The following is a 72,089-nucleotide window of genomic DNA, read 5'->3' on the forward strand; positions in this document are numbered from 1 at the left end:
ATTTGTGCATAAAAAATATTTGTGTATTAAAATAAAGTAATATAATTAAATTAGAAAAAAGAAAAAAAAATAGAGTGCTAGGAGTGTTACCACTCCCTACTAAATGTTAAGATTGGTTGCTAAATGAAAAAAAAAAAAAAATAAGGTGGCACTCAAAAAGCTGATGTGACAAGATGCTAAGAGTGTTACCAATCCCTTAGCCTAATGGATATATAGTTAAGTTGTAATGAGTCAAATCTGATTTGTTTTTCCCTAAGAAGTCAAAGCTGATGTGGGAAGATGTTAAAAGTGTTACCACTCCCTACACACATTTTTCAACTAGTTTTATAAATTATTTTTATTTTTTTAAAGTAAAATATCTATATATATATATATATATATATATATATATATATATATATATATATATATATACACTTAAAGCAATAAGATAAAAAAGATAATAAAAAACTTAGTTATTCTAAAAAGAAATAATTGCTTATATTTGTCTTAAATTTAAAATTAAAATGTATGTATCTTCTAAAGTCCAAATGATAAAAAAATAAAAATTTAATATATTTGTTCTCTAGAAAATACAACGACTGAAATTATCAAAATCATGAAAAACTGAAGAAATAATCCTTGGTTTTACCAGAACGAAACATCGTCACAACTTAGCCCCGTGTTCATGGATGAATTCAACGTGGGTTTTTCGAAAACTAAGAACCAATCTTCCGCCATGGCTCTCCTCTCTCACTCACTCTCCCAGCTCTCCAAAGTTCATCCTAAACCAGGAACAATTATGCCGTCTGTTATCCATATCGGGAAGAGAAGGGTATTTCAAGGTTGGATCTTCAATCCATGGCTCCTTAATCAAGAACCCACTATTTAATAACCTTCACAACCCTATCGAAAATCAATATCACGTAGCTATCTGGAATTCCCTCCTCTTTGTCTATTCAAAATGTGGCTACTTATCTGATGCATCCAAACTGTTCGACAAAATGCCAATGAAAGATGCTGTATCGTGGAACACGATCATATCAGGGTTTTTCATCCGAGGTCTCTACAATGTCGGATTCGATTACTTCAAAACCATCTATAGTTCTTCTGGTGCTCATCGTTTCGATCGTGGAACCATCACCACCATTTTATCTGCAAGTGAAGGATCGCAGTTCTCCAACGTTAACAAAATGATCCACTCCTTGGTAATCATCCATGGCTACGAGCGCGAAACTACAGTAGCAAATGCCCTAATCACATCGTACTTTTCTAGTGAATCTTTTCATTCCGCAAAACAAGTTTTTGAAGAGATCAATGATAGAAACGTAGTTACTTGGACAGCAATGATCTCAGGGCTCGCACAAAATCAATATTTTGAAGATAGCTTGAAGGTGTTTGTGGAAATGCCTAGAGGATTGGTCTCTCCAAATCTACTAACATACTTGAGTACGTTAATGGCATGTTCTGGTTTACAAGCACTTAAAGAAGGGTGTCAGATCCATTGTCTCCTTTCAAAACTAGGCATGGATTCAGATTTACATATAGAAAGTGCACTCATGGATATGTACTCTAAATGTGGCAGCATGCAAGAATCATGGCAGATTTTTGAATCAGCTAGGGTTCTTGATGAGGTCTCCATGACTGTAATTCTTGCAGGTTTTGCACAAAATGGATGTGAAGAAGAAGCTGTTCATGTGTTTGCAAGAATGATGAAAGAAGGAATCAAGATTGATTCAAACACAGTTTCTGCTATTCTAACTGCTTTCAATGGCGACACTTCCTTATCTTTTGGTAAACAAATCCAATCTTTAATCATTAAAAAAGGGTTTTTCTCAAATCCATTTGTGGGAAACGGACTAATCAACATGTACTCAAAATGTGGCGAATTGGAAGAATCAATCAAAGTGTTTGAAACAATTCCTGAGATGAACACAGTTTCATGGAACTCCATGATTGCAGCTTTTGGTTCTCATGGTGATGTTTCCAAAGCTCTTGAACTATATGAAAAGATGAGAGAAGAAGGTGTGGAGCCCACGGATATTACGTTTTTGTCCTTGCTTAATGCTTGTAGTCATGGAGGTTTAGTAAACAAAGGCATGGAGTTTTTAAAATCCATGGAGAGAGATTATAAAATTAGTCCAAGAAAAGAGCATTGGGCTTGTGTAGTTGACATGTTAGGGAGAGGTGGATTTTTGAATGAAGCGAAAAGTTTTATTGAGGGACTACAAGTGAAGCCTGATGTACAACTCTGGCAAGCATTGTTGGGTGGTTGTAGTATACATGGGAATATAGAGATTGGGAAGTATGCAGCAGGGCAATTGCGTCTTTTGACACCGGATAGTCCTGTGCCTTATGTTTTGATGGCGAATATTTATTCTTCAAAAGGGAGGTGGAAAGAGAGGGCGGAAAGTATAAGAGGAATGAAGAAGGTTGGAGTGGTGAAGGATGTAGGGATAAGTTGGATTGAGATTGAGAAAAAAGTTCATAGATTTGTTGTTGATGATCGTATGCATGAGGAAACCGAGGGTATTTTTGGGATTTTGTTGGTTTTGTTTAGACATTTGACGGATGAAGGGTATGTACCGGATAAGAGGTTTATTTTAAGACATTGGGATGATGAAGGGGTAGTTTTGTCATTGCAAAATCAAGATGAATAATGTAGAAAACTTAATGATAGAAGTCTTTGGTGTAATCAAATTAGATTTTATTAGAATATTTTTGGAAGAAATGAAATAATATAATATGAAGGAATTATAAGAAATTGGAATATTATGAAGTATAATATGAAGGAATTTTAATATGTTGTTATATCATAACTATATCCCTAGGAAACTAGGTTGTTTAATAATCAAAACCAATTTCCATCCATGCTTATGTTGTGTGTCTCATGAAGCTTTGATCAATTCTAATGATAGAGGTGTACAAAACCCGGATAAAACATAATAAAAATGTGAAAGAGAACAATCATAAGCAACAATTTGATTGATTACTTCACTTGGAGATAACTTTCATGAATCTATTGATTGATTTGAAAATTCCTACGGCTTGACCAAAAAATGACGGGCCCTCCTCCGTATCATCTCCACCTTCTCCAAATATTATCTGCAGACACAACATGACATGACAGGTTGTACTGTATTTTAGTAGCATGCAAAGAGTGATCCACATCATTAAAAATAACCCTAGAAAGTTTGTCAGTCCTGTATACTAACCTCAAGGTCTTCTGAGACAGGACGACTTATCATTTCCCTGGCTAGTAGATAACGATTTGGTCTATCCTTGTCGTCAAAGAACACCTTCCATAATCTAAGTATTTACCAAAAAACCACGTGTTAAAGAATTAAAAAAAAATAGGTGACATGACATTAGTATTAATTAATTTTTAAGTAATTACCCGGGATAGCATCTAAATACAGCGCCCGTAGGTAGAGGCTTCATTGAGTAAACCGTTGTAAAAGATCTGTAACAATGTTATTGTTTGGTAATTAGATCATTTAATGGACTTAATTTGGTAAGCTATTTCTTGCATTAAAGGCGTCATTTTCTAAATTATCATTTTCTAAAAAATATGTAAGAATGTCATTTATTTATACCTTAAGAAGTATCTTCTCAACTTCCGAACATTGAATCCTACTCCAACATCCTCACTAATAAGACGTGGGTTCCACATGATGAGAGGTCGTGGCTAATATGATGCAAAAATAAAATATTTCACCAAATTGTTTATTATTTATGATTTATCATAACATAAGGAACAAAAAGAGTGAAAATAATATGTTTCTAAATAACATTCTACTTTTCCTTCTATTAGGACATTTTATACTTTGTTAAACCACCTAATTATAGTAGTGAAAATTGCTTTCTATTTAGATGAATCTGCTGTATTTCTTGCATATAATCCAATCCAAAATGGTTCAAATTTCATTTTTGTCGATTATGTTTTCTTTATTTACACATTTTCTTAAGTCCAAAAATTCACATCCATTTGTTCTCTTACATTACAATTTACATACATATAAAACAAGACTCACAAATATATCACATGGTGGAAATTCAAAACCAATAAACAAGATTTTGTTTTTCTATTTTCATGGAAAATGAAAATGAAAAATTACCGGATCATCTGATAAATCGGATGCTATTCTCTCTACATAATCCAACATCTGATAATCTGGCACTACCATCACAATAATTTCATCTTCTTTCTCCACAGGCTTTCGGTCACTTAAGCTGGATAAAATAGGGACCAAAAAGAAATAAATTTCCTTTTTTGGACGTAAACTAAAAAACTCAAGTAAGTACAAGGACCAAATTTGTAACTTACCTAGCGAAACTGAAAGTGGCATCATTCCATCTATACTTCAAAAGAGCAGCAGCACCAGCATCTGGAAATATTGCTTTGACTCTCTAACCATAACCATTGATACGAATTAGCAACTTGAATCACAAAATGTGAGTAAATGACCATTTTACCCTTCTACTAACCTGACATCCAGTTTCCTGGATGAGTGCATCCACAAAAATTCTAGATAGTTCCCAGAGTTCAGCCTGAGCACCTTCATCATCAAGAAACTGCAACTGTGGAATCAAAAGCTCCACCTGCAAAAAATATCATGAATGTGATATTTTGACATTGTCATGTTTAGTTATCCTTGGATTTAGCTTCAAAAAGTCACTATAGTTTACAAAATCCAAGTAAAAAACATTCAAGTCACAAAAGGGTATATTTTTCTATAGTATTTGATATGGTGAAGAGTTTGTAGAACATACAATGGCTCTCATCCCTCCTGCAGACACAAAAGCAGCAGTTGCTTCACTTGATTGTCGAACTGCACCCTCCAAATCAGAAGGCAAGCAACTGAAACACATTTCTCAATTTCCTCAACTGCTTTCACAAAATCGCATGTCCACCAATACAAAAGATACAACGCATTTTCACAATTCTTTTTTTGAACTTCAGATTAATGCTTCAGCATTTACACTAGATTTCGTATAGAAGGGATCAAGGGAACTATACACATATGTGATTCAAGGATCAATTCCTATTTTCCCTAAATATTGCAAAGAAATTGACTATAGGTTGTATATCTAAATTTTAATAATCTGTAACAATCAAAACTAGAAGCTATGTAAGCTTAACTTCAAATTACGCGAAAATTTGAATATCGTAACTAAAGAATTGTTTAAATAATCATGAAAGAAGGCATTGAAAAAATGAGATTCACCTGTCACCTTCTTCTTCTACTTCTTGTTGAAGCGAAGCTGATGAGATTTCCTCAAATTCGTCATTTGAAGATTGTCCTTCAAACTTGTCAAACTTGGCATACGTTCTAGAATCGAATGGAGGTCTTTGGAGTGAAATTCCGTTGTAGCCACATGATTCAAGGGGGTAGATAGACGATGGGAAGCAGGTGGAAGAGGGTAATTTGGGAATAGACGCAGAAGGAGGAGAAGAAGAACAACAGATGTTTGAGTAATAGGAGGAAGCCATGAAAGATTTGGAAATCAGGGAGGCCATTGATTACGGGAAAGGAGGGGATAAGTGTGGTAACGTTCCGGTGTGGACGGGTGCAAGCACCATCCAACGGTTTCTTCGATTAAGTATTGCCACGTGTCCAACGTCACTTTTACACTTTTTTTTTTCTTTTTCTTTTTCTTTTTTTCCCTAAGTAATACATCAGCTTTCATTCATTTTCCTTTTGCTCTTTAAGACTTTTATTTTTAGTTTTAAAAATAAAATTAATAAGACTATAAATCAAAAACTAAATAGAATTAATTAAAAAATAATTAATAAACACAAAATTTAATAAAATAAAAATATTTTATTACTTAAAAATAAAAATTACATAATAAAACCTAGAATACATAATAAAAAATTACATACCGATAAAAACAACTAAGATTGTGTCAACACTAATTCTTCTGTCGGAGTCCATGCTTTAGGCTTGACCATTTTTTCTCCTCCACCAATTATTTTTCTTTGCGGTATGGAGAGAGTGAGGGGGGTTGAGTTTCTCGTACGACTTCATCATCTGAGTCATTGAAGCTTTGGGTTTGAAGGTGGTTGGGTGGGGTTTGGCTTTGAGCTTGATTTGCTGAAAGTTGATCGAGAAAAACAACAAAGTTGTTGAACATGTTGGAGTTAACATTGGACACTTACACGGGGTAGTATTGTCGGACATTTTGATATTGAAATTGTGGAGGGGATTGAATGAGGACATCAAGTTAGAGACGATAAACCGGGAGTGATGGATTGAAAGCGAAAATGCTTTTAGTTGGCGTAGTTGAACTAGAAAAACAAGTTTTTCTTCTATCAAATTTTTGGGATTAGGTTGATGGGATTGTTGGTATTCATTTTTCTTAGAAATAAAACCAAAAACAATTTTGTCTAATTTATTTAAATGTGAGATGTATTACTTACGCGGCTTTCAAAAACATTTTTGCCTAATTCATTTAAATGTCTAGTCAGGAATACAAGCGATTATTTCTGTTTCCAGCTGTATAATGGTGTAATTGACATGTAATTTCTTACTCTAAGGACTAAAAAAAAAATTTACTGACTAACTCAGATAAATGATCAAACTTAATTGTGTTACAATAGCATTTTCCCTTTTAAAAAAAACTAGGATTTGCAATCTTACATGTAAATTTGAACCAAACATAGGATTTGATTGGAATAAAAATTCTAAATGACTAATAACATAGAAAGCATGATATTTTGTCACTTTTCAAGGTTTAACTATCCAAGTTTAATTTTTGTTAAAAAAGTTATATATTTTTGGATAAAAGTTCTATCGCGACCATTATGACCTGCAAATGCAAATGCATGTCTTGCTAGTTTTGCTTGTTCTTAGAGAAACACTCATATTTTCAAGAGGTTCTATCTCAACCACTATCAATTTAGAATTATTATTTTTAATGTTAGTACTTATTTATATCTAAAAAGTTTATATAAAATTTTATAATTTTTTTCTCCTCTATAAACAAACATGTATGTCAACATATGTCGATACCAAACCGCAAAGCTCGTTATATAAATGGTCATTGGTAAGAAACGGATCCGAACTGATCACCGATAAAAAATTAACATTTTTTAGACTTCATTATACAAATGGTCTAAGTGTTTGTATGAAAGTTGTAGTCCCAGACAAAATTATAGAAACCAAATTTTATAGTTCGATTTTCAACACCAAAAAAACTGAAATCGAACGATTTTTCAACCAAAAAAAAAACTGAACTAAATCATAAAAAACTAAATCAAAAGTGTTTTTAACCTGAAAAATTAAAATTGAATCATAAAACCCGAAATCAAATGGTTTTCCAAAAAAAAAAAGAACTTTACATTTTGACATTATTAGATGATATTTATAGACGACGAGAAATTATATAGTTTGATATATTAGCTATTTTATTTAAAAATTGGTGACTTATTTAATTTTAATTAAAACCAAATGGTTAAACTGAAAATAATAATAATAATAATAATTTTTTATATAATTAGCCCATATCCAAATCATATAAAATCGAATCAAACCCCTCAAATCGAACGTCCCCTAAACTTTTTGGGTGTCACGATTATGCATGATTTATATAATGTAGTAGATATATGTAAGTTTTAAAATCAGCAAAGCATTTGACACAACATACCGCCCTCCTTAACCTCAACTTATGAACCATTTGAATCATTTTCAAAACAATAATTCACATGAGCAAAATACACCATTATTTAACGGGTCAATGGAATAAAAAAAATAAAGTGGAAAATTGACAATGTAAGAAAAGAATTAGTATTATAGAACAAGCATGAAAAGATTTATGTTCATGATACAAATCACTCAACCAAAACCAAAATACTATGAAATGGAGTGAAAAAAAAAAAAAAAAAAAAAGGCACAAGGGATGGAAAGCTTTCATTTTCAAACCTAGAGTTTGAAAACATTTATGCTTTATTAATCTCCTTCACACAAAAAAGAAAGGCATATTTAATCATTTCCCCGGAGATGCAAATCTTGACTTATCTCTTTGTCGATTTGATCCTCTATCTATTGGTGAAGATGTCTTTCCCCCAACACCCACTTGCCTCATCATCTCTACACATCACATCATCAAACATATCAAAAAATAAACTAACAAAAACACTTTTAAAAAACGTTACATTTCTTCTTCCGATTATAATTCATACCTCGTTTTCTCTCAAGCTCTTGATCCAGCTCTTCCTTCCACTTTCTCTGTACTTGTGAAAAATCCACACTGAAAATAACACATTTAAAAAAAAAAAAAAGATTATAAACAGATTTTTTTAATAAACAAAATGAAAGTATATTTATTACTAACCCGGGATTGGTGTTTGGTTGTTGAGATTCTGCTCCTGTGAGATCATTATTACACTGTGGTGAGGAAAGGTCCATTGGACTATGAGTATGAGTGCTTTCTTCACCACCACTCATAGGGCTTGAATTACTTGCAACATCAACTGGTTTATAAGGAGGATTTGGAGACCTGTTTTTTGGGGGGAGTTTTAAGTAATTTGGAGAGCCTCCTCCTCCATTGGTGGATGTTTCAGTATTATTGTCTATGGAACAGGAAGGGATTACACTGTTGTAGAACTCTTCATATAATGGTGTTTGAAGTCTTTTTAGTTCTAATGCCTGAATCAAATGAAATATCAAATATGAATGAATTGAAAGTAGATTAAAAAATAAAAAATAAAAAATAAAATCAGTACCTTGTCATCCAGAAACGATCTTATTTTGGATTCAGTTAGCTCATCATCGTCCTCAGAGAGGGATCGGCTAATTTGAAAAGAAGTACAGCTGTCGCTTGGGGATTGGACCACGTCACCAACAACTCCTTCGAAACATTGTTCAATGTCCAAGGTTCCTTGTTCTTTTAGTATGCAACTCTCGTTAACAGAAGGTTCTTCCATAGGGTTGAAACTCTAATTACCAAACATAATATGCAAATCAAATTTAGTTCCTTTTAGACTCCAAAAAAGGTAAATTTTAAAATGAAGAAAAATAAATAAAATATATCCACCTTATTGATGTCATCCATCTGACACATGTCATTATCAGTGTTATCTGGTCTCCACTCAAGTTTACTTTCTTCAAAATTCACAGCAGAGAAGTTGATAGTGCCCAGATTACACATGGAACCAGGGCTGGTTGTCATTTAATATAAAAAAAAAAAAAAAAAAAATAGTTAATTTTGCATTCTTATTTCCTCTGTTCCAAAATAAATGCAATATTTTGAGGTAGTGTATGTGTATCTAAAGCACAATATTAATATTAATATACTCACGAGTTATCCAGAATGCTTGAGCATGAAGTGGAAGGAGCTTCAATATTTTCCTGACATGATTAAATGAAAAAAAAGAATTATGGGTGTAGGATTAAAAAAGCTAAATGCAAGAAATAGCAACATACTTTCATTTATTTGTTTAATATAGCATCCTACTATCCTTATTAAGACAATTGTAGTTTCAAAATACAAATCTTTTAAAGGATAAAATTATATGAAAGTATTTCTGTTTTTTTTTTGCATTTAGACAATACAAAAAATGGAGATGGAAAAGAGCCAAAAAAAACTAACCATTGTTGGAGTAGCAACATGAGAATTTGGCTGAGATTTCCCTGTAACAAAAGGATGCTACAAGAAATAATGCAAAAAAATGGGAACAACATAAGTTGAGACTTGACTCTTGAGAGAAATTAAAAAGGATTCAAATTTAGAATCACCTGTAACAAATCAGAAGCAGAAGGCCTCATCTCAGGTTCCCTGAAATATAACCAACTTAGTGTAAGTGGAAACAAGGTGAAAAAACAAAGACCAAAATACCCCCATTATACAGATTGAAATAATAAATAAATATAAAGGCATGCTTCATTTGTGGATTCTAGCAGATTTAGAATTTAAGATTCTAATGCAATGGTGTGTTTGTGTTTGTGAATTTCAACATTCCTAGAGGGTGGTAAAAGGAATTTGATTCTATTCTTTCTTTTTTTATTAAAAGACCAAAATACCCCCATTATACGGATTGAAATAAATAAAAAATGAGAATGATTTAGATGTAAGTACTTGTGTAAGCATTTGAGAAGTAAATCTTGTGCCTCGAAAGAAAGATTGTCAGGAATAGGTGGATGAGACTTTGTAGTGCCAATATAAAACAGAGCTGTAACCTGAAATGAAGATAAAATAATATAAAATGATGTGGAGTATTGATCAAAGTTTAAAACATAAGTATTGAAATTAAAGACACATTCTATAGAAAAAAGTAGTTTGAATAGTACCTCTTGTTGATATTGTTGGCTCCAGGGAGGCTTTCCTGTAGCCATCTCAATTATCGTACACCCAACACTCCATATGTCAGCAGAGCTAAAAAATGATAAAAAGAAAAAGAAAAAGAAAATAAGAAAACTAATATCCAAACAATTCGTTTCTCAACACCCTTTTGGATGAATAGAAGATCTATGAGTTAACACAATTCATACTATGTAACATAGCATTTACTTACACTAACTGTTGCAACTAAATACCAACAATAAACATATGAAAAGTGTTGCAAGATATGAACTTTTTGAGTTAACAGATGTATCAAGATTCAAGAGTAGAGACCCATTGTCTACGTTTAAATGAAAAATTGAAAACACAAGAAATCAGGTGTAAAAATGATAGATATAAATGTACTTACAAGCTATGACCAGTCTGAAGTATAACTTCAGGAGCCATCCAATATGGTGTTCCCTTCATTGACTTTGCACCTGACCCATTAGCCTGATAAAAGTTTAGTTTTTATATTAAATATATACTTGCCTATGGTAATTTAAAGGTGAAAAAGGTAGAGGATTTACCAGTTCAACAACTTGTTTTGATGCACCAAAATCCGCTAGTTTGATGCATCCTTTATTGTCAACAAGAATGTTTGCCCCCTGAATGTGAAAAGAGATTTATATATCATTGCAGAATGATGAAGTAAGAAACTTAGAACAAGAAAAAGGACAAAATAGACACCTTAATATCGCGATGCATTATCCCATTCTTGTGCAAGTAATCAAGCCCCAATAACAATTGTTTTGTGTACATTCTTATGACCTGAAAAAAAGAGATAAGTTATCATATAAGAAGATATCCAAAGGGATAAAAAAAAGTGAAATTTGTGATTAGAAAGTTACATACTGCTTCAGGGAAGGGTCCAAATTTGCCTAAAAGAGATGAAATTGATCCTCCAGGAACAAATTCCAAAAGAATATTTAAAGTTTCCTCCTCTCTTACTGTTCCAAGATATCTCTAAAGTACCAAAACATAACAGCATTAGTTTGGAAAAGATTAAAGAATTGAAATTTCCTATAAACTCAGTGACATTTCACTTACAACAATGTTTGCATGAGAAAGATTCTTAAGAAGCTTCACTTCTTCTTCAAGCTCCCTTATGTGAACCTATTTGTACAATCCACCGAGCTAAGTAAACACTAAAGACTAATTGAATAACTTGAAATAAAGTAACAGACATACACAAATACAGACTCAGAGATTGATGGGTATACCTATAAGTCTATAAATCATATAAAAATGCATTGACTATATATCTCCTGGTCCCAAAGATTTGTAGAAAACATTATACTAACTTTCTTGAAGGGTTGGTTTTAGAAGACACAAAGTTATGACTAGAACCTATTTTTTTGCAAATAGATGCATTCATTGCTATACAGCATCATCTTTCTATCTGTATGTAACATCTACATGGAGTTCTCTATAGTATGAGTCTCATGAACAATAAAAAACAACTACATATAGGCACAGAAACCAGTAACGGACTAAGATCAAACAATTATGATGATCAGCTGCTGTAAACATAATAATCCCTCCATCTCAGAAGAGAATGCAAAGTATAATTTGGACAGGAATGAGGTAGAATGTATAAGCTAAAATAGAAGTTTGATCAATAAAGCATTCATTTGCTATTAGTTTGTCCTGCATTCTGTTAATTTACTTATCTGAGGTAAGCTGATTGAATGCGTATCCAAATAAGGAAAAAATCTATGGAAAAACAAAAGAAGAAAAATGCATCTTACACACTAAACAGTTAACTCAAATAAACATAGCGTCCAAACCTGAGTCTTCTCTTTAGACGCACTGTTAACAGCAATTGAAACCTGAAAACAGACTAATCAAGATCAGAGCTCAAATCAGAATCAGAAAACCAAAATGGAGGCAAATGAAATTAAAATTTAAACCTGTTTAACAGCAAGAAGCTCTCCAGAATCGAGATTCATGCCCATATACACTTGACCAAAAGCCCCGCACCCAATCAATTCACCCTTACGCCACCGGATAGTAGGAGCTTTCTCATCATTCTCTTTTACCACCCGTGGAGGTGAAGGCAGAAATGAGGAAGTTCTAGAGAAAACTCTTGACTTGCGAATACATGAATGGATTTTGTCGGCTAGGGTTCCGGGATCGCCGCCGTCGGGAGTACGAAAAACCAGAGATCGACGGACTGATCCGAACATGTCGTGCATCGCTACTAGTATCAATTGCAATGCTGTTAGGGTTTATGGATTCATCTGGATTCCTTTGGTAAACAGAAAATAGTTCGTAGTTGGAGAGAGAGTGTGTGTGGGGTGAGATGTGGGGGAAAGGAGGGAAAGGCGATGCCAATTCCTTTTTTTCAAAAAACATTACCGACTAAATTCATATACACCTTCTTGAATCTTGACTGATCTTTGACTTTTAATTTTTAAAGATGTACATAATACATCCATGTGTCTTACCATATTCAAACCGATTTCATTTGTATTAAATAAAGAAAGAAAAAAAAAATCAAAGATAATCTTATCGAAAGCATAAAGTTTGTGGTATCATTAATCAATGTATATGAGAACAAAAGAATTCTACTAAGGGCACCAAAACTATTATATAACTTACAACCAAATTTTTTTTGCTGAAATTTTCGTATTTTAAGGCCATATGGTATGTCGAGTGCATAGCTATTTACGAAAAGTCTGCTAAGGGATTGTTTTTCGATGTGTCAATCGATTGGAAGAGAGTATTCGTTAAGATGCGGTTACGGGTTTTGTGGGTGTCATTTTAAACTTTTCATATGTCTTTCAATTTATTGTGTCTTGAAACTATGTTGTAACCCGTTGTGCTGTTTAAGAGTTGATGATGATGTTTGTTGTCTGTATAAAAGACGCAAAGGTTTTATAAATTGTAGGTATAGTTATTGTTAGATATAACTGTTGTAGTGTTTGAGAAGAGTTCACAACACAGTTAGTTATTGATTTGAATATTGATATTGATGGTTTGAAGTTCAAATGATGTGTTGTTCGTTTATGGAAGCAACATGTTTACTTGAAGTTGTTTGAATTGAGTAGTACTGATATGATATTATTCGACGAAAAGATTGTTTGGTTTTGGATAAGTTGTCTTTGTTTTGTTTGATTTGGTATAGTTTTTTAAGCTTCTTTTGTTTTTTGTGATAATTTTAATGGGACCTTATTTCAGTCGCCATCAATAAGACTTTAGTTCTCAAGTTTGAGAGATTGTTTATGGAGTCGGTTTGAGCCTTTACACCCATGTGCCACCATTTAATCCGCTATTTTATAAAGTTAAGTTTGTTTTTTTGTAGATAACAAACTTACTCCACCCTAATCCTCCATAATTAAATTGTACATATATTAACCGATGTAGTTGGAACCGACCGATTAGATTGTAACAATTGTACTTAAATTGTATGAAACCATCCACTGACTCATTCCATACAACATTAAAATTCCAAAAATAAATAAATAAATAAACACATAACAACCCCCACATGCTTCTAAGTTTAAAAGGATCAACATGTGTCATTCTCGTTTCTTGCAAAGACTTCACCCAAATTTGTCTTCAAAAAGTAGCGGTGCTACATATATTCAAATATAGACGATAATCCAATTTCCTCACTTCCACCTATATCATAATCCAACAACCCTCCAAGCTCATTAAATATATTCATTTCTTCAAAAAAAAAACATATTATTTCATAAAACCATCTTGTGCTACATATATTCAAACATATTATTTCATAAATCTCGACATCTGTGAGTTTGAGCTTTAGGGTTAGTACTTCAAAGGTGATTGACATACACCCATAAACCTGTATTCATATTAACCAACATGACATGGTTAACACCAAACTTACAATGTTTTAGCATAAACTACATAACAATTCAATTTGCCTTCAACATTCAAACATATTTTTTGAAAAAAGGCAACAACATATAGGTCATCATAGTATCTGTAGCAAGCAAGAAGCATACATTTTAACCATATCCAAACACCAAAAGGAAAAAAAAAAAAAATTATAACCACAAACCAACTGTTTCACACAAACGACTTCCTCACTGCTTTTGTCCCTCTATACTTCAACGGACTCCAAACCAACTGTTTCCTCTGCAACGCCACCACCGTCGGATGCTTCGGCTTCCACGACCCCACCGCCTGCGACGGCGGCGGGCTCCCCATAAACCTCCTCGGCGCCGCCGCCACCGGTGTCCCCTCCACCGTCGCCTCCTTATCCAACGGCGACTCCACCCTCGAAGTCCTCAACACCCTTTGCCTATCCCACACAAACGACTGCCGCGCCACCACTCGGTTACCTTCATCCCTCAGCCTCGAACCACCACCACCGCTAGTTCCCGCCACCGGAGTGTTGCTTGATTCCGAATGGAAAGCGGCAATCGACGCCCGCCTCTTCGGCTTCAAAACCTGATTTGCCGCGGGAGTCGGTTTTGACGCGATGGATCCGCGGCGGGCCCGGGAGAGCGGTTTGGTGGTTTGTGGTGGTTTTGAGAGGTTTTCTTTTTCATCGGAAAGTAAGGTGCTGTAATTGGATTTTAATTTTGAGGTGGCGGATGATGGTGGATGAGTGGACACAAAATTTGTGATTCTTCTTAGAGGGAGGCGGAGTTTTGTGGAAGAGGGGATTAATGGAGGTCTTTTTTCTGATATTGTAGTCAGGCTTTGTTTTAATGAAGATTGTGAAGAAGAAACAACAGCAAGAGCTCGGTTTTCTTGTTTTTGTCTGGCTTTTCTCTCTTCAGCTAATTGACTTTCAAGATCTCTTACCTAAAAACCACAAAATAAATAATTAATAATAAGTAATTGTTGTTCTTTAGTGTTGTTATTTTATTTCTTGATTTATTTACCTTTTCTTGAAGAGTTCTACATATGTGTTCTCTTGCAGAAAGACGTAGTTGCACAGACTGTAGATTATCCTGTAACTTTTTGGTTTCTTTCTCGTCATGCTTAACCTTCTCAGCCTATTTTTTTTAAACAAAAAATTATATAAGAAAACAATATAATAAATAAATGAAAGTAGGTTGCTATTTGAAATTACCAGTTGCTTATATTTGAAGAGTTCAGTGACATCAGTTTGTTTTCTAGCTGGGCCATGTTCAACACCTCTCACTCTGCTTGCAAAATTCAAGGAACAAATTGTTTCTCCCAAATCTGATGAACTTGGACTTATTTGCACAAACATCAATGTCTTACAATCACCTCCTGCAAGAAATAGCAATCTACTTTTACATTGTGTAACAAAATATGTACTGAAGTAGAATGCCTTAATAAGAAAAAGGTTAAAAAAGGTAGAATGTTGTAACAGAAAGAATGTTGCTGTTTCTTGCACCAAGAAACAAGTGGAATGTAATTTTAACAATAATATGGTTTAAAAAGTAGGCTTATAGGCTTATTATATAAACAAACAACAATGTACTACTTTCATTATACTTCTTTCATTTCTTGGTGAATACAAAGTAACAAACTATGCACAAAGAACCAATTGAAATGCAATATCCACCATAAGATGAACTGAATGTTAAAATAAATGCTAAGAATTTAGCTACATACTTCCATTTATATGATTATTATATAGCATTTTACTTACATTTCTTCCTATTACAAAATTGTATTTTGAAAAATATACTCAATTATAGCAATGCCATTCAAACCACAGAGCAATTTTCAGTGCTAAAATTGAGTAGTTTTTTTCAAGGCAAGTTGCTATTTCTTGCATTTACCCCTAGAAAGTACTTCCATTAATTTGTTTATTATAGCATCCTACTTCCATTTCCTTCTATTATAAATATCATATGCAAAAGCAAAATGAAAGTAGGATGCTAAAACATTTAGCCCTAAAAAGTAACAAGATATGCACCAAGAAAACTCACCTAGAGAGCTCTGAAGAATATGGGTAAGCTTTGAATTCCTGAATTGGTCAAAAAGAAGATTGAAATAAGAAAAAGAAAAAAAAAAGATACTAATAATAATCCAGATGAGAGACATACCTGTAAGGAATGTGAGAAGTCTTTGATGCAAGAGCTGAAATCACATCACCTAAAGCTGAAAGTGATTTATTTATGAATTGGGATTCCTTCAGTCTTTCACCTTCAACTTCAATCTTCCCCACACGTTCACTTCCCGCCAAATCAACTAACCAAAGATGACTTCTTGTCCTTTGTCCATTTACCAAATTCTCCCCACGAACAGTCACCCTCAATAAGCTACACAACAACATTTTCCATAAAGATTCCACCTTGATTTTATATTCAAAACTACAATGCTATAACTGAATACACACACACACACACTTACCAATGAGATCGGCTACTTAGCTCATTGGCATTGGTTGATCCAACAGATCTGACACGACTCCCACTTTTGAGCAATTCCCAAACTTCATCTGTCTTGTACACAGCCACCTCAGAGAGTCCAGGAACTTCTTGTGTTCCTTCTGCTGATTGCTTAATTTCCAACCTGGATTTGTATGTTTATAAGTAAACGTAGAAAAGTAAGTAAGATGGGATATGTCAAGATTCAAGAAAGCTTACTTTTTAGCAGGGTGTTCAGTGTCTTCAACCAACAGGTCGCGTATCTTCTCATTGTAAACTTCTAACATGCTGACAAAGAGTTCATATCTCATGATATCACTTCTCTTTTCAGATTCTTTGAATAGTTGCTCCAGTGTTCGATAGTTGACTCCTCTGTGTTCAGGTGTTCCTTCCATTGTGAATGTTTTTCCAGTTCCAGTTTGTCCATATGCAAAAATGCATACGTTAAAGCCATCCAGGACTGATACCACTAGAGGCAAAGTTTGTGTAAAAACAGCCTCTGCAAGTGATTGTGATAAGATAATTGGATGAGATTATGAGGATGAAAATGAAATGATCACTGGAATTTGTTGTTGTTTATTTACCTTGGTTGTCCTCTGGTTTGAAAATATGGTCAAATTTGAATTGCTTTTTAGATGAATCTGACCCGATTATCTTGAGCTCGTTTTCTTGAACTGATTCAAAGTCAACCACTGAAGTTGACCCTTTAGTAATCTCATCGTGATTTAAGGGTCTACATCTGCAGAATACCCTTATGTTTCCTTTTAGTTCAATCACTTCATTGTAGAGTCTTCTTCTCTCTGAGCACTCTAGGTGGAATCTGTTCTTCAAGGTTTGGCACTCTTCTTGATACTTCTTCTTTAAGGTTTCATGTTCCTCACCTTAGAGCAACAACATAATGATAACCAATTAAATTATATAGACTAAAGAATAGAACCAAGAATAAATTGAAAGTGGAATTAGGGACGATACCAAGAATCTGAAGAGCAGTAATAACTTCAGAGCCAGGAAAAGAATCTGCTGTGATGTTTTTCACTTCATTGCATATTGCAATATGTTCTTTTCTCAGATTCTGAAACAAAACAAGTACAGAATTTTCTAAATAAGAATGTTGGAAATTATCTAAAAGGATAAAATTACAAAAGAAACAAAGGATTTGTAACTTATACCTTCACTTTGTTGCTCAACTTTTCGAATTTTTCAAATATTGGAAGGGTGCGCTGCTCTTGATCGGAATGCATATCACTGTTACACTCACCACCATCGCATTCAACAGTTTCTGAAAGTGAATGAAAACAGAAAATCCAATTGAACAACAATTGTTAACAAGTTGAAACATTCAGTCTGCTTGTGTGGTTATGTGTGAGGGAGTGAGATTGTTCATATAATATATCTTCAGTTATTGCTTAATGGACTCATCATAACCTAAGAAAACTAAACATCTAACCTGAATTACAATCTTGAGATCCTTCTATAGTTTGATCCGGATCTAGGTTTAAAAGCTTCATGCTCTTAGTTATCGTTTCTAGTTCTGGAGTCTTATCTGCAAAGTTCAAGGAAAACAAACCAATCCAAGAATGAACTCGATCCATATACATATAAAAACCCTAAATAATCAAAACGAATGTAAATGAAGTTACCTGCCATGAATCTGCGTTTGTCAGCCGTGAAATTAGAAAATTCTACTGAAGATCTTCGAAAAAATTCGAAAAACGCGTCGAATTAGAGAAATCGGTGGAGAGCATATGAATGTGTACGAGAGAGAGAGAGAGAGAGAGAGAGAGCGTCGAGAAATTTAAACGGGCAAGTGAAAGGAGAGTATAAAGGGGCGATTTCATATGATTTTGAATATGACGAATCCAGGCCGTTGATTGAAGAAGCTAAATGCCTACATCTCAACGTCTATATTTTTTGCACTAATGTTGATTTCGTTTTAGACACAAAAGTTTTGAGATTCTTATTTTGAACCCCGGATATTTTTTTTTTCTTTGGTAGCATGTTACTCGATATCCTCAATGACCTGTTAAGTACTTGAGTCGAGTAGAGTGTCCTTTGAAAAAAAGAGAGTAAATTACATGAATGGTTACTGTGGTTTAGATAATTTGCGTGTTTGACCTCTAATTTATTTTTTTAACTCGGAAGGTCCTTACTGTTTGTTTTTGTTACATGTTTGGTCCTTATCGGAGATGAAATTACTCTTTTGCCCTTTATGATTTATTTATTAACTTATTAATGATTTGTTTTTCTTTTTATATTAAAGATTAAAATAAAATGAATTAAATGCCCAACCCCCAATCCTAGATTCACCCCAACCCACTCACTCCTAAAAGTTTGATACTTCTCCTATCACCATATCTCTTCTTTGAATCTTCTCTTCTCCAACCAAAAGGAAGAACACAGACGGCGTCGAACCACCGAAAACCGTCAAACGTCGTTCATACGTCGTCGATCGACACCATCGACCTTTTCCTCCATCGATCTGCACCACCGCCTGACCACCAGAAACCACCAAAAACAACCACCAGCTGATATACCGGATTCTCTCTCTCTTTCTCTCTCTCTCTCTCTCTCTCTCTCTCTCTCTCTCTCTCTCTCTCTCTCTCTCTCTCTCTCTCTCTCTCTCTAGAAGTTTGGAACCCTAAATCAGAACACCATGAAGCCGATGGAATGCTTCATCGGCGACAAATTTGCTAAAAGAACCTCCTCTTCCCACCGGCGGATTTAGTATATATCCCGGGATACCCCTAAAAAAAATTAGTAGTGTAATTTTTTCTTGAATTTTTTTCTTATTGTGTATTACACGATTTTTTTTGTCGGGGATACCCCTTTACTTTGATCTTGGATCTGCCACTGTCGTTGCCACCCTTCAACTTCGTCAGAACCTTTCAACGAAAACCCTAAATCTAGCTTAAGATCTAAATCATGGATCACTAATCACTAACGGTGGTCACCATCTTCTCTCACCTAGTTATGATCTCAACCCTAATTCGATGAAACAACGACAATCACCCACAATCGTCGTCACATCTACTCCTCGAAATGTATTTTTAGGTAGATTTTGCTGCAAATGTAATTTTTGGTCGATTTTCTAGTTTTTGATTTTTCCAGATTTAATATTTGGTTTGAAAGGTGAGTTTTTGGTTTCAATGCATTGATTCTAGGTTTATTTTTTGGTTTAAACTTCTCATTTGAATTCCTGGTTTTGATTTCTTGTTTGGATTTTAGATTTGATTTCTTGTTTGAATGGATTTATGGTATCAAGGTTCATCTGGATTCTTCGATTTTTTTTTCTGGTGGGAGAGATGGTGGTGATTTCCGGTGGCATATGGGTGGTAGTTTCCTTTGGCAAAAAAGGAAATAGACGGGTGAAGGTTAAAGAGTAATACATTTAACAATTAATAAATTAATAACAAGAAATAACAAAAATATATAGAAATACATTTAACAATAAATAAATTAGAAAAAAGAATCAGTAAGGGTATATAGTCATTTCACGAATAGCAGGGACCAACGATGCAACAAAACTAAACATTAGGGATGGTCCGAGTTAAAAAAAGTTATGGACCAAACTTGCAAATTACCCCAAACCATAGGGACCATTCGTGTAATTTACTAAAAAAAATGTCAAATATTTGAAAATAAATTTGGTTAGTGAATTTTAAGGTATACTTTTACTAATGATTTATTTCTATAGGAATTCTTTAGAGTCTCGAATATTTTGTCTTATTAAAATTTGATTTCATCAAGGAGAATGTGAATCTTGGTATATGGTAAATTTTATTGAGATATATGACGTAGTTTAGTTCTTTTAAGCTTTTATATCAAAGCATAATACTTGTAAATTTTATTTATATTTAGTGGTTTGTGTTGTAACTCTTTTATGTTAGTAGAGATTGCTTTTATTTATAAATGGTTTTTGACTTTTAAAATTCCTAAAAGTTGTTTTATAACTATTAATATTGGTAGAATTTCAATGGTTTTTTTTTCTTCTCAAACATGAGTTTTGCCATCTACCATATACATATCACATTTATGTGGACAAATTATGGATCATCTCTAAATACATCCACGACATTGATAACAAATTTAGATGACATACTTGAATCGACCCATTGTTCGATCAATGAGAACTTTTTCACACTTGTGTTTCTCGAACCAGTCGTTTCGAAAAAGAAAGTTCATTATAGTAAATCTTGTGTTTCTCGAACTTGTAGTTTCGAAAACAAAGTTTAGCAAATCGTGTGTTTCTCGAGCCTGCCACTTCGAAACACAATTTGTGCTAATTAAAACCATAAACATATAAACTTGTCGTTTTATATGATAACTAATCCAATATTTTTCCTCCCGTTGTAGGAAAATGTCGACCAAAATTGATTTCCCTATCTTGGACGCCGCCGACAAGAACTATTTGTATTGGACTCAAGATATCCATAACCATCTAGATGTCCAAGGCCTGTTGGATGTCATTTATGACGAGGATGATCGTGAGGTTGAAGTTACCCGCGAAATGAAGGCTAAAGCGATGATATTATTTCGTCGTCATCTGTCAAACACAATAAAGTCTGAATTCATAGCAATCACCTCACCCAAGACATTATAAGACTCTTTGAAAGAGCGTTTCAACCAACAAAAGGCTGTATGGTTTCCTAAACCCTGCCAATATTGGCTAAATCTACGATTCCAAGACTTCGCTTCGGTTACTGAGTATGACATCCCCATTTTCACGGCCAGAAAAGACCTGTAACATCCCAATTTTCAAGACCAAAAATTTTGTTTTTAATTAAGTAACTTATAAAATAGTTTACTGAGAAACATCATCGATTCATATCATTTCATAAAACATAGTCAAGTGTCTCAAAACCATATCATAAAATAGTAAATAATGTCAGAGTACAATCCCAAGAATCTCGTAATGCGGAAATCCTGTGTGTGTGTGTGATGCGCTGCTACCGTGCCAGCTCCTTCCCCTTCGAAGAAGAGGTACCTGAAAACAAATCTGAAAACTGAAAGCACAAAGCTTAGTGAGTTCCCCCAGCATACCACATACCATACATAACATATACTGTATAACATATTTGGGTACTGACTACCCCTTCGGTCTCTTTCAACCGGTAACTTGCCTAGCATATCAGGGTGCTGGCCTACCCTTCGGTCCTGTCGACCGGTACCTAGCCTAGCATATCAGGGTGCTGGCCTACCCTTTCGGTCCTGTCGACCGGTATCGGGGACTATTTCACCCCCTACTTCTACCACATAGCATCCTAGTGCATGACATATAAATCATATACTGCCTAGCTTATTCGGGTGCTGGCATACCCCTTCGGCCCTATCGACCGGTACTAGGGTCTACTCTACCCTTCCTACCATTATAACATATCATCATAGCATAACAATACATAACATATCAGATAATTATCACAAAGACAATCATCTAACAAAACATCTCCTACTAGTGGGCCGACATTGTGGCCTTAGACCCACTTCTATTGGAAGGTAACTCACCTCAATGTCGTGAAGTGTCTGAACTGTCCTCGATGTTGGGATCAACTCCTCTCAAACTCTTACACATAACAACCTTCCTTAATTACCATTTCATACTCTTAACCCTTTCAAGGGTCAACTCAGGTCAAAGTCAAGGTCAAGGTCAACACCCTGGTCAAAGTCAACTTTTGGTTGACTCAACTCGCCGAGTTGGTCTACCAACTCGTCGAGTTCCATAATCCACAAAATATTGGAACTTCGATCCTATTCGTCGAGTCTTTCAAGAACTCGTCGAGTTCTCCTTCATACAGAATCAGGACCTTTTGCTCTTGACTCGTCGAGCTCGTCCATGAACTCGTCGGGTCCTTCTTCATACAAGTTGAAGTGTTTAGCCCTTGACTCGCCGAGTTCTTCCTTGAACTCGTCGAGTTCTTCTTCATATAAGTTGGGACATTGCCTTGAACTCGCCGAGTTTATCCTTGAACTCGTCGAGTTCTTTGATCTTCAAGTCCATATTCACGTCCATCTTGTTGAGTCCTCTTCTAGACTCAACGAGATCGATCAGAAACAGAAAAGGTCGGGGAACCATGACCCGACTCGCCGAGTCCTAAGAGCGACTCGCCGAGTTCCCCAAAGTCCAAGTCTACCAAGTCGATTTCAGTCGGGCTTAATGCATTCAGAACATAGATCTGACCTCCTAGGATCGATATAGCATGTAAAGTTACAAACTTTACGTGCATGCATGGGTTAACTAGCTCATATGGACCCAAAATGAAGCCTACAAAGTGCATGGGACTCCCATGGCCATAGAGTTGGCACCTTTATGCCATAGGAACCCTTAAAGGTTCAAGATCTGAAGTACAACCCCATTGATACACATAATCCCGAATATGGCTTCACTAAGACTTAGAAAATGTAGAAAATAGCCCTAAATGAGATCTAAGTAATGAATAGTCAAGGTATCAGCTTTATACCTCAAATAAGCTGGAAATGTGCCAAAACCTCTGGATCTACTTGCTTCCTCTTGATCTCCCAAGCCTCCTCCTTCTTCTCAAGCTTCAAGGACACACAAATGGAACAAAAAGGCTCAAGAACACTCAATATTCGATTAAGGTTTCGTGAAGAGAGTCTGAGGGTGATGGAGGCTGGAGTGGAGACCCTATAAGTTTTTTAAATAGGGTGCAAACCCTCAAATTTAGGGTTTCATCCAGACGGGTCTACTCATCGAGTCGGGGCTTCCGACTCGGCGAGTAGATTCTTCCACCCGCGTCCCAAAATTCGCATCTACTCGACGAGTTGGGACCTCCAACTTGTCGAGTCCCAGAGTAAAATGCAAAAACTTATATTAAACATACATACCGGGAAATGGGCGTTACAACTCTCCCCCACTTATTTTAGACTTCGTCCTCGAAGTTTGCTGCTGCATCTGGAAAAAGCTCGAGGTAGTGCTCTCTCATCTCGTCCTCTGGCTCCCAAGTCCATTCTGAGCCCTTGCGGTGCTTCCATTGCACCTTCACCAGCTCGACCCTCTTGTTCCTCAGGTCCTTCGACTTCCTGTCGAGGATAGCTATTGGTCGCTCAATGTAGTTAAGGCTGTCATCCACCTGAATATTCTCTAGAGGCACCACTGCAGAGTCGTCTACCAGGCACTTCCGCAGCTGGGAGACGTGGAAGGTACTGTGAATCTGGCTAAGCTCGGCTGGCATATCCAGCCTATACGCCACCTTGCCCACCCGGGCTACAAACCTCAAAGGACCGATGTACCTGGGACCTAACTTGCCCCGCTTCTTGAACCGGATGACACCTTTCCAAGGCGACACCTTCAGGAGAACCATATCCCCGACCTGGAATTCCAGGTCCGACCGGCGCTTGTCGGCATAACTTTTCTGCCGACTCTGAGCAGTCTGAAGCCTGCTCCGAACTTGCTGAATTATCTCCGTCGTCTTGAGTACCACTTTGGTACTCCCCATGACCCTATGCCCAACCTCACCCCAACATATCGGGGTTCTACACTTCCTCCCATATAACATCTCGAAGGGAGGACGGTCAATACTCGCGTGGTAGCTATTATTGTGGGAAAACTCTGCCAAGGGAAGGTAGGTATCCCAGCTACCACCAAAGTCTAAAACGCATGCCTGCAACATATCCTCCAAGGTCTGGATGGTCCGCTCGCTCTGGCCATCCGTCTGCGGGTGAAAAGCGGTGCTAAAGTGCAGACGAGTACCCAACTCGTCATGGAATTTCTTCCAGAATCTGGAAGTGAATCGCACGTCTCGATCGGAAATCACGGAAATTGGCACCCCGTGTCGAGCTACTACCTCTCGGATGTAGATATCGGCCAGCTTCTTGGCCGAGATGCTCTCCTGGATCGGTATGAAATGAGCACTCTTGGTCAACCGATCCACGACGACCCAAATCAAATCCACCCCTCGTGCAGTCTTTCCGTGAGGCCTCTGGTGCTCGGCCTTGACCTTCCTACAGGTCAGGCATCTCTCGACGTACCAGGCTACATCCCGCTTCATGCAGGGCCACCAGTAATCAGGATGAAGATCTCTGTACATCTTCGTCGCCCCGGGATGAATAGAAAATTGGGATTTGTGCGCCTCCTCCATCAGAACCTAATGCACACCTCCATGATATGGAACCCACACCCTCCGGTGTAGTGTCAAAAACCCTCGACTATCATAGTCGAAGGAGGAAACCTGACTCACAATACGCTCGCTCTTCCGATGTTCCTCCTTCATAGCCTCCTGCTGAGCCTCTCGGATCTGCTCCAGAAGCGGAGTCACTACTGTCATCCGCAGGCAAATATATCTGATCGGGGCCGCCTTGCGGCTAAGAGCATCGTCCACCACATTGGCCTTCCCCGGGTGATAGAGGATCTCACAGTCGTAATCCTTCACCACATCTAGCCATCGACGCTGCCTCATGTTCAGATTTGGCTGATCCATGAGATACCTCAGACTCTTGTGATCCGTGTAAATGGTACAACGGACCCCATAGAGGTAATGTCGCCAAATCTTGAGGGCGAAGACGACCGACCCCAACTCCAAATCTTGTGTCGGGTAGTTCGCCTCGTGAGGCTTCAGTTGCCTCGAGGCGTAGGCGATGACGTGCCCTCTCTACATCAGTACTGCGCCCAAACCTGAAATGGACGCATCGCAGTATACTACAAAATCTTCCATGCCCTCTGGCAGGGCTAAGATCGGCGCCTCGCATAACCTCTGCCTCAGTGTCTTAAACGCTGTCTGCTGCTCAGGCCCCCAGCGAAATACAATGGCTTTCTTCATCAGTCGGGTCAAGGGTACCGCTATCTTGGGGAAGTCCTGAATGAATCTCCGGTAATAGCCTGCTAGCCCTAGGAAACTCCGAATCTCAGATGGAGACTTCGGAACCTCCCACCTCATCACGGCCTCCACCTTGGCCGAGTAAACCAAAATCTCGATCTGGTTGACAAGGTGCCCCAGAAACTGCACCTCGCGCAACGAAAACTCGCACTTGGAGAACTTGGCCTACAAGCTATCCCTCCTCAGGGTATCCAGCACCCCTCGCAAGTGCTCCTCATGCTGCTCCTGCGTCTTGGAATAAACCAAGATGTCATCAATGAAAACTATCACAAACCGATCCAGCATCGGTCTGCATACGCGGTTCATGAGATCCATGAACGCGGCAAGAGCATTGGTGAGGCCGAAGGGCATCACCATGAACTCGTAGTGGCCATAGCGAGTTCGGAACGTAGTCTTCTGTACATCATCGTCTCTGACCCTCATCTGATGGTAGCCTGAATGTAAATCTATCTTGGAAAACCAAGATGCCCCCTGTAGCTGGTCGAAGAGATCATCAATCCTCGGGAGAGGGTAACGGTTCTTCACTGTTAACTTGTTCAGCACCCGGTAATCTATACACATCTGATGCGACCCATCCTTCTTCTTCACAAACAGGATCGGGGCTCCCCAAGGCGAACTGCTCGGCCTGATAAATCCCTTGCCTAACAGCTCCTGCAGCTGTGTAGACAACTCCTGCATCTCAGGAGGAACCAACCGATATGGTGCCTTGGCTATCGGAGCCGCACCGGGGAGTAGGTCGATCCGGAACTCCACCTGCCTCTCCGGAGGTATCCCAGGCAGCTCCTCTGGAAATACGTCCGAGTACTCTCGCACCACCAACACATCACTCACGGTCGCCTTACCCGCTTCCCGGGTATCCATAACGTAGGCGATGTAGCCTGCGCAACCCTGCTGAAGGTAGCGCCTAGCCCCCGCTGCTGAGCACAAAGCTGGTCCTCGCTGCAGCCTCTCGCCCTGAATCACCAGCTCTCCCCCACTCGGGGTCCTGATACGCACCAACTGCTGCGCACAGTCGATCACCGCCCTATTAGGGCTCAACCAGTCCATGCCTATAATAACCTTGTTCCCACGTAACGGAATGGGAACTAAATCTACGAGGTAACGCTCGTCATATAACCTCAACACGCAGTCTCTGAAAACCTCTGATGCTCTAACAGATCGGTCGTCAGCAATCTCAACCTCTAAAGGATAATCTAACATCCCCGAAGACTCAGAAAACCTCTTGCTAAGCGTGAGAGAAACAAATGATCGGGTAGCCCCCGAATCGAATAACACCTGTACTGGGATACCGTTCACATGGAACGATCCTAAACATAACACATAAACACAGTACATAAATATCATAATCGACATGAAATAAGAGTTAGGGAGAAGAAAACATACCCGTCACCACATCAGGTGCGGCGCGCGCCTCCTCGGCAGTCAGCTGGAAGGCTCGGCTCCTCACCACCGGAGCATCTGTCTTGCCCTGTCGGCCATCCGTAATCCGCAGGGTCGCTGGAGCTGGCGCTGCTGCTGTCAATCTCGGGCAGTTGGCCTTTTTATGGCCCTTCTGATTGCAATGAAAGCAAATCAGGTCTGATGTCTGAAATGTGGGGGTAGGGGTAGTACAATCCCTACCAAAGTGCCCAAGCTTGTCGCACTTATAGCAGCCCGATGATCCCAATCTACAAACCCCCTCGTGAGTCTTGCCGCATTTCCCACAACGGCTCCGGCCTTGCTGACCCTTGACCTAGTGTCGGATCCCTTGGGTTTCTTCCCCGAAGCCCCATCAACCTGCCCAGTCTCCGCCTTCCTCTTCCGTATGTGCTCGATATCAATCTCTCTCTCTCTCTCTCTCGCCCTGGCTATCATGTCCTCCAAAGTCGGACATGCCGAGTAACTGACATGTTTCCTGATGTCAGCTCTCAGCATATCATAGTACCGTGTCTTCCTCATCTCCTCATCCCCCGCATACTGAGGCACCAGTAAGGCCCTCTCCCTGAACTTGGCGGTAATCTCCGCCACTGTCTCTGTCGTCTGTCTTATGTCAAGAAACTCTTTGGCCAGCTGCTGAATCTCCACAGCTGGCGCAAACTCTGCCCTAAACCTGGTCACGAAGTCTGACCATGTCATAGCCTCAACGGCTGGGGTTCCTAACGAATCACTGACTGCTCCGCACCAATCTCGAGCTCGGTCTCTCAAGCACCCTACATCATACCGGACCTTCGACCCCTCAGGGCAGAAGCTCGTCAACTGTTCATACTCGATGTCTGCAATCCACCGCCTGGAAATAATGGGGTCCTTCACCCCGTGGAAGTCTGGCGCACCACATCCCCTGAAGTCCTTGAAGGAGAGTGTGCGTATCCCTGACTGAGTGGCAGCCATGTCACTCCAAAATGCCCTGAGGCGATCCTCCATCAGCTCGATAATCCCTTCATTGATCGACCCGAAAATCATCGGGTCGACTCAAGGATGCCTCTCATGATCTCAGAAGCAATGAACTCACGTAGTCCCTCATCAACTGGCTCGACACCCGATCCCGAACCTGATCCTGGTCCTAATCCTGACCCTGAACCTCCCCCTTCGTGTCGCGTAATCACCGCCATTCTGAAACAAAACACATAATTGTCAGGGTCATACATAACCTCGAGAGGTCTCACACATTCTACAAGTTCCCTGGTTCTATCTCAACCCTCCTTGAGTTGAGTACGGATCCTCTGCTTTCAGTAGTACGGGCCCATACTACCTTCCACATCTATCCGTACTTTCCTCAAGGATTGCCTTGACTTACCAAGTCCCTTCTACTACTACTGCACTAATTTCATCCTAGGCTTACCCTAGGGTACTCTCTGACCTACTCTCCGCCATCAGCTGCATAAGGAATCCCTGCTACCTTTACCTAACTAGCTCGCGAATACTATTACATATCACTAAGACCAGATAATTCTTCGAATGAGAGGTCTTACCCTACAACGGTTGGACTCAAACAAGAGTTGTGCAATAGGGCTAGACCTAACCTTTTGAAATTATTTAGTCCTCACGATATGTAACTTATCTTATTCGTTTACTAGTTAGCTAAAGATAACTAGAACTCCTAAAAGCACAAAGCAAGCAGCATTCGAGCATTGAGTAACCATACCAAGCATATCCTATTCAGGCCATCATATCACTGACTAATCATTTCTAAGCATAAAACTCGATAAGCACATATAGCAGGCACATAAGGCATCTCCCTAGATCCTTAGCCCTAATGTAGCATGCAGTTCTCATACAAAGACAATAGGCATATAGGGCATCATTCCTAGATCCTTAGCCCTAATCTAGCATGCAGTTCTCATACAAAGACAATAGGCATACAGGGAATCATTCCTAGATCCTTAGCCCTAATCTAACATGAAGTTCTCATAATCATATCATAACATAACATGCATGGATATCTTGGGGAAACTTACTTGAGCTCGGCCGGTTGCACGCATCACACACCTTGTTCTTTCTCAAAAATCCTTATTTTAATTTTAGAAAATCTATTTTTCTTAAAAATCTTTCAAACCCTTGAATTGAGTCCAGACACCCCCGAAGGTGCATCTGAATCCCTCAAACCAAGACTCTGATACCAACTTGTAACATCCCAATTTTCATGACCAAAAATTTTGTTTTTAATTAAGTAACTTATAAAGCAGTTTACTGAAAAACATCATTGATTCATATCATTTCATAAAACATAGTCACGTGTCTCAAAACCATATCATAAAATAGTAAATAGTGTCAGAGTACAATCCCAAGAATCTCGTAATGCGGAAATCCTGTGTGTGTGTGATGCGCTGCTACCGTGCCGGCTCCTTCCCCTTCGAAGAAGAGGTACCTGAAAACAAATCTGAAAACTGTAAGCACAAAGCTTAGTGAGTTCCCCTCTCATACCACATACCATACATAACATATACTGTATAACATATATGGGTACTGACTACCCCTTCGGTCTCTTTCAACCGGTAACTTGCCTAGCATATTAGGGTGCTGGCCTACCCCTTCGGTCATGTCAACTGGTACCTAGCCTAACATATCAGGGTGATGGCCTACCCCTTCAGTCCTGTCAACCGGTACCAGGGACTATTTCACCCCTACTTCTACCACATAGAATCCTAGTGCATGACATATAAATCATATACTGCCTAGCTTGTTCGGGTGCTGGCATACCCTTTCGGCCCTATCGACCGGTACTAGGGTCTACCCTACCCTTCCTACCATTATCACATATCATCATAACATAACAATACATAACATACCAGATAATTATCACAAAGACAATCATCTAACAAAACATCTCCTACTAGTGGGCCGACATTGTGGCCTTAGACCCACTTCTACTGGAAGGTAACTCACCTCAATGTCATGAAGTGTCTGAACTGTCCTCGATGCTGGGATCAACTCCTCTCAAACTCCTACACATAACAACCTTCCTTAATTACCATTTCATACTCTTAACTATTTCAAGGGTCAACTCAGGTCAAAGTCAAGGTCAAGGTCAACACCTTGGTCAAAGTCAACTTTTGGTTTACTCAACTCGTCGAGTTGGTCTACCAACTCGTCGAGTTCCATAATCCACAAAATACTGGAACTTCGATCCTATTCGCCGAGTCTTTCAAGAACTCGTCGACTTCTCCTTCATACAGAATCGGGACCTTTTTGCTCTTGACTCGCCGAGCTCGTCCATGAACTCGTCGAGTCCTTCTTCATACAAGTTGAAGTGTTTAGCCCTTGACTCGCCGAGTTCTTCCTTGAACTCGTCGAATTCTTCTTCATATAAGTTGGGACATTGCCTTGAATTCGCCGAGTTCATCCTTGAACTCGTCGAGTTCTTTGATCTTCAAGTCCATATTCACGTCCATCTTGTTGAGTCCTCTTCCAGACTCAACCAGATCGATCAGAAGCAGAAAAGGTTGGGGAACCATGACCCGAATCACCGAGTCCTATGAGCGAGTCGCCGAGTTCCCCAAATTCCAAGTCTACCAAGTCGATTTCAGTCGGGCTTAATGCATCCAGAACATAGATCTAACCTCCTAGGATCGATATAACACATAAAGTTACAAACTTTACGTGCATGCATGGGTTAACTAGCTCATAAGGACCCAAAATGAAGTATACAAAGTGCATGGGACTCCCATGGCCATAGAGTTGGCATCAGGGCCGGTCCTTTGGGTTTCGATGCCCAGGGCAACCAAAATTAATAATGCCCCTATGTATCTTTTTTTTATTACCAACATATGTGTTGCAAAAATGTGACACAAAGAAGTGTAATATATAAACAAAACAAAAGAAAAAAAATAACTAAAGATCACCATTGTTTCTCTATGAGAGTGAAACTTTGAGGTTGAAAATGCAAATGTCGTGCAAACTGCAAGCATACAAATTAAGACACTTATAACTAGTAATAAAATAAAAGATCAAACTTTAGTCAAATCTTTCAATAATTTTGCGCTCCAAAATATAAATAAACCAACAATACATGTTAGATTATATTCAAAAAGTTATAGTAATTGAGTTTACAACGATTAAAAACAAATCTACTTCCAATTTTCTGCAAACTTGATGAATATATTTATGTTATAAGTTAATGGAAAAATCAGTGAAAAAAATATATTGAGAATTATGAAAATGTAATAACAGGCGGCACCGACTAATATATGCTCTGTCGGCATGCCCGTCTCCTCGTATTCTCTTATCTCGACGTTTGATGCGTTAATTAGGCATGCGTTTATTTTTTCTGTTTGAATAACTTGAGTTTGTCGCTTCATGAATCACATCTCCTCTTCTCTTTACAACGGCATTATGGAATGGACATAAAATGAGGCCCAATATAACAGTTCCCATAACATTAGGTCCAAATAAAATGCTGCCCCATAAAATTTGTTGCCATGGGTCATGGCCCAGCTCGCCCTGGGCTTGGGCCGGCCCTGCAAGTTGGCACCTTTATGCCATGGGAACCCTTAAAGGTTCAATATCTGAAGTACAACCCCATTGATACACACAATCCCGAATATGGCTTCACTAAGACTTAGAAAAGGTAGAAAATAGCCCTAAATGGAGATCCAAGAAATGAATAGTCAAGGTATCAGCTTTATACCTCAAATGAGCTGGAAATGTGCCAAAACCTCTGGATCTACTTGCTTCCTCTTGATCTCCCAAGCCTCCTCCTTCTTCTCAAGCTTCAAGGACACACAAATGGAACAAAAAGGCTCAAGAACACTCAATATTCGATTAATGTTTCGTGAAGAGAGTCTGAGGGTGATGGAGGCTGGAGTGGAGACCATATAAGTTGTTTAAATAGGGTGCAAACCCTCAAATTTTGGGTTTCATCCAGACAGGTCTACTCGTCGAGTCGGGGCTTCCGACTCGGCGGGTAGATTCTTCCACCCGCGTCCCAAAATTCGCATCTACTCGATGAGTTGGGGCCTCCAACTTGTCGAGTCCCAGAGTAAAATGCAAAAGCTTATATTAAAAATACGTACCAGGAACTGGGCGGTACAAGACCGATTTGTTTATGCTTTATTTGAAAATCAGAGTAACTTTTTAAAGAAAGTGTTGCGGAATTTGTTCTCAAAAATATGATAAAGATTTTATCAAATCATTCCGAAGAAATGTAATTCATTATATTAAAACTTTGGGATGTCATTGTCAATACATATCAAAAGCATAAACTGAAACAACATAGGCCTTACAACATTTATTTATATCTACTGGCCTATAATCCATAAACTCTCATCCGATCATCACATCTATGCTATTGTGCCAACCCGATTACCCATTCCCTTTATCCTTACTTTATGTCCCTAAAACATCTAATTCAAGGGACCTAGCCTAAGGATTTTCATTGGGATGGACACTACTTCTAAGGGATTCCTCAGTGATATATGCTCGTAAGGCAACCATGAGGGTGAAGGGTTTTGAGCATTCTAACACTCCTATGGTGTACATGTAACCCTATAAACCTTGGATCTATGTTTTCTCTATTATACATGCAAATATTTGATGTTCCAAGGTTTCATCCTAACTAGCATAATATGAAGCAACTATACTACAAGAATCTAGTAGAATGACATATCTTTTGTGTTGTATCTTGATTCCATGGAGCTTAAGAGCCTAGTGCCTCAAGTGTGACACCTCAAATGGTTCACACAACACCAAGAACCCTTGGAATAACTAGAGAATAAGGATACATGCACCAAATCCGTTTTTGCCCTCTTCTGTATACACACTAGTGCACATTTCATGAACTAGGAACCTCTTTATATAGTGTGGAGGATTAGGGTTACATTCAAGTAAACCATAATACCCATGACCTTTCATTTCCATAGGATCCATGGGTTAAACACTCCATGGACTATCCATGAAAGCTTAGCCCAACCTAAATGAACTTGGCCCACCACATATATAAGAGTCCATATTTAATTAGTTCCTTTTGATCACTAGATTAATTCTAAATTAATTCTTGATCAATACTAATTAAATAATATGATTTCATATTAATATATTAGAACTTATAATATATTAATATAAATCACTAGTATCCTTTTTTTTCTCATTTTGTCTATCCAATTGTTCCGATGCCATGCAACCCAAATGGACCATGCCAAATCGGGTCAAGTACATACCAATTATAGTAATGGGCTTAGACACTAATCCAACAGTCTCCCACTTGGATAAGTCTAAAACTATTATTGCGTATGACTCCAAAACCCGACTAGCAATCGTAGCTCTTAAAAGCTGTTGTCGAACTCTGAACAAATCAATGATGCGTCCATTAGATAAGGGATCATATATTCCTCCATTCTAGATATCATATGGACTGAGACATGGATTATAATCATTCTCTCTGTCCATTTGTTGTTTCCCGATTTCTGATTTATGACGACCGACTAATTGAACAAATCAAATCAGTCTAGGCTTGGCGAAGCACTTCGGGGTGTCATCACTAAATCATCGAGGGGCCCACAGATATCGCTTTTATCCCTTTAAGGGTAAAAGGAATGGATAATCTTCGACTCATATGCTTGTTCTACTACTTGTTGAATCATACACAAAGGCACGTTTTATAACATCGAGTTACCAATGCGTTTTCGTACAATCAATGTATAACCAACTCATAGGCAACAACTCATATCTCTAGGTTTGAAGAATATAAGATATTATCGTCTCATGAACACTTGTGATAAAATCCATGAAGTGAGTCAAATGAGCGTGGGTTTAATCCAATACTCAGAATTTATGAGCACTCATGAATGTTGTAGCAACTCTTGCTATGTCCAATACCTCGGGCATCTACAAACCAACTTCATGACAGTCTTGCATTAATACATACTTCCAACGTATTATCGACTGTGGATGGTTTGAATAACTTAGTCATTCAGGAAGAACGACCTAGTTATTCTGGAAGTCAAAACATGCAAAGTGAAACACAAGAATAATCGAATCCAATATGGTCTCAGAACTTATGAATATAAATAGAACACCTTTTATTTATCACCATATTGATTACACATTATTCATTGCATACTGTTTCAAATTATCAACTTGATACTTGAATTGAAAAAATAGTTGTCCCATACTCTAAGCATGTACACTATGTTTTCTAAACACTAGTCATGCCATACACCAAGTATGCACACTATGTTTTTCCAAACATTAGTTATGCCATACACCAAGTATGCACACTAAGTTTTTCTATGATCTTTTACTTTGTGAAATAGATCGATTGAACATAATTCCAATGATTCTCATTTCACAATCCCAAATCCTTACCGCAAATGCAAGAATTCCAAATTCCTGCCATTTTCCGAAATCTTGTTAGATTTTAAACTTATATGCACTGATCCTCTTGTAATGATTATACACAAAGTCACAAAGACTTGTCAACAGTCATTACAGAGTATTCCAATGGAGATCATTCCATGAAAACGAAGTCTCAAATTCAAAGTACATTGCTTTGAACATTCTTCTTGCATTAAGTTTCCTAATCTTACACAGATTTAATGAATAACTTCCACTTATGGGAATATTTTCATATTCTCATTTTGACTATCACTTCTGAACAAGAGTTGCCTCTTTTCAGAATATGTCAATATGGTCCTCTCCAAAAATTTACACCATACTTCTAACTGTCCTGAGCAACCAATCTTTGGTAAACCTCAGATTGTCCTCGACAATTGCTTAATCAAATTAGTCATATCTAGTTCTAGTACTTTTCCCTCTTAATGCTCTAGGCATTTGGAAAAATTTAGAACATATGAATATTATAGCACATGCAATCGATCTTATATCCACAGCATATGGGACACGATTCATGATGTCTCACATAAAGACATGATACTAGATCAGTCTTTTGCTATAATATTTCTATTTGCCATGTTCTCAAAATTCAGATTATGAAAAGGGATGCCGTAATCATAATCGAATTTTAGAACGCAAATAATGTTCCCATATATAGAATTTCCTTATGTTGAACCATTCCAACATAACATTCATATATATACTTGACTAAATTTGATTAAAATTTCACGATCTAAGCTTTTAGATTTGAAATGAAGTATATTTTCCTCTCCCTTAATTATAGTAAAACAACTTTTTCCCAATTGAAACTTTTGTTTTCTATAATTAACATTGCTAACTAGCAACACTTATTATAATTATCATGCTCCCACTAACATGATGATTATTAGCATAACACTTATGCTCCCACTAGCTTTGACATGTACTCCGAAATCAGCTGGACTTCTAGAAATCAATACTTTATTGACTTTCTTACCAAAGTTCAGATTTCTGATATGAGATGCTTTGATAAAACTTTATCAAAGTCATACACCTTTCCTTAGATAGCACACATATGTGTCTAAACAATTTCAGAGCTATAAAAAGGGATGTCGTAATCATAGTCTCAATTGTTTAGACCTTTGCCATTTCTCACAAGTCCATGTTAGTGTGCCGGTTAACCACACACGCTCCACTAATGACTTTGAGAATGAAAATATCACAATTGCTATCTTTTTAAAATCTACTTAGTGAAAGCGTTTCCTCACCATCATTTTCATGAATTGGAGAGAAACCTTATGACACTTAGATTTTATGGTGTATGTGTTCCCATCCATGTGAATTTGTCAAAACCATAATCATAAGACAAGGTTAGTGACAAATCCAAACACATATGGATTGAACTTGTGCAATCTTAAATTCTTGCCACCTGGCAACACAAGGGCCTACCATGCTTCCAAGTTGTTATGCAACCAATTGAGAACTCTCAGAACTCATATGCAAAGCCAACTTTAACTAGAATGGGCAAAGAAATATGAATATGTCAACACGATAGGTTATAAACCTCAAGTCGTGTGCTAGTGATAAACTACAGGTTTTATTCTTGATTAGACTCTTTCAAGATCTTTGGGCAAAGAAATATGAATATGTCAACACGATAGGTTATAAGACTCTCTTGCCAAGACCCATTCCTTGACAAATAAATATTCAAGAGATAGTGTGGATTCTTATCAAGAAAAACACTTCACACAATTGGCCTAAGTTGGTCTCTGTTTTATCCAAAACATCACAACTTACCCAATTTCAAATGTACAGGAGTAGAACACATTTGACAAGTGTTATAAACCTTCTTTAAGATATGTCACTCAAGTTACAATCTTGGAGTATGACTCTAAGAATTGTTTTGGAACGAAGTATGACTCATCTTCTTGATTTAACCATTTCAACAATTTCAAGATTCCTCTTCTTAGCCATAAAAATGCACTAAGATGTCCTTAGAGGATGAATTGTGATATGGTATCACAATCATTAAGATGATCATAAAACATGATACTAAAGTACTCTCCCATATTTTCAGATTTCGGAAACTTTTATCTTTCTGCCAAATTCGATTCTTCTCATTTGTTCTGTCATACATTGTAACTTTTCCAATGTTTCAGAATTATACTTAAACTTGTAAGTATAACCATATTCACTAAACTTTAGTAAATCATGACGAATAGTCTTATCGATCTTTTGTGGTGGACTTGACCAGTACACAAGAATGTGTACTCGATCCCTTAGTCCTTCACTTGACTCACATATACATGTGAACAAGGAACTAGTCTTAATTTTCCAAAGATGAAAATTCTCATTCACCATACAATACAACTTGCATAATTCCAAGTTTCTATCCAACTGAAACTTGGTTGATGAGAATCTTTCCTTATTTGGTAAATTTAGACATTACCACAAATGAAAGAATCAAATCCATTTTTCCAATATTGCTATCAATGGAAACATATAAACAACAATTTTCCACAAATGCCATTGTAGGGATACTTAAAATAAATAAAATCAAAATTTTCTTTTATTTTAAAACTTGCGGAAAAACTTATCCTTACAGTGCAAATGCATATGAAAACTATGTTGTTATCTATTCCTAAGCAATCTATCACAACTCTTAAGCAGCAGCTCAAAAATTCTGATCACCGAACCATGCGATCGAAATCCATCTTCGCGATCAGAATCAGCTTACTCTTCCTTTAAGTTTCCTTCCCTTTGCTTGATCCTACCATACATCAAAATGTATTAAGAATCTTCAAATAGGAACTTAATAGAGTTAGATAGTGGACTTACCTGAAGTAGAGTCAAACCTTTTTTACTTGACCAACCTTATGATCTTTCAGGTAAATAGGGCAGCGTCAAAACCAATGCCCCTTCCTTTGGCAATAGAAACATATGGACCCTTTGGTAATGGTACATGAGACTGTCTCAGACTTAGCCTTTCTCTTTACCATTTGGTCAACCGAGTTGACTATGGCCGATCCATTTCCATTGGAAGAGAAAGCTTTCCTGGATTTCCAATGTTACCATTGTCAATGTCCATGGTAGTTTGGGAAGTTGATATTCTAATCAAATTTGCTTTAGCAGTGTTCCAAATCATTGCTGATTCAGCAGCACCTAGCAAATAGATAAGATCATTAAGGGTCATGCCATAGTCTGTTTCATAGTAGTCCCAAAGGAAACTCACTATGTGACTTAGAAAGTGATTGAACAACCAACTTTCTCAAGACCTTGACACCCAACTCTCCCGGCTTGTCAATATGTGACTTTATCTCCAAGATGTGAGCACACATAGACTTTGCTTGCCAATAGGGCTTGAGTAAACTTGAACTATTCAAGAACTTGTGGGTTAGGGAGAACAATTGGAGGAGGTGGAGATAGAGAAGTATGATTTCCATGAACCAACCATGGGACATCATCTTCATTAGGAAAGCTTGTTCCTAAGGATTTGAGAAGATCATTGTTGTCTGAACCAGACATTTACAATGGGAGAAATTCAAGTTAGTTGATTTAAAGTCCTTAATATAAAACCCAATATGAAATATTAAGGCTAGGACCCAACACAATATTTTATAACTTGGAATCCAAGCTATAAACTATATGAAGGTAGGTAAATGACGATTCACCAATTCCCACCATGAAAAACGAAATAATTTATTAGGTTTTAATTGGATTTGAAACTCCTAGATCTTTTGAGATTCATTGAACTTTTCAATGGCATGTTTAAATCTCGATTGTGCCCTCTCAAGTTTTGTGACTGGGATGCCGAGGATCACAAAACAAGGTGTGAATAACCATGCAAATATACTTGGTACCCTTAATGTTTATCACTTAATAGATTTGCCGGTTAACCACACGCGCTCCACCGATCCTATGATAAATATTAAGTTACCCTTTGCCTACCTTGTTAAATCCAGGTTAGTGTGTCGGTTAACCACACACGCTCCACTAACGATTTAAGCAAAGTGCAAAGTGTAATTTCATGGGTTAGCACCAAATTCACATTTTCCTAAGTAACTAAGATTGGGAATTTATAAGAGTTTAGTTACTTAGTATCTATCATTAATACTTTTAATAAAGTGAGAATTATAGTCCTTGTCCTACCCGTTCGGCTAACGACCCTCTGTAGTGGTGTTGATTATGATGGCATGTGCGGAATTAGAAAAGATCTAGTGAATCATCATGTAAACTCAAGAACACAAGCAGTAAATAAATCTGTGTAAGATCATATTAGATCTAGAAAGGATATACAAATGGGGTTTGTACAAATTTCTCTCTCTAGTCTAACACTCCAAAATTATCATCACTAAATATGAGTGTCACTCACTTCGTATTTATAGGAAAAACAGCTTATTTACACATCAATAAGGGTAAGCCACATCCAAGCGTGACTTTGCACCCTAACATTCTCCCCCTCAAAGTTAGGATTGGATGCCCGACTTCAATATCCAACGAGCTCGCGGGATCAAGACCAAACTCCCCCTCGAAGTAACACCGGTCTTCAAATCCGCAACTGAATACCCGAAAAACTCGCTTCAAATACCCATCATTCTCCCCCTTTTTATAATAAAAAATGATTATACAACCCATTAAGGGTAAGAAGCGCCCGAGGAATGAAAGTTACAATATTCCCCTTGATGTGTACCAAAAATGAATCACCAAAAATCTTGCACGGAAAAACAATCACGAAAAAGCCTCAAAAAATTTCCAAATTCGTGAAATTTTTTGACTTTTTGGGTGAAAGTTGCAAGATTTTCCAAAATCCGGGTAAAAACTGTCAATAACAGATCATCAATCATCAATCCAATTCCAATTCCAATTCCAATTCCAATTCATCAGCCTTTGAAATCATCAATCGAAGCATCCAGTTCATCAACATCAAACCAACGATAAATTTCTGAGTTTCAAAACAACTCGCAAGTGTCAAACACCCTTCACAGTTAAATCAAAATCACCGACTAACGAAATCAACATACTTCGTCTCCATTCAAACCACCGAACAACAGGCCTTCACATATCGACCCAAACTAACCATCCAGTTCCTTGACTTCGCCTTTTATTCATCAAATTCGTCAATTTGAGGTTTGAGACCTTCGCATTCATTCAACCAAACACAATCGATATCAAAACCTTGATAACGAAAGTCTATTAATTCAAAAATCAACCATCAAAATTTCGAAATCAAAAGAATCTGACTCATAACTCTATAGTGAAGGAATCTACAGATGTGAACTCGTGTTCGTCATCATACCAATTGAACCATAGCAAAGCTGTGTACCACCACCCAACCCAAATCATTCATCGATAAACAGCATAGAGTTCTTCAAATCAATTTTGTGGAGAAAATTGAATATGATCGAGAACAAATTGAAATTATCAATGAACAATCGATAACCAAGAACTAAATGAATAACTGATGATCAAGTAGAAACTGAATCAAACAATCAAAGATGAAACGATGCGATTAACTCAAGAACAATTTCGATCATGATCTGAGACATAAGTTGTCGATGGTACAACTGGATAAGCGAACGTACAAGTCGATCTTGGAAAAGTGTTTTTAGAATAATCCTGATGACTTCCGATCTCAATCAACGATATTGGATCTTTGAAAAGAATGATTGGGCCCTAAATAATTGATCAATGAACAATAACATGTTAACAATTTTGGGCTCAAATCAGTAATGAACAGTAACAAAAAAATACTGTGGGCTTGAATTTTGGATCATGAACAATAAACAAATTTTGATTTTAGGCTCTATTTGTTATCTAAGCAACAATAAATGGATCAATCAATGGGATAAAAACGAATTTCGATCTATTGAGACAAAACGATCAAACAATCAAGAACGCAACGCACGAATTCAATGAGATTAAAAGAGATCATAGAGAGAGACTCACCAAAAATGCTCCAATTGTGACAAATTTAGCCAAACCGAGAATCGTTTCTTCAAAAAACCATGTTGATCTTCGAAGACCCGCTCTGATACCAATTGATGTGAATTATGAGCATTGGTTTGGCATGCGGAATTAAAGAACACACAAAGAACACGGTGATTTCGGTGTTTAAGAGATGCATTCAATTATGTATGGTGTTACAAAAGGGATCTAGATCTAAATCTACATAAATAACACACACTTACACACTCAATTTTACATCTCTCAAGCACACCTCCATAAGTGGTATGAACCCACCTTATATAGAGGTGTTTACATGTCTCTCTCTTACTCTCTATCTCATGTCACAAGGCTAATGCACCACATGCAAGCGGGTCTACAAAAGTCAAACCATTTACAAAGTCATACATGGATAACTTGTTGGATAAGGTGTCTAAGTCCATAACTTATTTGGTATATACTTGACCTGACCCGGCATGGTCCATTTGGGTTGCACTTCACCCAAACTAGTTATGGATAATTTTATGAGAGTTGTATACTTACGATTTATTAATATATTATAAGTTATAATATATTAGTATAAAGTCATGTTACTTAATTAGTTTTAATCTTGAATTAATTATGAATTAATTTAGTGATTAAAAGGAAGACTAATTAAATCATGGGCTATTATATTTATATGGTGGGGGCTAACACTCATTTGGGAATGGGCTAAGCTTATATGGAAGTCCATGGATGATCCATGGAGCTTTTACCCATGGATCCTTGGAAGAGGAAAAGACATGGGTTATTAGGGTTTCACCCTAACCATGTACACTATATAAACAAGCTTATGTTGCATGAAAAACAGCCTAATGTGTGTGTAAGTGTGGTGGCCAAAATCAAGAGTTAGTATACTCTCTCATACATTTTTTCCAAGTTTGTGGTAATTTGTGATTTCCATTTGAGGCATTCACATTATTGGTGCTTGGCTCTCAAACTCCAAGGAATCAACAATCAACAAAAGGTATGTAATTCATCTAGTTCTTTTATGGTTAAAAGTACCCCATGCCATGCTAGATAGGTTATAAACCTTGGAAAATAATATTTTGCATGTATCTTAGACAAACATAGATCCAAGGTTTAATAGGGTTGCATGTACACTTAGTAGTGTTAGAATGCTCAAAACCTAACATAACTTTGTACCCCAACACCCTCCACCAGTCAAGGAAGCGGTGGGTGAGAGTGGACACCCATTAAGTTGCCATTTTATAGGCAACAACCTTATACTCCCCTTATAGACCGGCTTCGTGAATGAGACCTACTAACGGTAAGACTGACTTGCTCTTATACATACATATATATATATATATATATATATATATTATTAACTTATAATACTATAAAGTATAAGGGTTGAATTTTAACTTTTAAAATTCTAAGGGTTTTACTTGGAATTAAAGTATTCATGAGGGGAAACTTTACAAATTCCAAAACTTGAGGGCAAGTTTTGAACTATTTAAAAACTTTTGGATTTTCATAACTTATGAGTTTAATTAAGGTTTTTAAAACTTTAATGAAGAGACTCTTGAACATCCATAACTTGAGGACAAGTTATGGAGTTCATAAAACAAAAAGACTCTTCGACTTTTGTAACCTATGCATTTTAATGGATCTTTAAAAGAAATGACTTTTGGTAATCCATAACTTGAGGACAAATTATGGACTCCATTAAAACACATTTAGATCAAGAATTAACTAACAAACAATTTTGCAAATAATTCTTATGATCTACCAAAACTCATAAGTGTATGAACAATCACATCAAAAATTTCAAGAATTACATAAACACACATAAATCTTGAAATTTTGATAACAACTTTGAAATTGGTTTACCATAATCATTACCACATCAAAAATAGGTTTTATAAGTCCAAAACAGTTTAAGGTAATGATTCTAGACCAATTCCAGCCTTAAAACTCGAAGATATGATGTCAGGGGATCCAACTCGTCGAGTGCATGAACCAACTCGACGAGTTGGATGAATTTAGGCATGGACTCGTCGAGACCCTTTATGGACTCGACGAGTCAGCTGACCAGACAACATACAAACTTCGATTTTCAGCAATTTACATCAAGTATAAAAGAAAACAAGCCTAGGCTCTGATACCACTAAAGGGTTTTGAGCATTCTAACACTCCTATGGTTTACATGCAACCCTATAAACCTTGGATCTATGTTTTCTCTATGGTTTACATGCAACCCTAGGCTTGTTTGTTTGATACTTGATGCAAAATAGTGAAAAAAGTCGAATTTTTTGCTGTCTGCCTGATGAACTCGCCGAGTCCATGGGGGGACTCGCCAAGTTCATGAGTAAACTCATCCTACTCGGCGAGTAGGTTTGTGCACTCGGTGAGTAGGAGCCTCAGAATGCAGATTTTCGACTTTTGCTGCTGGAAATGGACTAGAAACATTACCCTAAACTGTTTTGGTGTTTTAAAACTTGTTTTTGGTTGGTGTAATGGTTGTTCTAATCCATTTACAATAGCATATATCAAAATTTCATGCTTTGTATGTGTTCATATAATTTTTGAAACTTTGATAATCATGTTCATGTTCTTATGAATTTAGAAGATGATAGGAATTATTTGCTGAATTGTTTAGGATTAATTCTTGATCATTTATGTGTTTTAATGGAGTCCATAATTTGTCCTCAAGTTATGGATATCCAAAGGACACTTCTTTTAAACACACACTTAAAACACATAAGTTACATGGAAATGAAGAGTCTTCATTTTTATGAACCTTTAATTCATAAGTTATGAAATGAAAAGTTTTGAATAGTTTCAAAACTTGTCCTCAAGTTTTGGAATTTGTAAAGTTACACACACTTTAATATACTTTAATTCCAAACCCTTAGAGTTTTAAAAGTAAAAATTCAACCCTTATACTATTTATAACATTAATGGTTAATTATTATATATATGTATAAGATCAAAGTCGTCTTACCGCTAGTACGCCTCATTCACGAAGCCAGTCTATAAGGTGGGTATAAGGTTGTTGCCTATAAAATGGCAACTTAATGGGTGTCCACTCTCACCCACCGCTTGCTTGACTGGTGGAGGGTCGTTAGCCGAACGGGTAGGACAAGGACTTATAAATTCTCATTAAAAGTATGATGAATATTATAAAGTAACTAAACCATATATAAATTCTCAATCTTAGTTACTTTAGGAAAATGTGAATATGGTGCTAACCCATGAAATTCACACTTTGTACCTTACCAAGTCGTTGGTGGAGCGTGTGTGGTTAACCGGCACACTAACTTGGACTAGTAAGGATCACGAAGGGTGACTTAATGTTTATCATAGATCGGTGGAGCGTGTGTGGTTAACCGGCACATTGATTAGGTGATAATATTAAGGGTACCAAGTGAATTTGCATGGTTATTCACACCTTGTTTTGTGATCCTCGGCATCCCAGTCACAAAACTTGAAGGGCACAATCGAGATTGAAACATGCCATTGAAAAGTTCAATGAATCTCAAAAGAATCTAGGAATTTCAAAAAACCAATTAAACCTAATAATTTATTTCGTTTTCATGGTGGAAATTGGTGAATCGTCATTCACCTACCTTCAAATATATTGTAGCTTAGATTACGGCATCCCTCTTCTAAGTTATAATATATTGTGTTGGATCCTAGCCTTAATATTACATTTGGGTGTATTATTAAGGATTCGATATATCTAATCTAAACTTGTTTTCTTCTTTTCAGATGTCTTCCAACAACAAAGCTTCGGGCTCTAACCCTACTGGCTCCTTTTCCCTCATGAACCTTTGTGGGAGGGTCATCTTTGATGGTTCCAACTTCATGGATTGGATCCGGAACATCAGGATGGTTACTCGTTACGAGGACAAGGAATATGTCCTCGATAAGGAGCTAAAGGAGCTTGATGAGTCCACTGCTACTCCTGAGGAGGTCGCTGAGTATCAGGCACATGAAAGAGATGCCACCAAGGTGGCATGCATCATGATGGCCACCATGACAGTTGAACTCCAAAAGTCCTATGAGGACTATTACCCTCTTGAGATGCATCAGGATCTGATGGAAAGGTACCATCAGAGTGCTCGTCAAGAGCGGTATGAAATAATCTCCTCCATGATCACTACCCGTATGAAGGATAGCGAACCAATCACGAGCCACATGCAGAAAATGCAAAGGTATGTGGACCGTCTAATGAAACTGAATGTGAACTTCCCTGAGGAGTTGGCAATTGATATCATTTTGCACTCCTTGCCATCGTGTTATGATCAATTTCGTATGACATACCACATGAACAAGGAGGAAGTCACACTCATTAAGCTTCAAGGACTTTTGAAGACTGCCGAAAGTGGTCTTAAGAGTAAGTCGGTTGCTACTCCTACTCCTACTACTACCCCTGTTTTGGCTATCGGGCAAGGCAAAGGGAAGAAGAGGAAGCACCCTTCGAAGGGTACCAAGGGAAAGTCCCTTGAAGGCTCCTCATCTGGAACCAAAGGTGGTTCTATCACTCCTTCTGCCATCCCTAAGGATGCTGAATGCTTCTACTGTCAAAATAAGGGGCACTGGAAGCGAAACTGCCCAAAGTACTTGCAGGATGTCAAGGATGGGAAAGTGAAACCATCCCATGCAGGTATTTACACTATATTGTCTAATAACTCACCATATTCTAATTCTTGGGTTCTTGATACAGGTTGTGGTATTCACATCTGTTGTGACTTGCAGGGCCTAAGAAGAAGTGAGGATGTGGAGCACGGAAAGATAAACTTAATCATGGGGAACAAGAAGGTTGCACCTGTTACCAAGATTGGAGTTTATACTTTGTTGCTAGATAGTGGGTTAAAGTTAGATTTGAATAAATGTGTGTACTCGTCTGAAATGGCGAGGAATATTATTTCATTTCATGTTTTGTACAAACAAGGTTTTACCTTTTCTTTTGATAATGAAGTTGGTAGTATTAATGCTTTCTTTAATAATGTTCTTTATTTTAAAGCATTACCTTGTGATGGTGTATATGAAGCTGTATCGGTTGTAGATAATTTAGGAAATAATATATTATGTATTGATTCTTCTACTAGCTTGGATAAAGCATCTTTGTGGCATTGTCGTCTTGGACATGTAAGCAAGAAACGCATAGGCCAGCTCCAAAAGGATGGAGTCTTGGAGTCGTTCGACCTCAAGTCGGATGATAGTTGTGAGTCTTGTCTACTTGGAAAAATGACAAAATCACCCTTCACTGGTACTTGTGCAAGTGGTGAGGGTTTGTTGGACCTTATACATACTGATGTATGTGGACCATTCAAAACCGCCACAAGGGATGCTAATCGCTATTATGTGACTTTTATTGATGATTTTAGTAGATATGGTTATGTCTACTTAATCAAACATAAGTCAGAAACTTTTGAAAGGTTTAAAGAGTTTAAACAGGAAGTAGAAAATCAATTGGGCAGGAACATTAAGATGCTTCGATCCGATCGAGGTGGTGAGTATCTTAGTACTGAGTTCCTCGACTATCTTAAGGAGTGTGGGATTGTCTCACAATTGACACCTCCCAGGACACCACAGCTGAATGGTGTAGCTGAGAGGCGCAATCGAACTTTGTTGGACATGGTTCGCTCTATGATGAGTCGAGCTTTGCTACCAATCTCTTTTTGGGGGTATGCCTTAGAGACTGCCGCCCACATCCTTAATCTAGTCCCTACAAAGAAGGTTGCCAAAACACCTCATGAAATGTGGACTGGGAAAGTTCCCAATTTGGACCATATCAAGATTTGGGGTTGCGAGGCTTTCGTGAGGCGCGAAACTCATGACAAGCTCGAACCTCGAAGTGAAAGGTGTATTTTCATCGGCTACCTACAAAAATCCTTTGGTTACCTCTTCTACAGACCCAGTGAGAATGTGGTCTTTGTGGCTAGGAGAGGGGTCTTTCGAGAGAGAGAATTTATAAACCAAGGAGACAGTGGGAGGAAAATTGACCTTGAAGAAATTCAAGACTCAATTGGTGAAGGAACCTCAGACACTAGCAATCAACTTGAGGAGGAAATTCCTGTTGATCCAGCTGACGAGTCTATACTTCCGAGGCGTTCCACAAGGGTTAGGAACACACCTGAGTTTTATTATGGATTTCATATTACTACGGAAGGTGATACATTTATCAGTGACAGTACACTGGTAAATCTGGATGAACCTAACAGTGTTAAGGAAGCCATGGCAGGCCCAGAGTCTGCTAAATGGAAGGAGGCTATGGACAGCGAGATACAGTCCATGTATGACAATCAAGTTTGGAACTTGGTTGACAATGTACCAGGCCGTAAGACAGTCGGGTGCAAATGGATCTTCAAGAAGAAGACCGACATGGATGGGAAGGTGCACACTTATAAGGCTCGACTGGTTGCGAAGGGGTTTACTCAGACTCATGGTATTGATTATGATGAAACCTTTTCACCAGTAGCAAATATTAAGTCTATTAGGGTTATGCTAGCCATTGCTGCATTTCATGATTATGAAATATGGCAAATGGATGTCAAAACCGCTTTCCTTAACGGAAAGTTGGCTGAGGATGTTTACATGAATCAGCCAGAAGGTTTTGTCAGTGCAGAGTACCCCAATAGAGTGTGCAAGCTTGAGAAATCCATTTATGGATTGAAACAAGCATCTCGAAGTTGGAATCTTTGTTTCGATGAGAAGGTCAAAGAGTTTGGTTTCTCAAGAAGTGAAGATGAGTCTTGCGTGTATGTCAGAGCTAGTGGGAGTATAGTTAGCTTTTTGGTACTGTATGTGGATGACATACTACTCATAGGAAATGACATCCCAACCTTGCAGGAGGTTAAGTCCTGGCTTTAGAAGTGCTTTGCTATGAAGGACCTTGGAGAAGCTACCTATATCCTAGGGATAAGGATATTAAGAGAAAGGAGTAAAAGACTAATTAGACTTAGTCAGAGTATCTACTTGGATAAGGTGTTGAAAAGGTTCAACATGCAGAATTCCAAGAAAGGAGAATTACCGATCCAAAGCAATGCCAAACTGAGCAAGGCTCAGAGCCCGAGTACAGAAGATGAGATAGCTGAGATGAGTCGATTACCTTATGCTTCCGCTGTTGGTTCGATCATGTATGCTATGACTTGTACCCGTCCTGATGTGGCCTTCGCTTTGAGCATGGTCAGCAGATATCAGGGGAACCCTGGCAAGGCTCATTGGACTGCGGTAAAGAATATTCTCAAGTACCTGCGGAGGACTAAGGATTGGATCCTTACCCTTGGTGGGAGTGATGACTTGAGAGTAGTAGGGTATAGTGATGCTAGCTTTCAGACTGATAGGGATAACTTCCGCTCTCAGTCGGGCTGGGTCTTTACCTTAAATGGAGGGGCAATCACTTGGAAGAGTTCCAAACAGGAGACTGTAGCTGATTCGACTTGTGAATCAGAGTACATAGCAGCGAGTGAAGCGGCAAAGGAGGCGATATGGCTGAGGAACTTCATCGGAGACCTTGGAGTTGTACCAGCTATTAAGGAGCCTATGGAGATTTTCTGTGACAGCAATAGTGCGGTTGCCTTAGCCAAGGAACCAAGAGATCATGGCAGATCCCGACACATTGACAGAAAATATCACTTCATAAGACACAAGATAGAAGAGGGACTCCTCGTGTCAAAGAGGGTATCGTCAGATGAGAACCCTGCGGATCCCCTTACGAAGGGACTGACGAGGGTGAAGCATTTGCAGCATGTGAGGCGCATCGGGCTGAGGGACGATATTAGTTTTACAGATTAGATAGCCTTTTCTGAAACTTGTAAAATGTAATCGACGTTTGATGATGAATAAAATTTGTGATTTATTTATGAGTAAAGTGTTGCTATAATTGTCAATTATTTACTATTGTTTCAGTTTTGCATGTTTTGACTTCCAGAATAATTAATTTATTCAAACTCTCCACAGTCGGTCATATGTCGGAAGTAGGTATGAATCAAGACTGTCATGAATTGGGATTGTAGATGACTAAAGGTGTTTAGCCATAGCAATGGTTGCTACAACATTCATGAGTACTCATAAGTTATGAGTATTGGAATAAACCCACGCTCACTTGTATCACTTCATGGAATTTATCTCGAGTGATCGTGAGACGGTAATATCATATAAGTCTTCAAACCTAGAGATATGAGTTGTTACCTATGAGTTGGTTGTGCATTGATTGCACGTAAACGCATCAGTAACTTGATGTTATAAAACGTGCCTTTGTGTGCAATTCAATAAGTAGTAGAACAAGCATATGAGTCGAAGTTTATCTGTTCCTTCTAGAAATAGAAGCGATATATGGGCCCCTCGATGATTTTGTGTTGACCCATGTACCGGGCCCGGTCAGAACTAAATTGATGTGTTCAGTTAAGTTCTTTGTCAAACAAATCGGAAATCGAGAAACAACTGCTAGACAATAAGTAAGACATTGTTCCATGTATTTGTCCGGCTGATATCATGAGAGCAGAGGATTATATGATCACTTATCTAAAATGGCGCTTCATAGTTCACAAGAGTTTTCGAGAGCTACGATTGCCGGTTGGTTCCTGAAGTAATATAGGCAAATACAGTTATTAGACTTATCCAAGTGGGAGTCTGTTGGATAAGGTGTCTAAGTCCATAACTTATTTGGTATATACTTGACCCGACCCGGCATGGTCCATTTGGGTTGCACTTCACCCAAACTAGTTATGGATAATTTTATGAGAGTTGTATACTTACGATTTATTAATATATTATAAGTTATAATATATTAGTATAAAGTCATGTTACTTAATTAGTTTTAATCTTGAATTAATTATGAATTAATTTAGTGATTAAAAGGAAGACTAATTAAATCATGGGCTATTATATTTATATGGTGGGGGCTAACACTCATTTGGGAATGGGCTAAGCTTATATGGAAGTCCATGGATGATCCATAGAGCTTTTACCCATGGATCCTTGGAAGAGGAAAAGACATGGGTTATTAGGGTTTCACCCTAACCATGTACACTATATAAACAAGCTTATGTTGCATGAAAAACAGCCTAATGTGTGTGTAAGTGTGGTGGCCAAAATCAAGAGTTAGTATACTCTCTCATACATTTTTTCCAAGTTTGTGGTGATTTGTGATTTCCATTTGAGGCATTCACATTATTGGTGCTTGGCTCTCAAACTCCAAGGAATCAACAATCAACAAAAGGTATGTAATTCATCTAGTTCTTTTATGGTTAAAAGTACCCCATGCCATGCTAGATAGGTTATAAACCTTGGAAAATAATATTTTGCATGTATCTTAGACAAACATAGATCCAAGGTTTAATAGGGTTGCATGTACACTTAGTAGTGTTAGAATGCTCAAAACCTAACATAACTTTGTACCCCAACACCCTCCACCAGTCAAGGAAACGGTGGGTGAGAGTGGACACCCATTAAGTTGCCATTTTATAGGCAACAACCTTATACTCCCCTTATAGACCGGCTTCGTGAATGAGGCCTACTAACGGTAAGACTGACTTGCTCTTATACATATATATATATATATATATATATATATATATATATATATATATATATATATATATATATATATATATATATTATTAACTTATAATACTATAAAGTATAAGGGTTGAATTTTAACTTTTAAAATTCTAAGGGTTTTACTTGGAATTAAAGTATTCATGAGGGGAAACTTTACAAATTCCAAAACTTGAGGGCAAGTTTTAAACTATTTAAAAACTTTTGGATTTTCATAACTTATGAGTTTAATTAAGGTTTTTAAAACGTTAATGAAGAGACTCTTGAACATCCATAACTTGAGGACAAGTTATGGAGTTCATAAAACAAAAAGACTCTTCGACTTTTGTAACCTATGCATTTTAATGGATCTTTAAAAGAAATGACTTTTGGTAATCCATAACTTGAGGACAAATTATGGACTCCATTAAAACACATTTAGATCAAGAATTAACTAACAAACAATTTTGCAAATAATTCTTATGATCTACCAAAACTCATAAGTGTATGAACAATCACATCAAAAATTTCAAGAATTACATAAACACACATAAAGCTTGAAATTTTGATAACAACTTTGAAATTGGTTTACCATAATCATTACTACATCAAAAATAGGTTTTATAAGTCCAAAACAGTTTAAGGTAATGATTCTAGACCAATTCCAGCCTTAAAACTCGAAGATATGATGTCAGGGGATCCAACTCGTTGAGTGCATGAATCAACTCGACGAGTTGGATGAATTTAGGCATGGACTCGTCGAGACCCTTTATGGACTTGACGAGTCAGCTGACCAGACAACATACAAACTTCGATTTTCAGCAATTTACATCAAGTACAGAAGAAAACAAGCCTAGGCTCTGATACCACTAAAGGGTTTTGAGCATTCTAACACTCCTATGGTTTACATGCAACCCTATAAACCTTGGATCTATGTTTTCTCTATTATACATGCAAATATTTGATGTTCCAAGATTTCATCCTAAGTAGCATAATATGAAGCAACTACACTACAAGAATCTAGTAGAATGACATACCTTTTGTGTTGTATCTTGATTCCATGGAGCTTAAGAGCCTAGTGCCTCAAGTGTGACACCTCAAATGGTTCACACAACACCAATAACCCTTGGAATAACTAGAGAATAAGGATACATGCACCAAATCCGTTTTTGCCCTCTTCTGTATACACACTAGTGCACATTTCATGAACTAGGAACATCTTTATATAGTGTGGAGGATTAGGGTTACATTAAAGTAAACCCTAATACCCATGACCTTTCATTTCCATAGGATCCATGGGTTAAATACTCCATGGACTATCCATGAAAGCTTAGCCCAACCTAAATGAACTTGGCCCACTACATATATAAGAGTCCATATTTAATTAGTTCCTTTTGATCACTAGATTAATTCTAAGTTAATTCTTGATCAATACTAATTAAATAATATGATTTCATATTAATATATTAGAACTTATAATATATTAATATAAATCACTAGTATCCTTTTTTTCTCATTTTGTCTATCCAATTGTTCCGATGCCATGCAACCCAAATGGACCATGCCAAATTGGGTCAAGTACATACCAATTATAGTTATGGGATTAGACACTAATCCAACAGTCTCCCACTTGGATAAGTCTAAAACTATTATTGCGTATGACTCCAAAACCCGACTAGCAATCGTAGCTCTTAAAAGCTGTTGTCGAACTCTGAACAAATCAATGACGCGTCCATTAGGATAAGGGATCATATATTCCTCCATTCTAGATATCATATAGACTGAGACATGAATTATAATCATTCTCTCTGTCCATTTGTTGTTTCCCGATTTCCGATTTATGACGACCGACTAATTAAACAAATCAAATCAGTCCAGGCTTGGCCAAGCACTTCGGGGTGTCATCACTAAATCATCGAGGGGCGTTCCTCGGTGGGACGCTGCGCGTTCCAGGTACGTTGTGCATACGAGGGTACGTTGTGCGTACGAGGGGACAAATGGCGAGGTTCAGATGGGGCGACGTGGACGTTTCAGAGCCAAGCATACGAGAACGCGGGGCGTAGGGCTTCTCTGCGCGGGGCGTACACGTGTACTCTCGCATCAGCCACTTCCGACTTCTAAATTCTGTAACTTTCGTATATGAGCTCTGTTTTTGGCGTTCTTTATATCCACACGTAGGTGGAGACGTACTCTACAACTTTTGCTTAGACTTCGTCGGCTAATTTTGTAACACTAGTCAAAATAGGTCAATAGACAATCACATGTGATTATGCCAATCATGTAATGTGATTATGTTAACCTACTAATGTGGTAAGAGTGTTATGTAGTTCATGATAAATTCTAATAAAAATATGAATCTTCTTTATAATACAACTCAAAGTATACATCCATACGATCCCAAAAATATAGAGAATGTTTGAATCTGACTTCGCATGAAGAAGTTATTATAAACCGAGCACTATAAATCTCTATAAATAGGAATTTAATAGAATTAGCTATTTATGTCTAAAAGAGAGTTGTAGTACTCGTAAATACCTACGCGTGGATATAAAGAACGTCAAAAACGGAGTTCGTATGCAAAAGTTATGGCCTTCCGAAGATATCGCTGTCAGAAACCCTAATTTGACTAAACTCACGAGGTGAACATAAAAGTTCACGAGGTGAGGAGTCAAACCGCCACATTTCGGATCTAGAAGGTGTGACGAGGCTGCGAGGGGATAAGATCCAAACTCACGACGTGAGCAAGGATTGATTCACGTCGTGAGGAGTCAAAGGGACACCATCCGAAGCTAGGGACCAAATGGCGGGTCTACGAAGTGAGCAGGATCGAGCTCACGACGTGAACATGCTTGGTTCACATCGTGAATGGCCAAAAATCAGCCTATAAATAGCAAATTCGACCTTAACACTTCTTACACCTAAACTCTTCTCTCTATCTCGTTTTTGGAGGCCATTTTGCATCCCGAGTCCCGACGACCTCGTGCGCTGACCGTTTTTGCTTAGATAACATAAAATCACGCTACTAGGGTGAGTTTCACGACCCCACTTTCTAATATTTCGGGGGAAAACGCATGCTAGATATTATATATATGTTATTATTATGTCTATATGACAGTATATAGTTATAATAGCCGGGGTATAGCTGTTCTAAATATAATATTTTGAATATATACAACTATTATCAACTTATCAGTATGTTAATTTACTAATGTAGATCTTGAGTTATATTTAAGATTCTATATATATGTTGTGTGCGATATAGTTACGAAGTTATATTCGGAAGATCTATATGTTAAGTTATAAAGTATGTTGCTATTAATAGTTTTATGGCAAGATAAAACTGGATATGTTATACGTTGTTATTGTTAGTTTTATGATAAGATAAAACTTGGTATTGCTATTGATAGTTTTATGTCAAGATAAAAGTAGGAACGCTATATGTTGTTATTATTGGTTTTAGGTCAAGATAAAACCTGGTTTTACTTCAAGATATAGCTGTTATACTGCCTAAATATTATGAAGTTAGGAGTAATGTTTAAAAGCATAGTCTAGTAACTTAGGGTTTTAGACATAAAGATGCTTTTGTTGTTAGAGCTACAGGAAGCCGTCAAAGTCTACATGAGTAATTGTATTCATCAACTAAGATTGGGGATCTTAGTGAAAATCCTCTGAACTGTAACCGTTAATCCTGTGTGAGCGAGGAAGTCGTGTATAATTAGTATACGGGTTGACCACCCCACTTGTGACTGTTAGCTACAGTCAACCAAAAGCAAGTGATGAACTATCCTTTTATTTGTTATTGTTCCGTCGTCGATGAAGCGTACGGTGTTGTTTCTCATGGTAAATCATGAGTGTGTTTGTTTCTCATGGTAAATCATGAGTGTGTTCTATTAGAGGTATTACGTCATAGCAGCGGTTACAGGCTCATGGTAGCAAATTGTTAGAAACATTATACTTTGTCGTATACAAGTAGTAATGTTAAGTATAAGTTTCCCCTACTTATACCTTAGGATTAAGGAATGTTTAGGTATAACACTTAATTGATAAGTAAACTATTATACCTAATATACATACTAAATGATGGAGAGTCAAAATGATACTTTCAAAAACTATACTTTTGAATGTGGAAAATGTATTATTTTATGGAGTCAAAACCTGTGGACTCACCAACTTTATGTTGACGTATTTTAAAATGCATGTGTTTTCAGGAACTTGAAAAGCTGGTATGTGATGGGTTTTGAGCATTCTAACACTTCCTAAGTGTACATGCAACCCTAATAACCTTGGATCTATGTTTGTCTAATTATCATGCAAAGTTGAATTCCAAGGTTATATTCCTATCTAGCATACATGGGGAACAAATTTTAACTTGCATGAAAGATAGAATAACTTACCTTGTTGTTGCTTATGATCCTTGAAACCTTGTGAGCCTAGCACCCCAAGTGTGATGCCTCAAATGCTTCACACAACACCATATGCTTTTGGAATGACTTTAGAGAGAATACACACTTCTAAAATCGGCCTAGCCCTCTTGTTTCTTATGTGTCGCCTATTTTGGTGGAGAATGGGTTTCTTATATAGTGTTGACACATCTAGGGTTACACCATGTAAACCCTAATGTGTCATGACTCTTCATTTCCATGACCCATGGGTTTGTAACTCCCATGGAGCATCCTATGGGTGGAACCCAACTTGATAATCCATGGAGCCTCTTAGCCCACTATATAAGATATGGAAGATTTACATAATCTACCCATATATTTAATTAGTTATCTTTTGATCACTTAATTAATTCTAAATTAATTCTTGATCAAACTAATTAAATAATATTATTAATATATTAGAACTTATAATATATTAATAAACCATAAGTGTTATTTCTCTCATTTAGTCTATCCAAATGCATGATGCCATGCAACCCAAATGGACCATGCCGGGTCGGGTCAAGTACATACCAGAAATAGTTATGGACTTAGACACCTTATCCAACAGTCTCCCACTTGGATAAGTCTAATAACTATAACTGCAAGTATGACTTCAGGAACCGATCAACAATCGTAGCTCTTTTCAAGGTTTCTCGGAACTGAGAAGATGATGATACGCCATTTCAGATTAGTGATCATATAATCCTCTGTTCTAGATATCAGCCGGACAAATACATGGAACAATGTCTTACTTATTGTCCAGCAGTTTGTTTCCCGATTTCCGATTTGTTTGACAAAGAACTTAATTGAACACATCAACTTTGTTCTGACCGGGCCCGGTACATAGGTCAAAACAAAATCATCGAGGGGCCCAGATATCAGCTTCTAATCCAAGAAGGAACAGATAAACTTCGACTCATATGTTTGTTCTACCACTCATTGAATTATACACAAAAGCACGTTTTATAACATCGAGTTACCAATGCGTTAACATACAATCAATGCATAACCAACTCATAAGTAACAAATCATATCTCTAGGTTTGAAGACTTATATGATATTACCATTTCACGATCACTCGAGATAAATTCCATGAAGTGATTCCAGTGAGCGTGGGTTGAGTCCAATGCTCAGAACTTATGAGCACTCATGAGTGTTGTAGCCATGTCCAACAACTTAGACCTCTGCAACCAAACATGACAGTCTTGATTCATACCTACTTCCGACATATGACCGACTGTGGAGGTTCGAATAATATGATATACCAAACATAATTATTCTGGAAGTCAAAACATGCAAAAGAAATATAGTAAACGATCGACAAGAGATAGCAACACTTTACTCATAAATAAAACACCTTTTATTCATCATCTAATGTCAATTACACTTTACAAATTTCAAGGTTATCTAACTACTAAATCTAATATCATCCTTCAGCCCTATGCTCCAAGCATGCTGGAGATGCTTAACCCGAGTCAGTCCCTTCGTGAGGGGATCTGCTGGATTCTCATCCGATGATACCCTCTTTGCCACGAGGAGTCCTTCTTCTATTCGATGTCTGATGAAATGGTATTTTCTGTCGATGTGTCTGGATCTCCCGTGATCCCTTGGTTCCTTGGCTAAGGCAACTGCACTTTCACTATCACAGAAAATTTCCATTGGCTCTTTAATAGCTGGTACAACTCCAAGGTCTCCAATGAAGTTCTTCAGCCATATCGCCTCCTTTGCTGCCTCGCTAGCTGCTATATACTCTGATTCGCAAGTTGAATCAGCCACTGTCTCTTGCTTGGAACTCTTCCAAGAAATTGCTCCTCCATTTAAGGTAAAGACCCAGCCTGACTGAGAGCGGAAATTATCCCTATCAGTCTGAAAGCTAGCATCACTATACCCTACAACTCTCAAGTCTTCACTCCCACCGAGGGTAAGGACCCAGTCCTTAGTCCTCCGTAGGTACTTGAGGATATTCTTTACCGCAGTCCAGTGTGCCTTGCCAGGGTTCCCCTGATACCTGCTAACCATGCTCAAAGCAAAGGCTACATCAGGTCGAGTACACGTCATATCATACATGATCGATCCTACAGCCGAAGCATAAGGTATTCGACTCATTTCTGCTATCTCAGCCTCAGTACTAGGGCTTTGTGTCTTACTCAATCTGGCGTTACTCTGGATGGGTAACTCTCCTTTCTTGGAGTCCTGCATGCCGAATCTCTTCAGCACCTTATCCAAGTAGGTACTCTGACTAAGTCCAATTAGTCTTTTACTCCGGTCTCTCAAGATCCTTATCCCTAGAATATAGGCAGCTTCTCCTAGGTCCTTCATAGAGAAACACTTCCCAAGCCAGGACTTAACTTCCTGCAGAGTTGGGATGTCATTTCCTATGAGTAGTATGTCATCCACATACGATACCAAAAAGCTAACTATACTCCCACTAGCCTTGACATATACACAAGATTCATCTTCACTCCTAGAAAAGCCAAATTCCTTGACTTTCTCATCAAAGCAAAGATTCCATCTGCGAGGTGCTTGCTTTAACCCATAAATGGATTTCTCAAGCTTACACACTCTATTAGGGTACTCTGTGTTGACAAAACCCTCTGGCTGACTCATGTAAACATCCTCAGCCAACTTTCCATTAAGGAAAGCGGTTTTGACATCCATTTGCCATATTTCATAGTCATGAAATGCGGCTATGGCTAATAGAACCCTAATAGACTTAATCTTGGCCACTGGAGAAAAGGTCTCATCATAATCAACTCCCGGAGTTTGTGAGAAACCCTTTGCAACCAGTCGTGCCTTATAAGTGTGTACATTACCATCCATGTCGGTCTTCTTCTTGAAGATCCATTTGCACCCTACAGTCTTACGACCTGGTACATTCTCAACCAAGTTCCAAACTTGATTGTCATACATGGACTGTATCTCGCTGTCCATTGCCTCTTTCCACTTGGCTGACTGAGGGCCTGCCATGGCTTCCGCGTAACTGTTAGGTTCATCCAGACCTATCAGTGTCTCATCACTGATAAGTGTATCACCTTCCGCAGTAATATGGAATCCATAGTAATGCTCAGGTGCATTCCTAACCCTTGTGGAACGCCTCAGAGGTACAGACTTGTCAATTGGCTCAACAGGAGTTTCCTCCTCAAGTTGAGTGCTAGGGTTTGAAGTTCCTTCACCACTTGACTCTTTAATTTCTTCAAGGTCAACTTGCCTCCCACTGTCTCCTTGGCTTATGAACTCTCTCTCTCGAAAGAAAGCCCTCCTAGCTACAAAGACCACATTCTCACTAGGTCTGTAGAAGAGGTAACTAAAGGATTTATGTGGGTAGCCGATGAAAATACACCTCTCACTTCGAGGTTCGAGCTTATCATGAGTCTCGCGTCTCACGAAAGCCTCGCAACCCCAAATCTTAATGTGGTCTAGTTTGGGTACTTTACCAGTCCACATCTCATGAGGAGTTTTGGCAACTTTCTTTGTGGGAACTAGATTAAGGATATGGGCGGCAGTCTCTAAGGCATACCCCCAAAATGAGATTGGTAGCGAAGCTCGACTCATCATGGAACGAACCATATCCAACAAGGTTCGATTACGCCTCTCAGCTACACCATTCAACTGCGGTGTCCTGGGAGGTGTCAATTGTGAGACAATCCCACATTCCCTAAGATAGTCGAGGAACTCTGAACTAAGATACTCACCACCTCGATCGGATCGAAGCATCTTAATGTTCCTTCCCAATTGATTCTCGACTTCCTGTTTAAACTCTTTAAACCTCTCAAAAGTCTCTGACTTATGCTTGATTAAGTAGACATATCCATATCTACTGTAATCATCAGTAAAAGTCAAATAATAACGATTAGCATCCCTTGTGGCATGTTTGAAGGGCCCACACACATCCGTGTGTATAAGATCCAACAAACCTTCACCCCTCTCACAAGAACCTGTGAAGGGTGACTTTGTCATTTTTCCAAGTAAGCATGATTCGCAACTATCATCTGACTTTAGGTCAAATGACTCCAAGACTCCATCCTTTTGGAGTTGGCCTATGCGTTTCTTGCTTATATGTCCAAGACGACAATGCCATAATGATGCTTTATCCAAGTTATTATCATTAACAGAATCAATACACAATACATTATTTCCTAAGTTATCAACCACAGATACAGTTTCATACACACCATCACAAGGTAATGCTTTAAAATAAAGAACATTATTAAAGAAAGCATTAATCGAACCAACTTCATTAACAAATGAAAAGGTGAAACCTTGTTTATACAATGCATGAAAGGCAATAATATTTCTTGCCATTTCTGGCGAATAACAACATTTATTCAAATCTAAACTAAACCCACTACTTAGCGATAAAGTATAAACTCCAATCTTGGTGACAAGTAAAGCTTTCCTATTCCCCATGATTAAGTTTATTCTTCCATGCTCCACATTCTCACTTCTTCTTAGTCCCTGCAAATCAGAACAGATAGGAATACCACAACCGGTATCAAGGACCCAAGAGTTAGAATGGGGTGAGTTATTAGATAAGATAGTGTAAATACCTGCATGGTTGGGTTTAACTTTCCCATCCTTCACATCTTGCTGGTACTTTGGGCAGTTCCGCTTCCAATGTGACTTTTCATGGCAATAGAAGCATTCAGCCTCTTTAGGGTCAGAAGAAGGAGTGACAAAACCTTTCTTGGTTCCACTTGAAGAAGAGCCATCAAGGGTCCTAGCCTTGGTACCCTTCGAAGAGCTCTTCCTCTTCTTCCCTCTACCTTTCCCGATTGCCAAAACCGGGGCAGAGTTTGGAATAGGAGTGTTAACAACCGACTTACCCTTAAGACCTGTTTCTGCGGTCTTGAGGAGTCCCTGAAGTTTGCTGAGTGTGACCTCTTCTTTATTCATGTGATATGTCATGCGGAATTGATCATAGCACGATGGTAAGGAGTGCAAAATGATATCTATTGCAAGCTCCTCAGGGAAGTTCACATTAAGCTTCAGCAACCGATCCACATACCTTTGCATTTTCTGCATGTGGCTCGTGATGGATTCCCCGTCCTTCATCATGGTTGTTATGATAGAGCATATGATTTCATACCTCTCCTGTCGTGCACTTTGATGGTATCTTTCCATCAGATCTTGGTGCATTTCAAAAGGGTAGAAGTCATCATAGGACTTTTGGAGTTCCGCTGTCATGGTGGCCAACATGATGCATGCCACTTTTGTAGCATCCCTTTCATGTGCCCGGAAGTCAGCGATCTCCTGGGGAGTTACAGTGGTCTCATCAATCTCCTTAAGCTCCTTGTCAAGGACATATTCTTTGTCCTCGTAGCGGGTAATCATCCTGATGTTTCTGATCCATTCATTGAAGTTGGATCCATCAAAAGTGACTTTCCCACACAAGTTCATAAGGGTAAAGGAGCCATTAGGATTAGAGCCAGAAGCAGCATTGTTTGAAGACATCTGAAAGAAGAGAACAAGATTAGTTTAGATATTAAGAGAGTCCTTAATAAAACACCCAAATGTAATATTAAGGCTAGGATCCAATCACAATATATTATAACTTAGAAGAGGTATATCGTAATCCAAGCTATAACATATTTGAAAGGTAGGTGAATGACGATTCACCAATTTCCACCATGAAAAACGAAATATAAATATTAGGTTTTTAATTGGTTCTTAGAAATTCCTAGATTCTTTTGAGATTCAATGAACTTTTCAAAGGCATGTTTCAATCTCGAGTGTGCCCTCCAAGTTTTGTGACTGGGATACCGAGGATCACAAAACGAGGTGTGAAGTAACCATGCAAATCACTTGGTACCCTCAAGGTTTATCACTCAATCGATGTGCCGGTAAACCACACACGCTCCACCGATGCTATGGTAAACCTTAAGTCACCCTTTACCTACCTTGTTAAGTCCAAGTTAGTGTGCCGGTTAACCACACACGCTCCACCAACGACTTAAACAAAGTGTAAAGTGTAATTTCATGGATTAGCACCTTATTCACATTTTCCTAAAGTAACTAAGATTGGGAATTTAATAAAAGCATTTAGTTACTTTATAATATTCATCATACTTTTAATGAGAATTTATAAGTCCTTGTCTTACCCGTTCGGCTAACGACCCTCCACCGATCAAGGAAGCGGTGGGTGAGAGTGGACACCCATTAAGTTGCCATTTTATAGGCAACAACCTTATACCCCCCTTATAGACCGGCTTCGTGAATGAGGCGTACTAGCGGTAAGACGACTTGACGTTATACATATATATATTAGTAACTTATAATATTATAAAGTATAAGGGTTGAATTTTAACTTTTAAAATTCTAAGGGTTGGAACTAAAGTTTTAATCAAGACTTTACATGTTCCAAAACTTGAGGGCAAGTTTTGTAAACTTCCAAAACTTTTCATTTCTTATAACTTATGAATTAATTGAGTAATAAAAATGAAGACTCTTCATTTTTATAACTCTTGTGTTCTTTTAATGGCTTTAATAAAAGTGAGACTTTTGGTTTTCCATAACTTGAGGACAAGTTATGGACTCCATTAAAACACATTATGATCATGAATTAAACTACCATGAAGGTTACAAACAATTCCTATGATCATCTAATCTTCATAAGTTCAAGAACATGAATATGAACACTTTCAAGAATCAAAAATTACACTTAAAAATTTTAATAATTGCCATTGTAAATGGATTAGCATAAACATTACACCATCTAAAACAAGCTTTAAAACATCAAAACAGTTTAGGGTAATGTTTCTAGTCCATTTCCAGCAACAAATGTGCAAACTTTCATACGAGCAGAAAACAGAAAAACGATTTTTTTCAAGCTGTTTGCACACAAAAAAAAAAACAACAAACGAACCTAGGCTCTGATACCACTGATGGGTTTTGAGCATTCTAACACTTCCTAAGTGTACATGCAACCCTAATAACCTTGGATCTATGTTTGTCTAATTATCATGCAAAGTTGAATTCCAAGGTTATATTCCTATCTAGCATACATGGGGAACAAATTTTAACTTGCATGAAAGATAGAATAACTTACCTTGTTGTTGCTTATGATCCTTGAAACCTTGTGAGCCTAGCACCCCAAGTGTGATGCCTCAAATGCTTCACACAACACCATATGCTTTTGGAATGACTTTAGAGAGAATACACACTTCTAAAATCGGCCTAGCCCTCTTGTTTCTTATGTGTCGCCTATTTTGGTGGAGAATGGGTTTCTTATATAGTGTTGACACATCTAGGGTTACACCATGTAAACCCTAATGTGTCATGACTCTTCATTTCCATGACCCATGGGTTTGTAACTCCCATGGAGCATCCTATGGGTGGAACCCAACTTGATAATCCATGGAGCCTCTTAGCCCACTATATAAGATATGGAAGATTTACATAATCTACCCATATATTTAATTAGTTATCTTTTGATCACTTAATTAATTCTAAATTAATTCTTGATCAAACTAATTAAATAATATTATTAATATATTAGAACTTATAATATATTAATAAACCATAAGTGTTATTTCTCTCATTTAGTTTATCCAAATGCATGATGCCATGCAACCCAAATGGACCATGCCGGGTCGGGTCAAGTACATACCAGAAATAGTTATGGACTTAGACACCTTATCCAACAGTATATATTCGAACAGAAGAAGTTTTACTATTACCTTTCTGTTCATTAAGAAGTATGCCATAGTCGGATAATATGTAATAGGTTCTAGAAAAACAGTTATGTAACTTTCAGTTATCAATAAAGGTATGTATTTTCTTTAGTACTGTTCAATGTATGTTATATAACTGTGATACGAAGAATAACGTTACACTACCCGGTGTTTCCGCCGATGGCTGGGGGTGTGACAGAAATTGGTATCAGAGCTATTAACTATAGTGAACTAGTACTTTCTTAGGAAAGCACGTCTATAGTTTAGGACTTACTCTATTAGGTTTAGGTATATCCCTTAACCTATAAATAAAAAGTATTATCAATTATTCTACTAAAGGACTACTTACGAGAGCGGTGACAAGGATAGACATGTCGATTTGGGTTGCTGGATTTCAGAACGGCTATATGCTAAAATGATCCTGCCCTTTCGACTGTCCTGACTGGCCGGAGCCTTATCAGATAGACCTGAAGTAACAAACAATAATTAAAGCATAAATACAATAAATAAGAATATAGAGTCATATGTAAAGACTCAGACCCGCGATGAGAATACACCTTAATACCCGGAATGTTTTTGATCTCAAGGATTTAGATCAAATATTCCAACTAAAGTTTATATGTGCATATATCCTATCACAACTAGGTGTAGGTGCGCAACTACATTTTATTATGATCAGATCATATGAACTATTTAATTTGGGAGTAATATTTGATAGACTAAAACTCTTGGTGATCCAAAACGTATAGGAATTCGACATGGCATATTCACGAGAATGGATAATCATCGAGGATACGGATGAAGAAGAGGAAATTTCATTCCCCATGATGGTAGGCGATCCTTACTACCCTATAAATCCAACCACCTTTCATCCAATACCTTCTGACGATGGAGCACCTTTACCCTCCAACGAATGGGAAGAGAGTGAACCAATGGAAGAAAGCGAATCCATGGAGGAGACAGAATCGGTGGCATCATCTTTACCACCATTGAACACTCTTTACCGTAAAGTTCCAGGAGGAGTAAAAATGAAACGCACGGCACGTAAATCCATACCGATATGGCCAAAGATTAAGAAGAGTCATAAGGCGACATCTTTAGGAAGTCATAGAGTTCAAGATGAACCTGCACGGATCGCACAAACCGTTGATAGGTGGGTGGCGGAAGAAAGAGCTGCCAAGATGTATGAGACTGGTCAATCATCTCGACCACATCTCCCACATTCTTCTGAAGATAACACTTTATCCCAATTGTTTGAGAAAAGTGTCAAAATTGAAGACAAAATGGAAATTGTCGAAGGGAGGGCTACTCATCTCTCTGGAAGAGTACGAAGGCTAGAAGGACAAAGGACACGAGATCAGGAATCGGTGATGGATGTCCATCATCGTATAAATTTTGCTTATAATGACATGATTACTCACGATGCCAGGATTGCAGAGTTAGAGCTCTACAATCAAACCTCAAGAAATAAAGAACGCACGGGAAGTCTTGAGCAGAGAACTCAAGCACTTAAAGAGCAAGTGGTTAATGTCACTGACGTGCTGGGTCATCACTTAGGTTTTTGGTAGATAAGCTCCAACTAGTGGTTATGTAAATAGAGAAAATCAGACTAGTTAAGGCGAAAAGAGGAAAGTTTATAGCAAGGATGTAGAAAACCTTGCAAATTTTGCAATGTTTATAGAAACTTTTCTCTTATAACCTAAATAAACTGATGTAACCACCGGTAATAATATGAAGCATATGTTACAGTAATCATTGTGTTGTCTATTACGTTTTACCCTGTGAATAATAACTGGAGTATTTAGTACTCGTGTATTAAATGATTAACAAAACTCATAAAATTCTTATTATTTATAATAGGAATTAAAACAAAATGCCTAGAAGGAGTAATCGGCTAACCCCTAACCGACCATCAGCACCACAACAACAACAACCGCAACCACCACCAGAAATAAACCCCTCAATAAGTACAGTACAACTTGAAGAAATCATAGCTCAAAGAATTGTTGCGGCTCTATCTAATGTCACAAGAGATGGAGTTAGAAATGAAGGCCATGTAGGGACCACTAGAACATGTACCTACAAAGATTTTATGAATTGCAGGCCAAAAAGCTTTCATGGAAATGAAGGGGTAGTTAATTTGACGAGGTGGATAGAAAAGACAGAGTCCGTCTTTCAAATAAGCTTCTATCCAGATGATTGTAAAGTACGATTTGCAGCATGTACTTTCGCTGATGCAGCACTCACCTGGTGGAACAACCATGTGAATACCATGGGAATTGATACTGCAAATTCCATGAAATGGGAGGAGCTAAAAATGATGCTAGTAGAGGAGTATTGTCCTAGGGAGGAGATACATAAACTGGAACAAGAACTGTGGACCCTAACCATGAAGGGTTCAGAGATAAAAGCTTATACCGCTAGATTTAATGATCTTGCTGTAATGTGTCCAACACTTGTAAACCCTGAATATAAAAAGATTGAGCGATATATCTGGGGTTTAGCATCGCAAATTAAAGGCATGGTGATCGCATCAAAGCCTACGACTTATGACAGCACCAAGAGGATAGCTCATCAGCTAACCCTCACAGAGATCCAAGGAACAGAAGTGGTCTCAAAGGCTGAGTCTCCCAAATCTAGAACAAACAAGCGCAAGTTTAATAGGAAGAATCCCAAACAATCATCTGAGAAAAGACAATAAGTGGTAAATAATTATGCAGCCACAACAGCAGTACCTACACAACCAAAATCTTCATGGTGCAATCAGTGCAACCGTCATCATCCATATGACTGTTTTGTCTGCATGAAGTGCAAGAAAAAGGGGCATACTGCTAGTTACTGCAGGAGCACAACACCTGCAACAGTTGAACAACAAACCAATAATGGGACAGGCCATGGTGAAGAAAGAAGATGTTACGAGTGTGGGGAGGTTGGACATATCAAGAAAGAATGTCCAAAGTTAAGGAGTCAAGGAGGCATAGGACGTGGCAGGGCGTTTGTGATCGGAAGCAGAGAGGCTATCCAGGACCCTTCGGTCGTATCTGGTACGTTTCTTATAGATAATTTATATGCTACTATACTCTTCGACTCTGGAGCAGATCGAAGTTTTATAACTCCGACATTTAGAAAATTGTTAAGTCATGAGTCTAGCAGATTAAAAGAAATCTATGAAGTAGAAATCGCTAACGGTCAAACTGAGAAAACACATGAAATCCTAGAAAACTGTCTGTTAACTCTTAATAACTACCTTTTTCACGTCAACCTCATGCCAATGCCTATCGGTAGTTTTGATGTCATAATTGTCATGGATTGGTTATCTTCACACCGCTCCGAAATTCTATGTCATGAGAAAGCCATACGACTACCCTTACCAAACGGCGAAGCCCTGATTATCTATGGTGATAAATCTGGGAAGAACCTCAAAGTCATCTCTTGTACTAAGACCCAGAAATATCTACATAAGAAATATAGCGCATTCTTAGCCCACATTATAGATAGGAAGAGAAAGACAAAAGAAATCAAGGACATACCTCAAGTGTGTGATTTCCCTGACGTGTTTCCTGAAGATCTACCCGGAATACCTCCCGTCCGACAAGTCGAGTTTCAAATCGATTTAATTCCAGGAGCAACACCAGTAGCGAAATCACCTTATCGGTTGGCTCCATCTGAAATGCAAGAATTGTCTAGCCAACTACAAGAACTTCTTGACAAAGGCTTTATCCGACCAAGTTTTTCACCTTGGGGAGCACCAATCTTGTTTGTCAAGAAGAAGGACGGATCCTTTCGAATGTGTATTGATTATCGGGAGCTAAACAAGCTAACGATCAAGAATCGTTATCCACTTCCGAGAATTGATGATTTATCCGATCAACTGCAAGGATCCAGCTACTACTCAAAGATAGATCTTAGATCATGATACCATCAACTCAGAGTACAAGAAGACGACATTCCAAAAACAGCATTTAGAACACGTTATGGTCATTATGAGTTCTTAGTTATGTCTTTTGGATTAACCAATGCCCCAGCAGTATTTATGGATCTCATGAATCGTGTTTGCAAACCATACTTGGATAAATTCGTGATCGTATTTATCGATGATATATTGATATATTCACGAACCAAGGAAGAACATGGTCAACACCTGCAAATAATCTTGGAACTACTAAGAAAAGAAAAGTTGTACGCTAAATTCTCCAAATGTGAGTTTTGGATTAGAGAAGTACAATTTTTAGGTCATGTAATTAGCAACGAAGGAATTCATGTTGACCCATCCAAAGTTGAAGCAATCAGGAATTGGGAAGCACCAAAGACGCCAACAGAGGTGCGTCAATTCCTAGGACTTGCTGGCTATTACCGTAGATTCATAGAGAATTTCTCCAAAATAGCCAAGCCACTTACAGCACTAACCCAGAAGAATACAAAGTTCAACTGGGAAGACAAACAAGAAGCTGCTTTTCAGAAACTGAAGCAAATGTTGTGTAGTGCACCAATCCTATCCCTTCCAGATGGAACAGAAGATTTCGTTGTATACTGCGACGCGTCAAATCAAGGATTGAGATGTGTGTTGATGCAAAGAGGAAAAGTTATCGCCTATGCATCACGACAACTTAAGATGCATGAGAATAATTACACTACCCATGATCTTGAATTGGGAGCTGTAATTTTTGCACTAAAAATTTGGAGACATTACTTATACGGTACTAAGTGTACTATTTTTTACCGACCACAAGAGTCTCCAACACATCTTCAACCAAAAAGATCTTAATATGAGACAAAGAAGATGGGTTGAATTGTTGAATGATTATGAATGTGAGATTCGTTATCATCCCGGAAAGGCAAACGTGGTAGCAGATGCCTTGAGCCGGAAAGAATATATTAAACCCCGACGAGTACGAGCATTAACTATAACTATCCATTCTAACTTTACCGCACAAATTAGAGAAGCTCAGCTTGAGGCTCTAAAAGAAGAAAACATTAAGAACGAAGCTTTGCGAGGAATGGAAAAGCAACTTATACGAAAAGATGATGGAATACAATACTTTATGAACCGAGCTTGGACGCCTAGGTTCGGTGGAGTCAGGGACTTGGTCTTAGAAGAAGCCCACAAGTCCAGATATTCCGTGCATCCAGGTTCTGACAAAATGTACTTAGATTTAAAAGTACATTATTGGTGGCCAAACATGAAGGCTGAAATTGCTACTTATGTGAGCAAATGTTTGACTTGTTCTAGAGTAAAGGCAGAACATCAAAAGCCTTCAGGTTTACTTCAACAACCGGAAATACCTGAATGGAAATAGGAGCAGATATCAATGGACTTCATCACTAAGTTACCTAAAACTCCTAGTGGATCCGACACTATTTGGGTGATAGTCGATAGGTTGACTAAGTCCGCCCATTTCTTACCAATTAAGGAGAACGACAAGATGGAGAAGTTGACTAGAGTTTATCTTAAGGAAATTGTCAGATTGCATGGAGTTCCAAATTCTATTATTTCTGACCGAGATAGTAGATTCACTTCACGATTTTGGCAATCTCTACAAAAATCCTTAGGAACACGTCTAGACATGAGTACAGCTTACCATCCACAGACTGATGGTCAGAGTGAGAGAACCATTCAGACTTTAGAAGATATGCTCTGAGCCTGTGTAATAGACTTTGGAAATGTGTGGGATACTCATTTACCGTTAATTGAGTTTTCCTACAACAATAGTCATCACACCAGCATCAAGGCTGCACCATTTGAGGCTCTTTATGGACGAAAATGTCGTTCCCCAGTGTGTTGGGCAGAAGTTGGAGATACGCAGATGGCCAGAGAACGTACAGGCGATACCTTACGTACTGGACCAGAAATAATCCACGAGACAACTGAAAAGATCGTGCAAATTAAGGATCGATTAAAGGCTGCACGTGATCGTCAAAAGAGTTATGCTGACGTAAGACATAAGCCTTTAGAATTCCAAGTTGGAGATAAAGTAATATTGAAAGTCTCTCCTTGGAAAGGTGTAATTCGATTTGGGAAACGAGGCAAACTAAACCCACGATATATAGGACCTTTTGAAATTCTTGCAAGAATTGGTTCCGTCGCATACCAACTTAAGTTGCCTCAAGAGCTAAGTAATGTGCACGATGTTTTTCACGTATCAAATCTCAAAAGATGTCTTTCCGATGACACTCTTGTTATACCTCTCGAAGAGATACAAGTCGATACGAAAGTCAGCTTTGTAGAAGAACCTGTTGAGATTATGGATCGAGAAGTCAAACGATTAAAGCAAAGTCGTATTCCTATAGTGAAAGTTCGATGGAACTCTTTGCGAGGACCTGAATTTACTTGGGAACGTGAAGATCAGATAAAAGAAAAATACCCCCAACTGTTTAACGAAACCCCATCCATAAGATAAATTTCGGGACGAAATTATTCTAACGGGGGGGAGAATGTAACACTAGTCAAAATAGGTCAATAGACAATCACATGTGATTATGCCAATCATGTAATGTGATTATGTTAACCTAGTAATGTGGTAACTGTTTTATGTAGTTCATGATAAATTCTAATACAAATATGAATCTTCTTTGTAATACAACTCAAAGTATACATCTATACGATCCCAAAAATATAGAGAATGTTTGAATCTGACTTCACATGAAGAAGTTATTATAAACCGAACACTATAAATCTCTATAATAAGAGGAATTTAAAATAGACTTAGAATTAGGTATTTAAGTCTAAAAGAGAGTTGTAGTACTCGTAAATACCTACGCATGGATATAAAGAACGTCAAAAACAGAGTTCGTATGCAAAAGTTATGGCCTTTCGAAGATATCGCTGTCAGAAACCCTAATTTGACTAAACTCACGAGGTGAACATAAAAGTTCACGAGGTGAGGAGTCAAACCGCCACATTTCGGATCTAGAAGGTGTGACGAGGCTGCGAGGGGATAAGATCCAAACTCACGACGTGAGCAAGGATTGATTCACGTCGTGAGGAGTCAAAGGGATACCATCCGAAGCTAGGGACCAAATGGCGGGTCTACGAAGTGAGCAGGATCGAGCTCACGACGTGAACATGCTTGGTTCACGTCGTGAATGGCCAAAAATCAGCCTATAAATAGCAAATTCGACCTTAACACTTCTTACACCTAAACTCTTCTCTCTATCTCGTTTTTGGAGGCCATTTTGCATCCCGAGTCCCGACGACCTCGTGCGCTGACCGTTTTTGCTTAGATAACATAAAATCACGCTACAAGGGTGAGTTTCACGGCCCCACTTTCTAATATTTCGGGGGAAAACGCATGCTAGATATTATATATATGTTATTATTATGTCTATATGACAGTATATAGTTATAATAGCCGGGGTATAGTTGTTCTAAATATAATATTTTGAATATATACAACTATTATCAACTTATCAGTATGTTAATTTACTAATGTAGATCTTGAGTTATATTTAAGATTCTATATATATGTTGTGTGCGATATAGTTCCGAAGTTATATTCGGAAGCTCTATATGTTAAGTTATAAAGTATGTTTCTATTAATAGTTTTATGGCAAGATAAAACTGGATATGTTATACGTTGTTATTGTTAGTTTTATGATAAGATAAAACTTGGTATTGCTATTGATAGTTTTATGTCAAGATAAAACTAGGAACGTTATATGTGTTATTATTGGTTTTAGGTCAAGATAAAACCTGGTTTTACTTCAAGATATAGCTGTTATACTGCCTAAATATTATGAAGTTAGGAGTAATGTTTAAAAGCATAGTCTAGTAACTTAGGGTTTTAGACATAAAGATGCTTTTGTTGTTAGAGCTATAGGAAGCCGTCAAATTCTACATGAGTAATTGTATTCATCAACTAAGATTGGGGATCTTAGTGAAAATTCTCTGAACTGTAACCGTTAATCTCGTGTGAGCGAGGAAGTCGTGTATAATTAGTATACGGGTTGACCACCCCACTTGTGACTGTTAGCTACAGTCAACCAAAAGCAAGTGATGAACTATCCTTTTATTTGTTATTGTTCCGTCGTCGATGAAGCGTACGGTGTTGTTTCTCATGGTAAATCATGAGTGTGTTTGTTTCTCATGGTAAATCATGAGTGTGTTTGTTTCTCATGGTAAATCATGAGTGTGTTCTATTAGAGGTATTACGTCATAGCAGCGGTTACAGGCTCATGGTAGCAAATTGTTAGAAACATTATACTTTGTCGTATACAAGTAGTAATGTTAAGTATAAGTTTCCCCTACTTATACCTTAGGATTAAGGAATGTTTAGGTATAACACTTAATTGATAAGTAAACTATTATACCTAATATACATACTAAATGATGGAGAGTCAAAATGATACTTTCAAAAACTATACTTTTGAATGTGGAAAATGTATTATTTTATGAAGTCAAAAACTGTGGACTCACCAACTTTATGTTGACGTATTTTAAAATGCATGTGTTTTTAGGAACTTGAAAAGCTGGTATGTATTCGAACAGAAGAAGTTTTACTATTACCTTTCTGTTCATTAAGAAGTATGCCATAGTCGGATAATATGTAATAGGTTCTAGAAAAACAGTTATGTAACTTTCAGTTATCAATAAAGGTATGTATTTTCTTTAGTACTGTTCAATGTATGTTATATAACTGTGATATGAAGAATAACGTTACACTACCCGGTGTTTCCGCCGATGGCTGGGGGTGTGACAAATTTTGACTTTATTTTTAAAGTTATATTTTAACAGGCCTGGAGAGGTAAAGTCCGTTAAAAATTCATAACTTTGTCATCCGACGTCCGTTTTCGTCTGTCTTTTTATCTTTGAGCTCCTATTAACGTTATCTTCGATTTTCGTTTAGGTTGTGTCGGTTAAAAATCGGTCGATCTAGTATTCGAATTCCGGGCTGCATACTGCTATGCTAAATCTTAGAAAAAATCATAACTTCGTCATACGAAGTCAGATTTGGACGTTCTTTTTATGCACGCTCTCGGTTTAACGTATAACACGACTTTTGTTTAGATCGCTAAGGCTAAAAAGTACTTTATCGTAAACTCGCTTTTTATGTCACACAACGTCGTGCCGGTTTTGTCCCGAAACTTCGACAGGTCATAACTTATTCGTTATAAGTCGGACAACGTTCTTTATATCTCCGGAATCCTTGTCACGACCACTACAACTTTCTTCATAGATATTGGGTCTATATATTATTTTATTTTTGACGCTTATTTTTATTCTTAATTTATTACATCGTTATAAGCAAGTTTAATGCACATAAATTCATATAATTCACATAATACTCAAATAATTCCTCTTTATTACTTCAAAGTAGGTAACAATTGTTGACCGTAACTATTACATCATTATACTAATGCTTAGCCTAGAAACAATGGTGTTACAATTCTCTCCTCCTTAGGATGATTCTGTCCCGGAATCATGCATCAGCAAACAGATGTGGATAGCGACTCATCATGTCACTCTCTGTTTCTCAAGTGAGGTTCGGCCCATTCGTATGTTTCCATCGCACAAGCACTAATTCGACCATATTGCATTGTAACTTCTTTGTCTTACGATCAACGATCAACAATTGCCTGAGGCTCTTCGATTAACCTCTTATTTTCATCCATCCTTAACTCCGACTTTGGAATTATATCGGGAACTTCTCCCGTGAACTTCCTCAAATAACACACATGGAAAGTGTTATGAATACCAACCAATTCTTCCAGTAATTCCAGCTTGTAAGCTTGGTTTCCAATCCTTTGAAGAACCTTGAATGGTCCAATAAACCTTGGACTCAACTTTCCTCTCTTTTCAAATCGTATAAGTCCCTTCCACGGTGAGACTTTAAGCAAAACCGAATCTCCAACTTCGAATGTCATCGGTTGTCGCTTTTTGTCAGCATAGCTCTTTTGGCGATCTTGAGCTGCTAACATTCTTTCTCTAATCATTTTTAGCTTTTCAGCAGTCTGATGGACTATCTCGGGGCCCATAAACTGCTTTTCTCCAGCCTCAAGCCAACCAGACGGCGTACTACACTTTTGACCGTACAAGGCTTGATAAGGTGCCATCTTGATGCTCGAATGGTTACTATTTTTGTAGGAAAACTCTACCAGGGGTAAGTGCTCATCCCAGTTACCTTGAAATTCTAGGGTACATGCTCTTAACATATCTTCCAGTGTTTGAATCGTTCTTTCGCTCTGACCATCAGTCTGCGGATGGTAGGCCGTACTTAAACACAACTTCGTACCCATTTCCTCTTGTAGACTCCTCCAAAACCTTGATGTGAAACGACTATC

The 72,089-nt window shown here is 37.8% G+C and overlaps 4 protein-coding genes across 4 annotated transcripts; 1 reads left to right on the forward strand and 3 right to left on the reverse strand.

Moving 5' to 3' along the window:
• Positions 1-597: 597 nt before the first annotated feature.
• LOC145137549 (Tetratricopeptide repeat (TPR)-like superfamily protein) lies at positions 598-2,733 on the forward strand. The gene has a single exon (XM_079071680.1). It carries the CDS (start codon positions 672-674, stop codon positions 2,637-2,639), a length of 1,968 nt encoding a protein of 655 aa, XP_078927806.1. The 5' UTR covers positions 598-671; the 3' UTR covers positions 2,640-2,733.
• On the reverse strand, positions 2,711-5,549 carry LOC145137551 (DUF1995 domain protein, putative (DUF1995)). Its single transcript, XM_079071681.1, has 9 exons — positions 5,208-5,549; positions 4,753-4,840; positions 4,468-4,581; positions 4,307-4,389; positions 4,098-4,212; positions 3,576-3,667; positions 3,377-3,442; positions 3,195-3,288; positions 2,711-3,084 (listed from the first exon to the last, which is right to left on the reverse strand). Exons 1-9 carry the CDS (start codon positions 5,498-5,500, stop codon positions 2,974-2,976), a joined length of 1,056 nt encoding a protein of 351 aa, XP_078927807.1. The 5' UTR covers positions 5,501-5,549; the 3' UTR covers positions 2,711-2,973.
• Positions 5,550-7,753: 2,204 nt separating this feature from the next.
• On the reverse strand, positions 7,754-12,634 carry NP1 (NPK1-related protein kinase 1). The gene is made up of 17 exons (XM_079074389.1): positions 12,216-12,634; positions 12,093-12,134; positions 11,353-11,418; positions 11,158-11,268; positions 10,993-11,073; positions 10,833-10,910; positions 10,673-10,755; positions 10,272-10,356; positions 10,060-10,160; positions 9,720-9,759; positions 9,574-9,630; positions 9,283-9,332; positions 9,019-9,142; positions 8,708-8,920; positions 8,317-8,630; positions 8,165-8,232; positions 7,754-8,072 (listed from the first exon to the last, which is right to left on the reverse strand). The coding sequence occupies exons 1-17, from the start codon at positions 12,498-12,500 to the stop codon at positions 7,969-7,971; spliced, it is 1,902 nt and encodes a 633-aa protein (XP_078930515.1). The 5' UTR covers positions 12,501-12,634; the 3' UTR covers positions 7,754-7,968.
• Positions 12,635-14,145: 1,511 nt separating this feature from the next.
• Positions 14,146-18,444, reverse strand: LOC145138203 (P-loop containing nucleoside triphosphate hydrolases superfamily protein). Its single transcript, XM_079072323.1, has 12 exons — positions 18,272-18,444; positions 18,079-18,174; positions 17,801-17,910; positions 17,604-17,703; positions 17,216-17,512; positions 16,851-17,130; positions 16,615-16,776; positions 16,308-16,523; positions 16,191-16,228; positions 15,359-15,522; positions 15,168-15,281; positions 14,146-15,087 (listed from the first exon to the last, which is right to left on the reverse strand). Exons 1-12 carry the CDS (start codon positions 18,276-18,278, stop codon positions 14,344-14,346), a joined length of 2,328 nt encoding a protein of 775 aa, XP_078928449.1. The 5' UTR covers positions 18,279-18,444; the 3' UTR covers positions 14,146-14,343.
• Between the last annotated feature and the right edge of the window lie 53,645 nt (positions 18,445-72,089).

This window comes from Lactuca virosa, chromosome 9 (genome assembly GCF_052849685.1).
Source record: "Lactuca virosa cultivar CGN04683 chromosome 9, Lactuca_virosa_CGN04683_v6, whole genome shotgun sequence".
Classification (NCBI taxonomy): Eukaryota; Viridiplantae; Streptophyta; class Magnoliopsida; order Asterales; family Asteraceae; genus Lactuca; species Lactuca virosa.

What these genes read in the sequence shown, in the direction of transcription:
- LOC145137549 (XM_079071680.1), top strand. Translation starts at nt 672, where the DNA reads ATGAATTCAACGTGGGTTTTTCGAAAACTAAGAACCAATCTTCCGCCA.
- LOC145137551 (XM_079071681.1), bottom strand. Translation starts at nt 5,500, where the DNA reads ATGGCCTCCCTGATTTCCAAATCTTTCATGGCTTCCTCCTATTACTCA. An exon ending in GCCACTTTCAGTTTCGCTAG is followed by an intron (nt 4,213 to 4,306) that starts GTAAGTTACAAA and finishes TATTTTATCCAG; the next exon opens with CTTAAGTGACCGAAAGCCTG. An exon ending in CTGTCTCAGAAGACCTTGAG is followed by an intron (nt 3,085 to 3,194) that starts GTTAGTATACAG and finishes TTGTGTCTGCAG; the next exon opens with ATAATATTTGGAGAAGGTGG.
- NP1 (XM_079074389.1), bottom strand. Translation starts at nt 12,500, where the DNA reads ATGCACGACATGTTCGGATCAGTCCGTCGATCTCTGGTTTTTCGTACT. An exon ending in CTTCAGACTGGTCATAGCTT is followed by an intron (nt 10,357 to 10,672) that starts GTAAGTACATTT and finishes ATCATTTTTTAG; the next exon opens with CTCTGCTGACATATGGAGTG. An exon ending in AGAGCTTGAGAGAAAACGAG is followed by an intron (nt 8,073 to 8,164) that starts GTATGAATTATA and finishes TGTGATGTGTAG; the next exon opens with AGATGATGAGGCAAGTGGGT.
- LOC145138203 (XM_079072323.1), bottom strand. An exon ending in ACTGAACACCCTGCTAAAAA is followed by an intron (nt 16,777 to 16,850) that starts GTAAGCTTTCTT and finishes ATACAAATCCAG; the next exon opens with GTTGGAAATTAAGCAATCAG. An exon ending in TATTCTTCAGAGCTCTCTAG is followed by an intron (nt 15,523 to 16,190) that starts GTGAGTTTTCTT and finishes TATTTCTTGCAG; the next exon opens with GAGGTGATTGTAAGACATTG.